General features: G+C 42.0%; 3 protein-coding genes across 3 annotated transcripts; 2 read left to right on the top strand and 1 right to left on the bottom strand.

Annotated features, from left to right (window-relative positions):
* The first annotated feature begins 23207 nt into the window (after positions 1-23207).
* LOC106607721 (4-galactosyl-N-acetylglucosaminide 3-alpha-L-fucosyltransferase 9) lies at positions 23208-25408 on the top strand. The gene has a single exon (XM_014204989.2). It carries the CDS (start codon positions 23210-23212, stop codon positions 24284-24286), a length of 1077 nt encoding a protein of 358 aa, XP_014060464.1. The 5' UTR covers positions 23208-23209; the 3' UTR covers positions 24287-25408.
* A 1296-nt stretch (positions 25409-26704) lies between these two features.
* Positions 26705-36982, top strand: LOC106607723 (E3 UFM1-protein ligase 1). Its single transcript, XM_014204990.2, has 19 exons — positions 26705-26976; positions 27457-27602; positions 27799-27827; positions 28102-28199; positions 28286-28400; positions 28560-28690; positions 28789-28847; positions 29027-29173; positions 29292-29467; positions 29629-29808; positions 29918-30044; positions 30223-30345; positions 32043-32163; positions 32476-32642; positions 32756-32886; positions 33009-33089; positions 34675-34760; positions 34891-35071; positions 35297-36982. Exons 1-19 carry the CDS (start codon positions 26900-26902, stop codon positions 35504-35506), a joined length of 2385 nt encoding a protein of 794 aa, XP_014060465.2. The 5' UTR covers positions 26705-26899; the 3' UTR covers positions 35507-36982.
* A 10937-nt stretch (positions 36983-47919) lies between these two features.
* On the bottom strand, positions 47920-60339 carry LOC106607724 (probable G-protein coupled receptor 63). Its single transcript, XM_014204991.2, has 2 exons — positions 59833-60339; positions 47920-49654 (listed from the first exon to the last, which is right to left on the bottom strand). The coding sequence occupies exon 2, from the start codon at positions 49523-49525 to the stop codon at positions 48263-48265; it is 1263 nt and encodes a 420-aa protein (XP_014060466.1). The 5' UTR covers positions 49526-49654; positions 59833-60339; the 3' UTR covers positions 47920-48262.
* Positions 60340-60948: the final 609 nt, after the last annotated feature.

Below are 60948 nucleotides of genomic sequence, written 5' to 3' on the forward strand. Positions count from 1 at the left end.
CAACTCCCTCCTCTCCCTCCCTTTCTCTGCCTTTGATAGGGAGGCGCTACAAAGCAGAGAGGGAGCTTCAAACAAGCTGCACATTAATATTTTAAAAAGGGCACTCGCTACTTTTGATGTGTGGACCTTTATGCAAATGTACTAGTAGATACAGGTCCCAGCAGAGAATGTGTTGCTTTATTATTTGTTCTGGAACATTTTTCTTGATAAATTTAAATGAACTTTTCACACTCCCTCTGCAACCCTGAGAGCTGGAGAAAAGGACAGTTAAAATCCTCCGCCTCCAGCAGGGTGTGTATGTATGCGTTTGCAAATAAACAGCTGGCCACAGTGAAAAGCCTATACCACTAACGAGGGAGTCCCTGTAGATAATGATCCTGAAAATAATGCAACATCATTCATGTGTGAGTCTCAATGTCATAGGATACTGCCTCTGCCAGGTAATTGTACACTGACTGACTATATTGTATAGCATGATTTGGCATGAGTGTCATAGTGAGACGAATGCAATTATCGGCTGGCTACTCTGAACACTTTATTTGGACTGTGAAGCTAAAACTTTTAATTTGGCTCAACAACAGCGTTTTGGATTTGATCAAATGTTTTATATTAGGAGACAGTACAGAATGTCACCTTTTATTTGAGGGTACTTTAATACATATCTGTTTTACTGTTTGGAAATGAAAGTATTTGACATAAGTGAAATGACATGACATAAATGACATAAGTATTTGGACAATTTCACTTAGCGAAATTGGTGTATTAAATTTAATCAAAAGTTTAGTATTCGGTCCCATATTCCTAGAACACAATGACAACATCAAGCCTGTTACTCTATAAACGTCTTGGATGCATTTGGAAAAAAATGTGGGTTGTGTTTCAAATTACGTTGTGCCCAATAGAAATGATTGGTAAATAACGCATTGTGTCATTTTGGAGTCACTTTTATTGTAAATAAGAACAGAATATATTTCTGAACCTTAATGTGGATGCTACCATGATTACGGATAATCATACATAAAATTGTGAATATTGATGAGTGAGAAAGTTACAGATGCATAAAGATCATTCCCCCAAGACAAGCTAACTTCTCCCCATTGTCATGGGAGGTTAGCCTTTTCGTAGGTATAGGATATTTATGCCTCTTATTCACGATTCATTCATGATTATCTGTAACCATGGTAGCAGCCACATTAATGTAGAAGTGTTCAGAAACATTCAATTCTTATTTACAATAAACGTGACTACCAATGTGAAATAAGATGGTGTATTTCAGGATAAAAAGGTGACTACATCATCTGCCCCCTGAAGTGAGGTAACAGCTATGAAAAAAATGTAGATACGAGAGGACAACCGAAGAGAAATGGGTTTAATGTGAATCATGTGTACTTCAGGACATTAGTTTAGCTCTACATTCATTTTTACGTCCACTGCTTTCCCTCAATCGTTCCGGAACAAGACGGCCAAGAATCTATTTTACAGGCATTTCAAAAAAAAACAAGCCTCTCTTACTGTGAGAAGAAAAAAAAAAGATCTTAGCTTTGCTGAGACTTAGCCATGCATAAACATGAACTCTCAAAGTGTTGCCACATTTGAACTTATTGTAATACGGTTTATGAAGAAAAACGAAGTGTATTTCTGAGAGTCGATCCAGTTTATGTTCGCTAATACAGTACATCTGAAATGTCAAACGTTTGAAATGTCAATATGAACAAAAGTCACCGATGTAAATGTGCTCTTCTTATGGTTGGCTGTGGGAGTTAAGGTTCTCTAAGAATATTAGCCTTCCCACTCGTATTGAATTTTATAACTTATGCATGTATTTATGTAAGTGTACGGGTCATATGTCACCCAATCGAATAATCAGTTGGAGAAACTTTGTGGAACATAAGTCATGTTAAAAGATCACAATGATGAATAACAGCTCTAACACATTTCTACAGCTTTTCTAAGTTCCCTGAATATCTGAGCGTGCAATACTTGTGAGCACATGGGTAATCGTGACCCACAACCACTCATATTGTCTCTATGTAATTTGGGGGGAGGGGGGGAGAGAGAGACAGTCCCCATAATGCAGTTCTCCATCAGAGGGAGAGACTGTGACCCAGACAAAACTGGTTTTCTATTAATTCTGTGTCAGAGTTCATTTTTCACTGCAGTATGTGTAACATAAGAATGCAAATGATTCACATTCACCATGTCCAGTAACCTCTACATTTGATGCGTGTGTGTGTGCGCGTGTCTCAACTGAGTAAATTATAGGCTCCTATCATAAAGGAGAGCAGAAACAACCGCTATAATAGACTCTGTTAAAATTAGAGATTACCTCTGGGACTAATACATAGCATTGATTCCACAGTCATTTATGACCTTGTTTAATTCTTCATCTTTTCATCAAATTCCTATCTAGATGTTAATCATTGTTTCAGTGACAAAGCTAAACACAACGTAAGAATGTATTCGTACACAGAGTACACAAAACATTAGGAACACCTTCCTAATATTGAATTGCACCCCCCCACCTGCACCCCCCCCTTTTGCCCTCATATCAGCCACAATTCGTTGGTGCATGGACTCTACAAGGTGTCAAAAGCGTTCTACAGGGATGCTGGCCCATGTTGACTCCAATGTATCCGACAGTTGTGTCAAGTTGGCTGGATGTCCTTTGGGTAATGGACCATTCTTGATATACGCGGGGAACTGTTGAGCGTGAAAAACCAAGCAGTGTTGCAGTTCTTGACACAAACCGGTGCGCCTGACACCTACTGTACTACCGTACCCCGTTCAAAGGCACTTTATATTTTGTCTTGCCCATTCACACTCTGAATGGCACACATACACAATCCATGTCTCAATTGTCTCAAGGCTTAAAAACCCTTCTTTATCCTGTCTCCTCCCCTTCATCTACACAGACTGAAGTGGATTTAACAAGTCACATCAATAAGAGATCATAGCTTTCACCTGGATTCACCTGGTTAGTGTATGTAACGGAAAAGGCAGGTGTTCTTAATGTTTTGTACACTCAGTGTACGTACGTATGCATTATATTGCGTGATAGTTCAGACTATTTATTCTAGTGTAGATGTGCCAAACCTCTATCACACTATAAATTCAGACATGTTTTACATTCTTCCTCTCCTTTTGGGTACTGACAAATTTAAATGACCAATACTTCAGTTCCACTTTCTGAGCGGCAGTCAGCCATTTACGAAGCATCCATTTCCTACACCTTTTTCACCGGACACCCATTTTTGGCAGCAACTCTTGTGCCCCAGTGAAACCAAGGACACGTACAGCTCCCTATAAACCAGGTTTCGGCTCAGGCAAAATAAGGATATCTGTCAAGCTAGTGGATGTGGACAGAGCATGTTTCTACAGGAGGTATCCAGATGGCCAGTCAAGGGGATCTCCCAGGGGTGCCCTCAGGAATGACAATGACATGCTGAGAGAGACAGACAGCCAGCCAACGTTACCAGCACCAAATCCAAAATGCAACAAGAACATGGTCCTGTTCTGGCTAAGATTTCAGATACGGACAACAATTACACAGACTTTGCACTGCCTACACTTTCGTCCAATATGTTTTCTGATAGCTATAAACAGCACATTCCCACACAGCATAGTCAATATGAACACATCTTGTGAATGCATACGGGAGAGCAGGGCACTCATGAAATTCATATTTAAAAACACACACACATATATATATATTAACCTTTATTCACCAATGGTGACGAGTAAAAAAAAAAATGTGTTTCTTTATTTAACTAGGCAAGTCAGTTAGGAAAAAAATATTATTTACAATGACAGCCTAGGAACAGTGGGTTAACAGCCTTGTTTAGGGGCAGAAGGACAGATTTTTACCTTGTCAGTTCGGGGATTCGATCCAGCAACCTTTCGGTTACTGTGCCAATGCTCTAACCAGTAGGCTGCCTGCCGCTCCATATAAGGACATGTGAATCAGTCAGAACCCAGGAGGTAGGTGACCGCTATGCCATCTTCGGGCTATGACGACCCACAAATTCATTTCCACCCCTGTGATTGGATCAGGGCAGATCCCAGCGCAAGGCTATACCCTGCCAAATGAGGCTCCACCTCACCACTCGCTGACCACCAGCTGTCCCCAGAGGTTGGAGGGTTTGTTGAGGGGTGATACCAGGGTGATACCTGGTACCATGGGGCTTTTTCTCCTGTCAGCGAATGAAAAGATAAGCGCCAGCTCAAAGTCCCCGCTGTGGGCAACACAATCCCTGGGTGAATTCACCCAGAACGTCTGCAGCATGATAGAAAGGCAGCTCACCCAGGAGAGAAAGAAAGAAAAGTGTCTACCCTCCCTCACTGAACGTGTTGGCTTTGCTTAAATAGAGACCGCTGGTGTAGTTGACTATATATCCCCTGAAAGTAGTGCTGGCTGCTGTGTACGTACCCCCCAAACCTCTGACTACTGCAGGAGACGTGGACAGCTGAAGAGCTCCCTCTCTCTCAGTATTCATCTCTCTCTCTCCCCGTTCTACCCTTCATGTTGCCAACTGTATAGTCATCTAACACAATGTTCAGTTGGCTTATGCCTAATTAGTAAGATGCATTTCAATCAAGAGGAATTCACCTTTACAGAGACAAAACTGAAATGTCTGAATTGTAATAATTCCTGAACAAAGCTAAATACTGTGGGACCACCGTGAAAATGAGCTTATTAGACCTATCATTAGTGGGGCATTTAAATGTTGAGTAAGAGGAATACCTGATTAAACCCTTCTGCACTGTAATACTTGTTAAGCTAGATGTTTTTGAACGTCGTATTTAGAGGAGACAGAAATTCATGTTAATCATGTATTCATAACCAGAACATGCAATAATGACCTGCATTCACTCAGACAACATGCATTCAGGCCTGCATGAATAGCACCCATGTGATGTAATAGCAGTGTTGAATCAAAGAGAGCAACCCAGAGAGACACTACTGTGAAGGTCCTTCTTGTGCTCTCACTGTTGCACTACTCTGCTTTTTTCCTGTCTTTCTCATGTTTAATTTCCTTCTCTGCTTAACAACGAACAGGCTATTAGATGTTTGTCATCGTTACAAATGGTCGTTTCGACAAGCAGAATTGTTCCTTTCAGCATTTTCTATTCTACCTGTAAGTGATTCAAATGTCAAGTGAGCACATTGGCATTGTTCCTTCTTTCCTCCGGTTGGTGACAGCATGGAGAGAACACCTGAGACCATTATGCTTAGAGAAGAGAAGTGCTTAATATCTTTACACTCCAGCTAAGAAATACACCATTATCAATTCAAAAATCCAAAGTGTTGAACTAATAATTGTACAAAATGGCCTCATTGCTTTTGCCATATCGGGAAATGAGTCTCAACATCAAGGTTAAACTTTATGGATGACTGTCTTTGACGACAATGAGACAATACACATTTAGCACGTCATTTTATGCAATGAACTACAAACAGTGACATGTATAATCCATGTATAACCTAACTCTTCAGAGAGAACAAGAAGAGGGATACACAGTGTACTGAGGCCATTTATAGCAAGCTGTTAAGACTACAATTCTGAACCGTACTGTACAACATGCCCTTATGAACATGCTTCAGTGTTACACAAGAAAGCACACAAATGAAGACATTTTATAACAACTTTCCCACCGTAACCAAGTGGGGGTGTTAAGTGATCCCAATATCTTTGCATAATTATTTGAGAGCTCCTTCTCTGTGGGAGGTTTTACTGCAATAAACGTTTGCTTGTCCTGAATAACTCATCTTCCTCCTACATTCCACCCTGTACAACAGAGAAGCCATAAGGAAAATGTTCACTCTTTCCCTTTCAAGGAATCGGAAGATCACCAAGAGGGTGTCAACACCTTTGACAGGTTGTGTGGAATCACCTTTCTCTGCAACCCCTGTCTCAGTTTCAGTCCTAGTGGGTCAGACTGGGCCCTGGTCAACGGACCATAACCCCGTTGACGCCTCTGTTGACATGATATGGTAGAGCAACAGCTTGGTTGAAACTGCATTGCAGAAGAGTAGAATGTTACTTACTTCCTTAGTCTTCTTTGTTCCTTGTGGGACCTAAGTCTCCAATAATCTTCTGCCACTGAAGTCGGTCTTTGGCCACAGCTTGTGCCCTGTCCCATGAGAGACTCATCTCCTCCAACTCAGCCATCACTGTCCGTCGCCATGTTTTTTTTTGTTGAGTGTGTCTGTGTCTATAATGTAGAGTAGAATGTGTTACAATTGAATTCCAACCATTGTTACAAGTGTATTACTATTACAGACAACAAATATTTATCCTAACAAGCGTATTGTGCTTGTGCTGCTGCATCGAAGCTATACACATTTAGAATAATTATTAGTGACAATATCTAAAGTTCAATTGTTTGAAGTAATAGAAGACTGTCTGCAATGTGTTTACTCATGCTGCTAAACGTGATTACATTTCAAAGAGGCAGTCTCCTAATTTCTAAAATTGCTGAGGAAACTTGACCTAATTTGTTGAAAGGGAAGCCAACATAAGAGAAGAGATGGTGCCTTTGAAGTTTAGATTTAGATTGGTGAACTCTTGTCCCTCCTTTGGTGGGGCACGGCTTATCGAACATATGTTTGGTTTATTAAGTATTCAAACTCACAGCTTTAGAAGTGCTCTGATGTATTTTATTATTGACAAACCACTTTGCTGGTCTTGACACACATGACAGAAGGTTGACAGAAAAGATCGCAAAGAAAATTCTTGACAGCATTTTCTGCTCTTTTCTTGTGAAAGTTTGAGCAACGTGCCGTTTGTCTTTAAACAGTATCATCTCATTAAAATCAACATACAGTTTCAGGAGTGGTGCAAACGAACAGGTTTATTGTTCCTTGTCATCCAGACTGTTGGTGGGTCGTTCCACGAAAAGAGTGCCTTTTGCCTCTCTCTGACATTTTAAATAGAAATTGTGCACCAATATTGCATTTTATAAGCCTGTTATATTAAATTAAGTGCTCTTTAATATATGGAGAATTCAATAAATTTGATTTTTTTTATATGAATAAAAACTTGCTAAAGTACTGAAATGTATCATTTTGACATTACCCTCAGTCAACCCTGTGTCACTTCTAGGAAGATTTCAACCCACTTAATCCCAAAATGTATCCAAGTTTCACCATCATTGTAAAGCCCTAGTTAATTCACATGATTAGTGATTCATTTACGTCTGTCCCTCATTTTAAAAGACAACCCTGTTACGTGAACAGAACCGTCATTTTTATACAGTGAAACTATTCCTTCAATTTTTTTTTTCCCCCAAAAAGCAACATAGAACATCTAATAGTCAAATCATAGTGTGAAAGTAGGGGAGCTGGGTCTACTCTTTTTGGCCATTTTCTGGTAGAAAACTGAGAAGGTTGAGCAAAACACGTCAACCCTGTTACCCATAGATAGACAGGCTAGAAATGTTATGGGATTTAACATGTTTATTTTTATTTTTTTTAAAGCTTGCATTCAAATGCCAGTGCCTGTTGCACACAACAAGTGTCCATTCCTCCTGTCAAGAGGTGATTAATGGCTGAGTTAAGATGAAATCGTCAACACTGTTACGGTCAACTCCGTTACTTTATGTGGCACCTAATAAGCACTTACTATAGTCATGTTTTACCTATTGAGATGGTAAAACGTACACTGCCAATCAAAAGTTTGGAGTCACTTAGAAATGTCCTTGTTTTTGAAAGAAAAGCAATTTTTTTGTCAATTAAAATAACATCAAATTGATCAGAAACACAGTGTAGACATTGTTAATGTTGTAAATCACTATTGTAGCTGGAAACGGCAGATTTTTTAAGGAATATCTACATAGGAGTACAGAGGCCCATTATCAGCAACCATCACTCCTGTGTTCCAATGGCACGTTGTGTCAGCTAATCCGAGTTTATCATTTTAAAAGGCTAATTGATCATTAGAAAACCTTCTGCAATTATGTTAGCACATCTGAAAACTGTTGTTCTGATTAATGAAGCAATAAACCTGGCCTTCTTTAGACTAGTTGAGTATCTGGAGCATCAGCATTAGTGGGTTCAATTACAGGCTCAAAATGGCCAGAAGACATTTCTTCTGAAACTCATCAGTCTATTCTTGTTCTGAGAAATTAAGGCTATTCCATGCGAGAAATTGCCAAGAACCTGAAGATCTTATACAACGCTGTGTACAACGCTGTGTACTACGGTCACGCCATGATCTGTTTCACCTGTCATTTACATTACATTTACATTTAAGTCATTTAGCAGACGCTCTTATCCAGAGCGACTTACAAATTGGTGCATTCACCTTATGATATCCAGTGGAACAACCACTTTACAATACCTGTCCTTGTGATTGTCTCCAGCCCCTCCAGGTGTCGCTTATTTTCCTCAGTGTATTTATCCCTGTGTTTCCTGTCTCTCTGTGCCAGTTCGTCTTGTATGTTTCCAAGTCAACCAGCGTTTTTCCCGTTCTCCTGCTTTTTGCATTCTCCTTTTTCTAATCTTCCCAGTTTTGACCCTTGCCTGTTTCTGGACTTTGTACCCGCCTGCCTTACCATTCTGCCTGCCTTGACCATGAGCCTGTCTGCCACTCTGTACCTCCTAGACTCTGATCTGGTTTTGACCTTTTTGCCTGTCCACGACCATTCTCTTGCCTACCCATTTGGATTAATAAACATTGTAAGACTCCAAACATCTGCCTCCTGTGTCTGCATTTTGGTCTCGCCTTGTGCCTTGATAACTACTCCCTTCACAGAACAGCACAAACTGGCTCTAACCAGAATAGAAAGAGTGGGAGGCCCCAGTGCACAACTGAGCAAGAGGACAAGTACATTAGAGTGTCTAGTTTGAGAAACAGACGCCTCACAAGTCCTCAACTGGCAGCTTCATTAAATAGTACCCGCAAAACACCAGTCTCAACGTCAACAGTGAAGTGGCAACTCCGGGATGCTTGCCTTATATATATATATATATATATATATATATATATATATATATATATATATATATATATATACACACAGTTGAAGTCAGAAGTTTACATACACTTAGGTTGGAGTCATTTAAACTAGTTTTTCAACCACTCCACAAATTTCTTGTTAACAAACTATAGTTTTAGCAAGTCAGTTAGGACATTTACTTCGTGCATGACAAGTCATTTTTCCAACCATTGTTTACAGACAGATTATTTCACTTATAATTCACTGTTTCACAATTCCAGTGGGTCAGAAGTTTACATACACCAAGTTGACTGTCATGGCTTTAGAAGCTTTTGATAGGCTAATTGACATCATTTGAGTCAATTGGAGGTGTACCTGTGGATGTATTTCAAGGCCTACCTTCAAACTCAGTGCCTCTTTGCTTGACATCATGGGTAAATCAAAAGAAATCAGCCAAGACCTCAGAAGAAAATTGTAGACCTCCACAAGTCTAGTTCATCCTTGGGAGCAATTTCCAAACGCCTGAAGGTACCACGTTCATCTGTACAAACAACAGTATGCAAGTATAAACACCACAGGACCACGCAGCCATCATACCGCTCAGGAAGGAGACGCGTTCTGTCTCTTAGAGATGAACGTACTTTGGTGCAAAAAGTGCAAATCAATTCCAGAACAACAGCAAAGGACCTTGTGAAGATGCTGGAGGAAAGAGGTACAAAGTATCTATATCCACAGTAAAATGAGTTATATATCGACATTACCTGAAAGGCTGCTCAGCAAGGAAGAAGTCACTGCTCAAAAACCGCCATCAAAAATGTTTACTTTTCGGAGAAATATTCTCTTGTCTGATGAAACAAAAATAGGACTGTTTGGCCATAATGACCATTGTTATGTTTTGAGGGAAAAGGGGGGAGGCTTGCAGGCTGAAGAACACCATCCCAACCGTGCAATACCAGGGTGGCAGCATCATGTTGTGGGGGTGCTTTGCTGCAGGAGGGACTGGTGCACTTCGCAAAATAGATTGCATCATGAGGAAGGGAAATTATGTGGATATATTGAAGCAACATCTCAAGACATCAGTCAGGAAGTTAAAGCTTGGTCGCAAATGGGTCTTCCAAATGGACAATGACCCCAAGCATACTTCCAAAGTTGTGGCAAAATGGCTTTAGGACAACAAAGGCAAGGTATTGGAGCGGCCATCACAAAGCCCTGACCTCAATCCCATAGAAAATTTGTTTGCAGAACTGAAAAAGCCTGTGCGAGCAAGGAGGCCTACAAAACTGATTCAGTTACACCAGCTCAGTCAGGAATAATGGGCCAAAATTCACGCAACTTATTGTGGGAAGCTTGTGGAAGGCTACCCGAAACGTTTGACCCAAGTTAAACAATTTAAAGGCAATGCTACCAAATGCTAATTGAGTGTATGTAAACTTCTGACCCACTGGGAATGTGATGAAAGAAATAAAAGCTGAAATAAATAATTCTCTCTACTATTATTCTGACATTTCACATTCTTAAAATGAAGTGGTGATCCTAACTGACCTAAAAACAGGGAATTTTTACTAGGATTAAATGTCAGGAATTGTGAAAAACTGAGTTTAAATGTATTTGGCTCAGGTGAATATAAACATCCGACTTCAACTGTATTATTTTTTACCCCCTTTTTCGATCTAGTCTCATCGCTGCAACTCCCCAACGTGCTCTGGAGAGGCGAAGGTGGAGTCTTGCATTCTCCAAAACATGACCCGCCTAACCTCTCTACCTAAACAACCGCCATCTTATCCCGGAAACCAGCCTCTCCAATGTGTCGGAGGCAACACCGTTCAACTGGTGTTCGGGGTCAGCCTGCAAGCACCCGGCCCGCCACAAGGAGTCACTAGAGCACAATGAGCCAATTAAAGCCCCACCGGCCAAACCCTCTCCTAACCCGGATGACGCTGGGTCAATTGTGCGCCGTCCTATGAGACTCCCGGCCACGGCCGGTTGTGGCACAGCCCAGGATTGAACCCGAGTCTGTAGTAACGCCTTAGACCGCCGCGCCACTCGGGAGGCACTAAAACATGTTTATTTATGAAGTTTAGCATGTGCTCTTTACGACTGAATGTTAAAATTAGGTGAAATCAAACTTTTTTCTTTACCAAGTTTCACTTCTCAAACAGCACCGAATTGGTGGAACGACCTTGCTATGGTACACTACTGAAGAGCTAGGCTACATTTAGGTGCAGGATGAGCCCAAAAGGAATGTAGTCCAATTCACTACAACCCATAGGTGTTCAGTGCCACAAAAGTTCAAACACATTTGTGAGTCTATTTTTGGAATTCTATTAAATTTGACATTAAAGGCAGAGAAAATGTGATCTCTCACATTTGGTGGAATAGGGTTATACTGTGTGTACTAAATACAGTATAATGTCCATCTGCTGAATTCCCCAAAATACATCTCCATACATATCACATTGCAGAAGGTGTGCCCCCACAAAATAAACAATCCTATAATACTGTATGAAAGAAAGAAAATGAATTACAAAGACGGAATGGTTTCCCTGTTTTCCTCTAAGGCCAGTCCTATTTTATTCTAAACACACGGTATGAGAGTTTGGTCTTACACAAAGAAGACATAGCCACCTGCAGCCACTATCTAAATTGGCCACTTTAGCCTGCATCTTCCACTCGCAATATATACTGACGATTAGATGAAATGCAGGTGAGGTTCACTAGTTGTTTGTGTAATGCACACAGAGCTCCATTCTATGGTGGGAGAAACAACTATGTACTTTGCTTTTGTAAATCTTATATGGTGCCTTCAGAAAGTATTAATACTCCTTGACTTGTTCAACATTTTGTTGGGTTACAGCATGAATTCAAAAAATTTATAAAAACATGTTTTTAGACATTTCTGCAAATGTATTGAAAATTACATACAGAAATATCTAATTCACTTAAGTATTCAAACTTTCCCACCTGGACAAAAGGAACATCTATGTGAGAATGATGTTCATTGACTACAGCTCAGCGTTCAACACCATAGTGGCCACAAAGCTCATCACTAAACTAAGGACCCTGGGACTAAACACCTCCCTCTGTAACTGGATCCTGGACTTCCTGACGGGCCACACCCAGGTGGTAAGGGTAGGCAACAACACATCTGCCACGCTGATCCTCAACACCAGTTCCCCTCAGGGGTGCGTGCTTTGTCCCCTCCTGTACTCCATGTTCACCCATGACTACGTGGCCAAAAATGACTCCAATACCATCATTAGAACTTGTTCTCATCTATCCTACCTAGTTAAATAAAGGTGAAATAAAAAATAAAGTTTGCTGATGACACAACAGTGGTAGACCTGATCACCGACAACAATGAGAAAGCCTATAGGGAGAAGGTTAAAGACCTGTCAGTGTGGTGCCAAGCCAACAACCTCTCCCTCAGTGTGAGCAAGACAAAGAGGATGATCGTGGACTACAGGAAAAGGAGGGCCAAACAGGCCCCCATTTACATCAACGGGGCTGAAGTGTAGAGGGTCGAGAGTTTCAAGTTCCTAGGTGTCCACATCACCAACAAACTATCATGGTCCAACAGACAGTCATGAAGACAACACCTTTTCCCCTCAGGAGACTTAAATGATTTGGCATGGGTCCCCAGATCCTCAAAAAGGTCAAAAGATGCACCATCAAGAGCATCCTGACTGGTTGCATCACTGCCTGGTATGGCAACTGCTCGGTATCTGACCATAAGGCGCTACAGAGGGTAGTGCGTACAGCCCGTCACTGGGGCCAATGCTTCCTGCTATCCAGGACCTATATACCAGGCGGTGTCAGAGGAAGGTTAAAAAAATTGTCAAAAACTCCAGTCACCCAAGTCATAGACTGTTCTCTCTGCTGCCACATGGCAAGCGGTACCGGAGCTCCAAGTCTAGGTCCAAAAGGCTCTTTAACAGCTTCTACCCCCAAGCTGGCACCGATAGAGATGGCAGCTTTGCTTCAAGTCCTTAGGAAACTGTGCAGTATTACATTTTTTTATGTATTATTTCTTACATTGTTAGCCCAGAAAACCTTAAGTGTTATTACATACAGACGGGAAGAACTATTGGATATCAGAGAGATGTCAACTTACCAGCACAACCAGCACTACAACCAGAAATACGACTTTCCCAAAGCGGATTATTTGTCTGCACCTCCCAGGGCATTTGAACTGATTCCAGAGGCCAACCCAAAACAACACTGTCGGAGGAGAGGGTGCCATAGCGGTCTTCTAGTGAGGCTTCGGATACGTGCACACCACCCACCGCTTCCGAGTATATTACTTGCTAATGTCCAGTGCCTAGTTAACAAAGTCGACGAAATTAAGGCAAGAGTTGCTTTCCAAAGAGATATCTGGGATTGTAACATACTCTGTTTCACGGAGACATGGCTAGCTGGGGACATGCTGTCGGAGTCTGTACAGCCAACGGGATATTCAGTGCATCGTGCCGACAGGAACAAACATCACTCTGGTAAGAAGAAGGGCGGGGGTGTATGTTGCATGATTATTGACTCATGGTGTAATTGTAACAACATACAAGAACTCAAGTCCTTTTGTTCACCTGACCTAGAATACCTCACAATCAAATGCCGACCGGATTATCTGACAAGAGAACTCTCCTCGGTTATCGTCACAGCCGTGTATATCCCCCCGCAAGCAGATACCAAGAATGCCATCAAGGAACTTCACTGCGGTATATGCAAACTGGAAACCATATATCCTGAGGTGGCATTTATTGTAGCTGGGGATTTTAACAAAGCTAAATTCTATCAGCATATCGATTGCAGTAACACACTCGACCACTGCTACTCTAGCTTCCGCAATGCAAAAAGGCCCTCCCCCGCCCTCCTTTTGGCAAATCTGCCCATGACTAAAACAGGAAGCACCCGTGCTTAGGTCTATCCAACACTGGTCTGAACAACCAGATTCCACACTTCAAGAATGCTTCGATCACGTGGACTGGAATATGTTCCAGGTAGCCTCAGACAATAACATTGACGGATACGCTTACTCGGTGAGCGAGTTTATGAGGAAGTGTATAGGAGATGTACTCACTGTGACTATTTAAACCTTCCCTAAGCAGAAAACGTGGATTGATGGCAGCATTCTCGCAAAACTGAAAGCAAGTACCACAGCATTTAAATCATGCCAAGGCGACTGGAAACACGACCGAATACAAAACAGTGTAGTTATTCCCTCCGTAAGGCAATCAAACAAGCAAAGCGTTAGTATAGAGACAAAGTGGAGTTGCAATTCAACGGCTCAAACACGAGACATATGTGGCAGGGTCTTCAGTCAATCATGGATTACAAAAAGAAAACCAGCCCCGTCGCGGACATTGACGTCTTGCTCCCAGACAAATTAAACCATTTCTTTGCGCGTTTCAGTGCCACCGACAGTGCCATCGACACGGCCCGCTACCAAATACTGTGGGCTCTCCTTCTCCATGGCCGACGTGAGTAAAACATTTCAACGTGTTAACCCTCGCTTGGCTGCTGGCCCAGACGGCATCCCTAGCCGCATCCTCAGAGAATGCGCAGACCAGCTGGCTGGTGTGTTTATGGACATAATCAATCCCTATCTCAGTCTGCTGTCCCACATGCTTCAAGATGGCCACTGTTGTTCCTGTTCCCAAGAAAGCTAAGGTAATTGAACTAAATGACTATCGCCCCATAGCACTCACTTCTGTCATCATGAAGAGCTTTAAGAGACTAGTCAAGGATCATATCACCTCCACCCTACCTGTTACCCTAGACCCACTCCAATTTGCTTGCCGCTCCAATAGGTCCACAGACGATGCAATCGCCATCACACTGCCCTATCCCATCTGGATAAAAGGAATACCTATGTAAGAATGCTGTTCATTGACTACAGCTCAGAATTCAACACCATAGTACTCTCCAAACTCATCATTAAGCTTGAGACCCTGGCTCTCGACCCCGCCCTGTGCAACTGGGTCCTGGACTTCCTGACGGGCCGTACTCCAAGTGGTGAAGTTAGGAAACAACATCTCCACTCCGCTGATCCTCAACACGGCCCCCACAAGGGTGCATTCTCAGCCCTCTCCTGTACTTCCTGTTCCCCCACGACTGCGTGGCCATGCACGCCTCCAACTCAATCATCAAGTTTGCAGACGACACTACAGTGGTAGGCTTGATTACCAACAACGACGAGACAGCCTACAGGGAGGAGGTGAGGGCCCTCGGAGTGTGGTGTCAGGAAAATAACCTCTCACTCAGTGTCAGAAAAACAAAAGAGATGATTGTGGACTTCAGGAAACAGCAAAAGGAGCACCCCCCCCCCCCCCCCCCCCATCCACATCGATGGGACAGTAGTGGAGAAGGTGGAAAGTTTTAAGTTCCTTGGTGAACATATCACCGACAAACTGAAATGGTCCACGCACATAGACAGTGTGGTGAAGAAGGCGCGATAGGAGGTTGAAAGAATGTGGCTTGTCACCGAAAACCCTCACTAACTTTTACAGGTGGGCTGTATCACCACCTGGTACGGCAACTGCACCGCCTACAACCACAGGGCTCTCCAGAGGGTGGTGCGGTCTGCACAACGCATCACCGGGGGCAAACTACCTGCCCTCCAGGACACCTACACCACCCGATTGTCACAGGAAGGCCAAAAAGATCAAGGACAGTAACCACCCGAGCTACCACTAAAGCTGGGACAGAGAAAGATTGAAAAACAGCTTCTATCTCAAGGCCATCAGATTGTTAAACAGCCACCACTAGCACAGAGGGGCGGCTGCCTACCTACAGACTTGATATCATTGGCCACTTTAATAAACGGAACTCTAGTCACTTTAATAATGCCACTTTAAGAATGTTTACATATCTTGCATTACTCATCTCATATGTATACACTGTATCCTTCACTATCAATATTTTACTATCTATTGCATCTTAGCCACTGTCACTGCTCATCCATATATTTTATACTTATATATTCTTATCCCATTCCTTTACTAGATTGTGTGTATTAGGTTGTTAGACATTACCTGTTAGATACTGCTGCAATGACGAATCTAGAAGCATAAGTATTTTGCTACACTCACCATAACATCTGCAAACCCATGTGTATGTGACCAATAAAATTTGATTTGAGCTATAAAACTGCTGAACAATTAATCAAATGGCCACCCGGACTATGCTACTCGCTGTTTATCATCTATGCATAGTCACTTTACCCCTACCTACATGTCCAAATTACCTCGACTAACTTGTAGCCCAGCACACTTACTCGGTACCGGGCCCCCTGTATATAGCCTCGTTATTGTTCTGTAATTCTACTGTGTTACTTTTTATTTAGTAAATATTTTCTTAACTGTTTCTTGAACTGCACTGTTGGTTCAGGGCTTACATTTCACAGTAAGGTCTACACCTGTTGTATTCGGTGCATGTGACAAATACAATTTGATTTGATTTGAAACCCGAGTCAATACTTTGTAGAAGCAGCTTTGGCAGTGATTACAGCTGTGAGGCTTTCTGGGTAAGTCCCTAAAGGTTTTCCACACCTGGATTGTGCAACATTTGCCCATTATTATTTTAAAGATTCTTCAAGCTCTGTCAAACTGGTTGTTGATCATTGCTAGACAACCATTTTCAGTTTTTGAAGTAGATTTAAGTCCAAACGTTAACTCGGCCATCTTAAAAAATTCGAAATGTTAGCTTAGTGGATATTGCGCTCAAAGGTCTTAGACTTACAGTGGTAAAGCACTATTATTGCACAAACTGAGTCGATGTAACTTATTATGTGACTTGTTAAGCAAACTTTTACTCCTGAATTGATTTAGGCTTGCCATAACAAGGGGGTTGAATACTTATTGAATCAAGATATTTCAGCTTTCACTGTTAATTAATTAGCAAAATAAATTGAAAAACATTATTCCACTTTGACATTATACGGTATTGTGTATAGGCCAGTGACCAAAAATCTCAATTTAATCCATTTTAAATTCAGGTTGTAACAACAACGTGTAGAAAAAGGCACTTTACGTACACTATCTGCACAGTTGGGCCTACATATGAGTACTTAAAAGGTAGACTCAAGCCTCATTCACATTACATCTGAGCAGTCTGTTGAGTTGCGTCAGACGTCATTCATTTCAATGGGAACTGTCCACAACGGAGTGGTATAGCAGCGCTCCTCTTGTGGTTGAAGGCTTTGTTGCGAAACAGATGCCACATACTTTGAATTTTTCCAAACTCTGAATTGTCTTTAGTGCAGTCCAGAGGAGAACAACTGCCCCCTCTCACTGAGGATTTCAAGTCCAAGGCCAACTAGGGTACTGTAGGTAATGTTTTCAGAAAGCAGGATCCCCCATTATCGTCAATGGGAGTATGACGATCTTCTGGTGCCAATACTTGCTTCTATTTCACCAGATGTCCTTGAACCAATTATTTTTAAATCGCGCACAGAATAAGTTATAAAGGAAATGTGCAGCCTGCAGTACCCCGGTTGGTCTTCAACTTGAGACACTCAATGAGAGGGGGCAGCACTGAGCCAGCCTGCACATCACTTCTCAGAGCAGCTCAAACTGCACATGCAATGTTCCCAAACACTCTGCCGTGAAGCAAGATGGCAACACGCCAAAACAACAAATCCTGATCTTCAAATGCACCACTGAGACTTCACATAGGAAGCAATAGGTTGACATCGGTGGCTTTGTCCATTCTTTTTAAAGTCTATGGTGCAGCCAGAGTCCATCAATAGAACAGGAAGTTAGCAAACCACAGAACAATAATAAAATACATTTTTTGGTGATGGCTTTATGGGATAGCTAGTAATTTGTAAACAATTACCCATTCCTATAAGTGAGTACTATTTTAATAGTAATGTTAAATAATACATATTGGCCGTTAGGCCAATTATATTATATGACTGTTTCCTGCCGTTTAGTTTATTGTGATGGTAATGACATTTGTTTTTTATCATTATTAGGTGGAGGTCGCTAGCTTCAATATCTTCAACCTAGCCTAGCTTTTAGCTAGCTAGCTGCTCTGTAAGCTAAGTTGACTTGTTAGAGAAACAAGTTGAGGAAAAAGTAACAAACAAAACATGTTTTATCACCTGAAACAATACGTGTCTCCTGTCTTGAATGAAATGGTTATATTTTGCAATCTCCCAAAATAAGTGTGTTCTCTGATGAGAGACTAGGCTCTCCTCCATCTTGTCTTGCGTTTGTGAAACCACACACTCTCCGTCCAGTAGCGGAATGAGATTGCGTGAAGATGACGTACGTCATAATGAAATACGTCACGGTGTACAGGCATCAGCTAAAAGTATCACCGTATACAATGGGCTGATCGACATTGCAGCCGATCGTGCAGGTGACTGCTGACTGACTGATCTACGAACAACCTTGCATCATAAATAACTACCCATTATTATTTGTAGATTAGTCAGCCAGGCACAATTTGCCCATGATACATTTGGGTTTGATCCTCTCTAAAACGGCCATTGAGATGAGCAAGATGCAATAATTAGCTCTCACATGGTCACACACAGTATCTGCATATGTGCATGATACACTTCAAGCTGTTACAGCGTGGTAGCCAGGGGACCAGAACAGCGGAGAAGTGTAGCCTTGCACTTCAGCACTAAGTTGTTGTGGAAATTGACCCACTATGCTGTTTATGTTCGACATCTACGGCATATCACTGAGTCAACCTTTAAGAGTTCTTCAAATCTCTTTGCAGGCACCAATGGAGTCCATTTTTAAAAGGGAAATTAAAAGAATCCCAGGATGGAGCAGGCTGACACTGAGGATTGAGCAGGCTGACATTGGACACAGCAGGGCCCACAGGTTAATCAGGGAGAGCAGAAAGGCGAGCGAGAGGGGGGAGAGAGAGGGAGAGGGGGCAAAGAGAGAGAGAGAGGCTACAAGGACAGAGGCATTTTCCTGCTGCTGCTGCTATATAGAGCACTGCATTCCCATTCTACTGAAATCCTCTCAAATGAGAAAGCCATGCTTATCTCTAAGGGGGCTTTGCAGAAATGAAAACTATCCTTTGGTCCATATCCGTAACCATAACGTAAAATAAGACCACACTACAAAAAGTGAAATCTAAGCAAGCCTATTTTATATTGAGTGATAATTCACTTAAAATGTTTTTCTTTCTTGTTTTTTCTTACAAAGCTAAATTATCTAACATCATTGGCAGATAATTTTGCTTATTTTAACCTAAAAAAGTCATTTGTCTTATTTCAAGATATTTTTCCTTACTATGATTATTAAGGTAAAATATCTTAAAAGATCTTGAAATAAGAATTACTTTTATCAAGCATTTTTTAGGTTTAAATAAGCAAAATTATTTTCCAATGACATTCGATAATTTAGCTTGGTAAGAAAAACAAGTAAAGAACCCTAATTTTAAGTGAATTATCACTCAATATAACATATTTAAACTTGCTTAGATTTCACTTTTTGCTGTGCATAATTGGTTCCCAACACAGCAACACTATTACATGGGTAAAACAGCTTATAAGAATGTATGTATGTACGTATGTATGTATGTAAGTCTAAACATACCTGTACTTGCTAGCCCAGACAAATTAGACTTATTATAGTGGCTTCCTATTCAGATCTTAAACTAACTGCCCTGACAGTGCTGTGATAGTGGTGTGACTGGGTTCATGCTACCTTAAGCCAGCTGCAGACGTCAATGAAAAAACATTACTTGTCTTTTACTGCCCTCCAGAGTATGTACTTGGAAACTACAGATGAATCTAAAATAGGAGTAAAATTACGCTCTTGGTAGAGAGAAGTAATTTTTACACAGAGAGGCTAAGTTTCTGGGGACTGTACTATAAGTCACAGAAATGCATTACCTTAAGATCTTTATAGAGGTGGACTTCAAGAGTCTAAAGACTAGGCCACTCTATGTTTTCTGAACAGTGGATCTGGACCCACTAGCAGGATGCACTTGCAGCATATTCCTTTTGGGTCATATATTCAGACTGGATTGCGTCTACACAAAAAAACATTTTCATTCATTTTAACGGGTCTGGAAATGTAAAAAGGCTTTAGGAGGGTCACAGCTGGGTTTCCCAAAGTTAGTGATAGAAATCTATCTGTTTAATAATTCTTCCCTGTGGATATTTTTTCTCAAATTCCTACCTACAAAAGGACAGTGGTGTAAAGTACTTAAGTAAAAGTACTTTAAAGTACTACTTAAGCAGTTTTTTGGGGGTATCTGTACTTTACTATTTATATTTTTTACTACTTTTACTTCACTACATTCCTAAAGAAAATAATGTACTTTTTTCTCCATACATTCTACCAGACGCCCAAAAGTACTCGTTACATTTTGAATGCTTAGCAGGACAGGGTCATGGTCCAATTCCTGCACTTATCAACAGAACATCCCTGGTCATCCCTACTGCCTCTGATCTGACAGACTCACTAAACACACATGCTTCATTTGTAAATGATGCCTGAGTGTTGGAGCATGACCCTGGCTATCTGTAAATAAATAAAAACACAAGAAAATGGTGTGGTCTGGTTTGCTTTATAAGGAATTTGAAATGATTTATGCGTTTACTTTTGATACTTAAGTATATTTTAAACCAAATACTTTAAAACTTTTACTCAAGTAGAATTTTACTGGGTGACTTTTACTTGAGTCATTTTCTATTAAGGTATCTTTAATTTTACTCAAGTATGACAATTGGGTACTTTTTCCACCACTGCACAAGGACCAACTACAAAGGGACTGGTTGGTTACTTTCTATTAGTTGCCCAATTCATTCTCATAATTATTACAGCTAGCTTGTCACAGATGTTGTGTCTATCAAACTGGGAACATCCCACTGGGCACACACTGGTTGAATCAATACTGTTTCCACATCATTTAAATGAATTTACCTTGAACCAACGTGGAATAGACGTTGAATTGACGTATGTGCCCAGTGGGATGTGTTACACAGTAGAAGCCCTGCTAAACAAAAGAAAAAGGATTGGGCAACTTACCCCATGGATACAGAGGCTCACAAGAAGAGGGGTCCCAGTCGCTGTATGGACCACGCTGTGCAGGCTGTAGCTTTTCCGTATTCTGAATACAGAATATTCTCTAACATGAGTTTGAGTTGATTCAAGTCTTGCAGGCATTTGCGGTTTCTCCTGAAGGAACCAGACACCCAAGTTAAAAGTATGCAATGACACACAAGCTGAAATAAATCAACATGTTTGAATTGACTTCAGTTGAAACATATGAATAGAGCCTCACAGTAGAGGTGTCATAATACCTTGTGGTCAAACAGGGAAATGGTTCCAATCGTTTTTTCCACCATTCATTTTTCCCCATAGGGGATTTTAGAAACACTTAACATAAGGGCTTTGTTTCCTGTAGGCTTGGAATGCTAATTAACATCAAAGTAGACATTATGCAAGACTACACATCTCTGCAAGCTCCTGCACGTCATCTCTAGCAGGCACCTTTGCTAAAAGAGATTGTTACTTTTTGCCTCCATTCAGCAGTCTTGTCCAGATCATGATGGCATTTGTAGTTCTTTATTATAGCCACATTAGCAGCTAATTAGCGTTTCATTTGTTGGGGGTAAATACAGGCAACTATATTGATAAAAGTCACCTTGTCCGAGAGAGATTTACACGTCAAAATGTCACACCAGGGAAGCCTACACAAAACACAGCCCTTATTTTAAATTGGGAAAAATGTATTGTGGAAAAAACGATTGGAACCATTTCTCTGTTTGACCTCTAGGTTTTATAGGTATTAATACTCATACTGTGGTATTCTATTGGTAAGATTTATTAGGCCTGTGAAGTCATGTCCCTCCATTTCTCCACACTGACTAATTGTTCATTTTAGGCCTAGGCTACTCTTGTTAACCTATGACTATGCCATCACTAATTGCTTGAAACATTAAGCCTATGCTTTAGTTAATGTAACTGAACAAACGCCAGAGTATTGTAATCATATAGTAATTTAGAGAAATGTTTGTCTTTTTATTGCATTTTTGGGGATAACTGCAAACTTTCTATCTACTCACCACCACTGTGGTTTATATAAGGCCTACATGAGCCATGTCAGTCAACATGTTGTTTCTCCTGACCTGGATGAACCAGATAGATACCCAAATTAAAAGAGAATTCACTTCAGTTGATAAATGTATTAATGTAAATGAATGAAGAAGGCTAATAGGCCTGTGCTGGACATTCCCTCCCTTTTCTCCCCACACAAAAGGGCTCGGGCCTAATTTTCGGCACACAGTTGTAGATTACTCATGATGTAGACCTATGACTATGTCATTTCTAATCGCTTCAACATTTTTATGATCAAACGTCAGAGTCCGGTAGCCTAATCAAGTCATTTATTTAGAAATGTTTGTCTGTTTCGACAACCTGGCCCTGTTCTGCTCACCCCCATTGTGATCTGACTCGTGGGCGTGGCTCAAGTTCACAGCTCACAGGTTTCGCGTCTCTGGTTCTTTATTTCCTTTCTTCCGTTTCGAGGGTAGGTAGCACCTATTTTCATTGTTTATTATAAACGCTCATGTTTATGCAAGTTGTCTTTATATAGTTGAATGTGTTAATTGTTTGTCATTGATGTTAATTGAGCAATCGCTTTGTAGCCTATTAGCACTGTTCATCGATATTTTGAAAGTATACCTGTTTTGGGTTTGTGCCAGGTGAAGTCAGGTCCTACAGTATGATGTTAATATTGTTATTGGCCATGTTTAGGCTATTTTCTAAAGCAAAACTTAGCGTCTGCATATAGGTGGAGCTGCATGCCCCCCTCTTTCTACTCGCAAGACCACTAGGCTAGGTTACATGGCATTGTTTTATTTTTTCTTTATCTAAAACAGCATTCTCAGCATATACATGTGTACAATAGTGTAAATCTATTAAATGCACCCGTCCTTTCTTCAAAGCATAGGCATAGAATGCTGTAACTACTATATATATATATATAATCTCATTATAATAGGCTACTGACGGGTGAAACCTCCAGGCTACTTATTTCAGAATCTTAGCCTATGCATTGATTGTGATCTTGCGTAAGTAAGCTAAAATATGTAAACCTGTTTCTATGTTGGACATCTGTGATTTAGATAGTGTCAGGTTTTTGTGATATAAAAGGCAATAAGATAAACAATCCATATCACCTAAGAAAATATATGCACGGAATTACTACATTGTTTTTTTCATTATTGAACCAGGTCATCAACAATGTTTTGAAACAAACTAATTACACTATATCTTTTTTTTACAGGACAAAAATGGCAACGGCGACTCTTAACAGCTTACTGTGCCTGCTTGTGAAAGCAATCATTGCAATAGGTTGTTTTGTGACTGTTTTTCTCATGTATTTTAAACCGTCGAGTAACTGGCTTGCAAAGCCTATTGAATCATCAACACTACCAATTCAGGAAGAAAAAGAAGAAAATAAGGTTCATAATAAGACTATAGTTCTATTATGGATGTGGCCTTTTGGTCAGTCCTATGATCTAGACACATGCAGCACCCAGTTCAATATTGAAGGCTGTTTTTTAACAGCTGACCGAGACCTATACAATAAGTCAAGTGGGGTCATCATTCACCATAGAGACATAAAAAGTGATTTATCAAATCTACCACCATTGCAGCGCCCACCTTTCCAAAAGTGGGTGTGGATGAATCTAGAGTCCCCGTCACATACTTATAAAAACCCAGGTCTTGGAAATATTTTCAATTTGACTTTGAATTATAGGCAAGATGCAGATATTGAAGTGCCTTATGGGTCAGTTGTATTCAGCCAAAAGGAGGGGGAAGCTTTCGTATTGCCAATTAAAACTAAATTGGTCTGCTGGATTGTGAGTAACTGGAACCCTGACCATGCCAGAACGAGGTACTTCAATGAATTGCACAAACACATCGAGATACACACCTATGGAAAAGCCTTTGGAGAACACGTCAATGATCAAGACTTCCTGCACACAATATCCAGTTGTAAATTCTATCTTTCGTTTGAGAACTCGATTCACAAAGATTACATCACTGAAAAGCTGTACAACCCACTAGCTGCTGGATCTGTGCCAATTGCTCTTGGGCCACCTAGGCAGAACTACGAGAACTTTGTGCCTGGCGATGCCTTCATACATGTGGATGATTTCCTCTCTCCCAAAGAGCTGGCTAACCAACTCACACTGTTACATACAAATGAAGAAATGTATCTGCGGTATTTTGACTGGCGCAGACATTTCAATGTCAAGAGGTCACATTTCTGGGCTGAACACACATGTCATGCCTGCGATTACATTAATAGACACAAGGAATATAAAGTTTGTAATAACCTTGACACTTGGTTTTGGGGTTGACAGCTCAATTGTTTCTGCAATGTTGCGGTTCAATGTTACGGTATCTCGTGAAACATGTACAAAAGCTGAAGAACATACGCACATCCAGGTACTTTCTGCAGGTGCGGAAGTTGCAGGCAAACTCATGGAAAACAGAAAGGAAAACGCTGTCGCTCATGCCCCTAGGTGATTTTATAACAACGTTTCGACCCTTAGGTCTTCATCAGGCAGGATTCCTTTCTGTATCTCATGAAACACAGCCTGGTCTCTTGTGTGATAACCAGGACACATCCTTTTGGAATATGTTATGCAGGGCCGTGCTTAAAAGAATTTCCATCCTTGTAATCTCTTCTGTACACTCTTAGAAAAAAAACGTTCCAAAAGGGTTCTTCGGCTGTCCCCTTAGGAGAACCCTTTTTGGTTCCAGGTAGAACCCTTTTACTTCACTACATTCCTAAAGAAAATGATGCACTTTTTACTCCATACATTTTCCCTGACACCCAAAAGTAATCATAACATTTTAAATGCTTAGCAGGACAGAAAATTGTCCAAATCGCACACTTATCAAGAGAACATCCCTACTGCTTCTGATCTGGCGGACTCACTAAACACATGCTTTGTTTGTAAATTATGTCTGAGAGTTGAAGTGTGACCCTAGCTATCTTTGGAATTGTTCAATTATTTTTACTTTTGATACTTAAGTATATTTTAGAAACTACATTTACTTTTGATACTAGTCATTTTCTATAGAAGTATCTTTACTTTTAGTCAAGTATGAGAATTGAGTACTTTTTCCACCACTGCATTTTTTTCTAATAGTGTAGGCTACACCATTGCATAGAAGTAATTCATTTAGTCTTTCAATAAGCCAATTTGTTTCATATGCTGGTTTCCAGTGAGCAATTTACAACAATGGATAATCAAATTTGTAGAAAGCTTTTGAAGAAAGCTTGCATTTGCTGGACTTTCTGACGGGCCGCCCCCAGGTGGTGAAGTTAGGAAACAACATCTCCACCACGCTGATCCTCAACACTGGGGCCCCACAAGGGTGCGTTCTCAGCCCTCTCCTGTACTCCCTGTTCACCCATGACTGCGTGGCCATTCACGCTTCCAACTCAATCATCAAGTTTGCAGACAACACTACAGTGGTAGGCCTGATTACCAACAACGACGAGACAGCTTACAGGGAGGAGGTGAGGGCCCTCGGAGTGTGGTGTCAGGAAAACAACCTCTCACTCAACGTCAACAAAACAAAGAAGATGATCGTGGACTTCAGGAAACAGCAGAGGGAGCACAACCCAATCCACATCGACGGGACAGTAGTGGAGAAGGTGGAACGTTTTAAATTCCTCAGCATAAACATCATGGACAAACTGAAATGGTCCACCCACACAGACAGCGTGGTGAAGAAGGCGCAACAGCGCCTCTTCAACCTCAGGAGGCTGAAGAAATTTGGCTTGTCATCTAAAACACTCACAAACTTTTACTGATGCACAATCGAGAGCATCCTGTCGGGCTGTATCACCACCTGGTACGGTAATTGCACCGCCCTCAACCGCAAGGCTCTCCAGAGGGTAGTGTGGTCTGCACAACGCATCACCGGGGGCAAACTACCTGCCCTCCAGGACACCTACAGCACCCGATGTCACAGGAAGGCCAAAAAGATCATCAAAGACAACAACCACCCGAGCCACTGCCTGTTCACCCCGCTATCATCCAGAAGGTGAGGTCAGTACAGGTGCATCAAAGGTGGGACCGAGAGACTGAAAAACAGCTTCTATCTCAAGGCCATCAGACTGTTAAACAGCCATCACTAACATAGAGAGGCTGCTGCCAACATACAGACTCAAATCTCTGGCCACTTAAATAATGGACTTAATAAAGGTATCGCTAGTCACTTTAAATAACGGCACTTTAATAATGTTTACATATCCTTTGTTACTCATCTCATATGTATATACTGTATTCTACACCATCTACTGCATCTTGCCTATGCCGCACGCCATCGCTCATCCATATATTTATATGTACATATTTTTATTCATCCCTTTACATTTGTGTGTATAAATTTGTTAGATTACTTGTTAGATATTACTGCATAGTCGGAGCTAGAAGCACAAGCATTTCGCTACACTCGCATTAACATCTGCTAACCATGTGTATGTGACCAATAAAATTTGATTTGATTTCCTGCTCTCAAGCAGTTTTTATGAAATTAGGCTATTTTGATAATAAATGTGTGTGAATCAGTGAAATTCACAAACTAGAATTGTGTTTTTGTGTGACTCTCTATAATAAGGTGTGTTTGATGTTTCCCCAAAGATGTGTTGTGCAGTTGTCAGATGAGGATGATGCTACTGAATTGAATTCCGTGACGTCACGAGCAAGAAGAGGGAGGTGTGGCGGGAAAAAGGGGTGGAATAAATGGTGGTGTTTTTTGGACTCCCATCTTTCCGTACTACGTTACCGTTATGTTGACGTGTGGGTTTTGTGGCTCACTAGCCTGCTAGCTGTACAACATGGTTTAGCTAGTAGTGGCAATATAACATTAGTCATAGAGCTGAAGTTTACCTCCGAGCAAAGCTTTACTAAAAGAGTTATACCTTCGAGCAGTTTGAGAAGCCAACAAATACGATGGCAGCTGCCTGGGAAGAAATCAGACGTCTGGCAGCGGATTTTCAGAGAGCACAGTTTGCTGACACAGTGCAGAGGTAATGCTAGCTGGCTAGTGCAAAATAGCTATCTATAACCACAGTCCTAGCTATTTGGCTAGCTAAATCCATTGTTGACTAAGTCGCTAAGCCAAGAATGCGTATTGGTTGCTAACTTATTAACGTGAAGCTAGCAAATTAACTACTTTAGCTAGCTACGGTAAGGATTAGGAGGTAACGTTAGCTATGGTGGGCTGAACTTCTGGCTGAACCAACTTTGCCAGGAAAGATATACTAGTAGCTAGCTAACTGTGCCGAAAGGGGGCTTCCTGCAGCAGTTTTTTAGCTGGACTAATCTTGTATTACCACAGTTTCCAAACCATAACATAACCTGGGTCTTTGGGAAACTGCTGCTAGAGCAAGCCATTGATACGCTGCATCAGGGGACCCAAATGCCTTTTAAATTGGTAGAATTAGATATAGAACTGATTTATAGGGTCTCTGTGTGTAAATGCCTCTTCTACTGGAAATCCTTCCCAGGTTGTCGGAGAGAAACTGCATTGAAATCGTTGCCAAGCTGGTTGCAGAGAAGAAGTTGGATGTGGTACACACACTTGATGGCAAGGAGTACATCACCCCATCCCAGATCAGTAGGGAGATACGAGATGAGCTCTACATCCATGGAGGTCAGTTGGCTGCTAGACAACCTTCTGATTCCAATGCCTCAGTCTTCAAACAAGTGTTGCACTCATCTCGGCTTATGGCTGCATAGATGTTCAAGGTTTATCATACACCTGCATTAATTGACATGGACAAAAATGTATGGAGAAGTTGGTAATATGTGTTTTTTTTTTTTTTATCTTGTGTTTTTGCTTTCCAAAGGTCGGGTCAACATTGTGGACCTACAGAAGGTGTGTATTACATTTTAGTCATTTAGCAGACGCTCTTATCCAGAGCGACTTACAGTAGTGAATGCATACATTTCATACATTTTTTTTTTTCTTCTGTGCTGGCCCCCCGTGGGAATCGAACCCACAACCCTAGTGTTGCAAACACCATGCTCTACCAACTGAGCTACAGGGAAGGCTATTACTACTGATTCCTTCTGCTAGTGTGCAGCACTGTAGTTTTTATTTCACTTACCATATTGTCTAAAGACTTTTTAAATTTATTTTTTTAATACAGATTATCAATGTTGATTGGGTTCATGTTGAGGCCAGAGCAAATGACATCGCAAGATCTGATAAAAGCGTTCAGCTGGTGCTGGGGCAGCTTATCGATGAGTAAGTAGAACTTTTTCCATATGATGTATTTTTCATTGTTCTGCTGTCAACTACTAGTGTAACAGATTTGTTCTGATTTCTTCTAGAAACTACCTGAATCGTGTGTCTGAGGAGGTGAATGATAAACTACAAGAGGCTGGCTTGGTGAACATCCCAGAACTATGTAAAAACTATGATCTTCCGGGGGATTTCCTGACTGAGGTGAGTAAAGAGCCACCTCTATCTTTACCAATACCGTCCTCAAACTATGTGCAATTAATAATGTGTCCTTTCAGTAGTGTATCTGTGCTTCGGCTTGGGCTTTCGGTGCATTTGTGGACCTGTACATAGCTCTTATCTGTTAACCACTTTGTATCCTAGGAGCTGTCGAAGCGCCTTGGGAAAGTCATCCAAGGCCAGATGGATGAGTACAACAGGGGAGTCTTATTCACCCCTGCGTTCGTGTCTCGCCACAGAGCTCGCATCCGTGGGCTTTTTAGTGCAGTGACTCGGTAGGTTTCATCCAAATCCTTTCGTCCCTTGCTTTTTAAACCAATACTGTCCCCCCCCCCCGCTCCTAATAATGAATGAATTGGATCTCCTTGTGTAGGCCAACACCAGTCAGTAACGTGATTGGCGTCTATGGTTTTCAGGAACATCTTCTCTACTGTAAGTAGCTATTCTTTCTGTTGTGTTAAAATTCAAACCAAGCTGTTAGAATATTGTCAGCACTATACGATGTGTATAATGGTTTGTACTGTATATGAACACACAGATCAATCAATGTTTTGAGTAGGCCTAATCAAACATGCACTTATGTCATGCTGTCTTGGTCCGTTGTTCCCCAGCTGTTTTGGAGGAGCTGGTGAATACTGGCCGTCTGAAAGGCACTGTGGTGGGGGGCCGGCAGGACAAGGCTGTGTACATCCCTGACATCTACTCCAAAACACAGAACACCTGGGTGGACTCCTTCCTCAAGCAGAACGGATACTTAGGTCCTCTAACCTACTAAGATTATTGGTTGCAATATTTCTTTTTTGTAATTTCTGTACTGTAGTTCTGCCTAAAATGTGATTTGTATCCTAAAACGTTCCCTCTGTTCCCGCCACGCAGAGTTTGATGCCTTGATCAGACTTGGCATCCCTGACCCAGTGAGCTACATCAAGAAACGTTTCAAGTCCAGCAAGCTGCTGTTCCTCAGGGCGGCCTGTGTAGGCCAGGCCCTAGTAGAACAGGTGGAGGCCTCTGTGGAGGAGGCTGTCAACTCTGCCACATGGACAGATGTGCAGGTCCATACAAACCTTCCTGTACTTCATTTTCTGCCAAAGCACCAATTAATATATTGCAAAATGTCTTACATTTGCTTTAATATAATCATCTTCACTTTCTTGAGTTACTCAGCCTTGCTCACTTAAAGTATCTGATGTGCTCTCCCATTTTTGACATGTAGCCCATTCTGCCCAGCTGTCTGTCCATGGAGGACGTTGGCATCATAATCAACGAGGCCATGAGAAAGACCAACGTGCAGTCAACTGCCAGGATCCTGGGCGACACTGTGGTGGTCAGCGACAAGTTCATCAGCAACTGTCTCTCTCTCTTTGATGAGGCCATGCAGCATAAAGCCCTTAAGGTAAAACACACCTGTCATGAAGTTGCCTGATGGGCCAAAACTGGGATTGTCTTTTGATAGGGACATATAGCTGTCTCCTCTCCATCAATTCAATGCTGTTCTCTTTCAGGAAGTCAAGAACAACCCTGTTTTCCTGATAACGGAAGACGATCTCAAGCAAGGCTATATGATGACAGAAAACACTGCACCTTCCAAAAAGGAAAAAAGGGAGGCAGAGAGGAGGAAAAAGACTACAGGTAGTACAGGCCAGGCCTCTTTGTAATCCCTCTATAAAATGTCTGTTAGGTTATCAACTAGATATGGGCTGTGAACTCTTTTCAGCCTAAGTATTTCCTGCTGGGTGGTTGAGATTTGATCCCTGTTTAGTTCCCTGTTATTATTTCATTGGTTGACTGTTCTTGTTTTGCTTCCTAGAGGGTAGTGGCTGTAAAGGAGGTGGTGGAGGATGCAATGCCAGAGAGGTCAGGATACGCAAAACCAAGAAGAAGGGCAGGAGGGACGACGACAGTGACGAGGAGGCGGCAGTCACCCCACAAAGTATTTGTAGTGGCTAAGGTTCTTAGAGTTAAAAAAAGGACACTTCCTTAGACGCCAAATACAGACTTATTTGCGTTTCCATAGATGATACTTGACCGTTCTTGATTGCAGATATATTTATTACTCACAATGAGATTGATCAATAGGCAGTGCATTTAATACTTGCCACGAAGCCTCTCTCCACGGCGATCCAAGCTCTGCATTCTGTTGTTCAACAAAGTTCCAATTCGATTCAACGCAGAGCAAACATTTTCAGATTAATGTTCTTGCGTTGTCCATATTTCGATACCGTCCTTGAATCTAGAACGTATTTTACTAATGTGGTGGCGACGGTTCCTAGAGTTCAAAAAGCCCACTTAGATGCCAAATACAGACTTGGTTATACTCGTATCCATAGATGATACTAAAGAGTTCTTGATTGCAGTTAAATTATATTTATTACTCACAATGACATTGTCCAGAATTGCCACACAGATTCCAAGCATGCCTATATTTGTTTCCATTATGGCGTCTGTGACGGCACGGGCAGCGCCTTTTTTGAGGTAATCTCCATCTCCACGATTGGCTGATCCCTCCTGATGGCCCGGTTGGACATGACTCCAATAGGGTCATCAGGAGTCCCACCCAGTTGACTACATGAAAATGGTGGGAGTCCTCAATGGCGCTGCGCATGCTAAAATGGCCTTTTGGCCACTAGTCCTCTATCATTCTCTATGGGGCTGCACACCTGTCCTAATTATTGTTCCTGATGCCATCTTTCCCCATAACCCCTTTATATGCTGGTGTTCAACCTTCCCAAGTTCTCTCACGTCACCCCGCTCCTCCGCTCTCTCCACTGGCTTCCAGTTGAAGCTCGCATCCGCTACAAGACCATGGTGATTGCCTACGGAGCTGTGAAGGGAACGGCACCTCCATACCTTCAGGCTCTGATCAGGCCCTACACCCAAACAAGGGCACTGCGTTCATCCACCTCTGGCCTGCTGGCCCCCCTACCTCTGAGGAAGCACAGTTCCCGCTCAGCCCAGTCAAAACTGTTCGCTGCTCTGGCACCCCAATGGTGGAACAAGCTCCCTCACGACGCCAGGACAGCGGAGTCAATCACCACCTTCCGGAGACACCTGAAACCCCACCTCTTTAAGGAATACCTAGGATAGGATAAAGTAATCCTTCTAAACCCCCCCCCTTAAAAGATTTAGATGCACTATTGTAAAGTGGTTGTTCCACTGGATATCATAAGGTGAATGCACCAATTTGTAAGTCGCTCTGGATAAGAGCGTCTGCTAAATGACTTAAATGTAATGTAATGTAAAATGTAATATGCTTCTCTACAGGTAAGCCCACAATAGGACACTAGGTGTCATAACAATAAGGGAGTTTCCCATGACCATGATAAGCATTTCTATTCAATTACAAATCAACCAAATATCTTCTAATACATTTTCTTTCCACAAAATGGCTCTAACTGTATGATTACTGTCATTATGTAGCCTCTTCCATACTGAATTCACTATGTAGCACAGTGAAACCTTATTTCAATTAATGTACACTTGCATTGTTTGTTCGGTGAGGCAGTTCTATGTAGCAACACGTTAGCGGTTGTGTTGGAAGAGATGGCTCCCCTGGGTGCCTAAGTCTATTAGCGTAAGACAAAGGTAACCCCATGAGACCAATTATATTTTCTTTTTACTCTTTTGCAGATCGTAACAAACCGACTGAAGTCCCCTTCATGTCCCTGGAGGAAATCGCAGCTGTTCTAGAAGGGCAAGTGTGCGACTGCCCTGAAGAAATCCTCTCCGAGTTGGCAGAACATTTAGTGAGGTAAGGGTTCCAGTCAAAATCACTGTCGAGCACAATGGATTTACCCCCATTCTCAACAGACAAAAGAAACATTGTGCATCAAGGGCGGCAGGTAGCCTAGTGGTTAGAGCGTTGGGCCAGTAACCGAAAGGTTGCTAGATCGAATCCCCGAGCTGACAAGGTAAAAATCTGTCCTGCCCCTGGACAAGGCAGTTAACCCACTGGGCCGTCATTGTAAATAAGAATTTGTTCTTAACTGACTTGCCTAGTTCAATAAAAAATATAAATTTTTCTATTGATTTTTAACATGTAAGAGTCTTACTCTGTCTGCAGGCCTTTGACAAAGACCTACCAGGAGGTTGTTCGGACTGTGTTCATGTCCTCCACTAGCTCCACGACCGGGGTGACCAAGAAGAGAAGTGTGAAAGACTTCCAGGAGGAGCTCTCCAACCTGTACAACAACATCAGACTCTTTGAGAAAGGGACCAAGCTCTTCTCTGGTAAACTGCTTTATTTGACCCCCAGAAGTAGAGGTAGTCCTCACCACCAACACACAAAACATATTATTGCAGAATAAACTTCATCTGAGATATTTGACCCTCCCCCCCCGCAGATGAGACTCAGGTCCTCATTGCCAAGCACGTCCTGAAGACTGTGTGCACAGACGTCACCAACATCCTGGTGAATTTCATGGCAGCTGAATTGATGATGTCAGCAGAGAATCCCAGCTCTATCACCAACGAAGTTAGTTCTCTCAGCCTTCTCATTCCGTACCCGTTCATTCCTGTTAGTTTGGGTAGTGTTATTCAGTTAGGCTTTGTGAATGTACTGTACATTCCCATAAATCACTGTGTATCTCTCTCTAGGTGAGAGTGAAGATATTAGGAAAATTACCTGAGGAAACCAAAGTGCCTCTTATGAAGGTGCACAACAGTCTCAATGGAAAGGTCAGTTACAATTAAAGTCGGAAGTTACATACACTTAGGTTGGAGTCATTAAAACTCGTTTTTCAACCACTCCACATATTTCTTGTTAATAAACTATAGTTTTGGCAAGTCGGTTAGGACAAGTCATTTTTCCAACAATTGTTTACAGACAGATTATTTCACTAATTGACGTCAATTGGAGGTGTACCTGTGGATGTATTTCAAGGCCTACCTTCAAACTCAGTGTCTCTTTGCTTGACATCATGAGAAAATCAAAATAATAAAAAATTGTAGACCTCCACAAGTTGGGTTCATCCTTGGGAGCAATCTCCAAATGCCTGAAGATACCACGTTCATCTGTAAAAACAATAGTACGCGTGTTTAAACCCCATGGGACCACGCAGCTGTCATACCGCTCAGGAAGGAGACTCGTTCTGTCTCCTAGAGATGAACGTACTTTGGAGCAAAAAGTGCAAATGAATCCCAGAACAACAGCAAAGGACCTTGTGAAGATGCTGGATGAAACAGGATCAAAAGTATCGATATCCACAGTAAAACGAGTCCTGAAAAACGACATAACCTGAAAGGCTGCTCAGCAAGGAAGAAGCCACTGCTCCAAAACCGCCACAAAAAAGCCAGACTACGGTTTGCAACTGCACATGGGGACAAAGATCGTAGTTTTTGGAGAATTGTCCTCTGGTCTGATGAAACAAAAATAGAACTGTTTGGCCATAATGACCATCGTTATGTTTGGAGGAAAAAGGGGGAGGCTTGCAAGCCGAAGAACACCATCCCAACCGTGAAGCATGGGGGTTGCAGCATCATGTTGTGGGGGTGCTTTGCTGCAGGAGGGACTGGTGCACTTCACTAAATAGAATCATGAGGTAGGACATTTATGTGGATATATTGAAGCAACATCTCAAGACATCAGTCAGGAAGTTAAAGCTTGGTCGCAAATGGGTCTTCCAAATGGACAATGACCCCAAGCATACTTCCAAAGTTGTGGCAAAATGGCTTAAGGACAACAAAGTCGAGGTATTGGAGTGGCCATCGCAAAGCCCTGACCTCAATCCCATTAGAAAATTTGTGGGCAGAACTGAAAGTGTGTGCGAGCAAGGAGGCCTACAAACCTGAGGCCTACAAACCAGCTCTGTCAGGAGGAATGGGCCAAAATTCACCCTACTTATTGTGGGAAGCTTGTGGAAGGCTACCTGAAACGTTTGACCCAAGTTAAACAATTTTAAAGGCAATTCTCCCAAATACTCAATTAGTATATGTAAACTTCTGACCCACTGGGAATGTGATGAAAGAAATAAAAGCTGAAATAAATCATTCTCTCTACATTATTCTGACATTTCACATTCTTAAAATGAAGTGGTGATCCTAACTGACCTAAAATTGAATTTTTACTAGGATTAAATGTCAGGAATTGTGAAACTGAGTTTAAATGTATTTGGCTAAGGTGTATGTAAACTTCTGTATGTTCATTTAATAGTTGGAGGTTTCCATTATTATTGCAGATGTTAGTATAAAGCATACATGTTTGAGATTGTTCTGATTCATGTATGTATGGAAATGTTTTCTGACACTATTGATATTTCTTCAGACGATTGAAGATTTTTTAACTAATATAGAAACTGCGGTTGAGGTGTGTGGATTCATGCTGAAGAAGGGAGATAAGAAAAGAGAAAGGTAAAACCAGTATCATCCTGTTTTAGACTTTCCTAAAATGAAGTCCAAGCATTTACTCTGCTGTCCATAAACATGGACCTGGACTGGAGGTGCCACACATTCTTGGCTGATGTGTGTCCTTGTCTGCTAGACAGGCCCTGTTCCTTCACCGCCAGGCTCTGATAGAGCAGCTGAAGGACACTGAGGACCCAGCCCTGATTCTCCACCTGACCAGTGTGCTGCTCTTCCAGGCCAGCACCCACTGCATGCTGCACGCCCCTGGACGCTGTGTCCCCCAGATCATAGGCACTCTGGTGGGCCGCATCTCTGAGGTACTGCCCCCCTCTCTTCCTGGTTCTCATTTATAATCTAGCTATATTGCTAGTGTTATTACACTAGAAATAGTTAGTGATGTGTCCTTTGCCACCTTGTAAGTATTTGGGATATTTTATGTTAGGTCTATGAGACACACTTGTATGGTGGTATTTTGTTCATGCAGCACTCAAGTTTGGACCTGTTACAATTGACAGTTTGTATGAGTGTGGTTGTTTTTTCAGGAGCAGCACAGGCTGCTGACAGGCTACCAGGCCCTGGTGGTTAAGCAGTTGGTGAGCCAGAGCCAGGGAAAGAAGCAGGAGCAGGGGGAAGGAGAGAACCCAGAGGCGGGGGATGAGGCAGAGGCCATCCGGAAAGAGCTGGTCTCCCTGACCAGTGAGGTGAAGGATCTGGTCCTCTCTCAGAAGAAGACGTCTGGGACTGAAGAGTGAATAACAACTTTGACTGCTTTGAAGTTGGCAACTGCCGGCTGACTGATTTATAAATCGCCTAGCTACTCACTATTACACTGAACAAAAAATATAAAACGCAACATGTAAAGTGTTGGTCCCATGTTTCGTGAACTGAAATAAAATATCCCAGAAATGTTCCATAGGCACAAAACACTTATTTAACTCAAATTGTACACGCATTTGTTTGCATCCCTGTTAGTGAGCATTTCTTGTTTGCCAAGAAGCTGATTAAACAGCATGATCATTATACAGGTGCACTGTGTGTTGGTGACAATAGGCCACACAAATGTTTTTTCACATAACACAATGCCACAGATGTCTCAAGTTTTTAGGTAGCATGCAAGTGGCATGCTGACTGCAGGAATGTCCACCAGAGCTGTTGCCAAAGCTTTGAATGTTAATTTCTCTACCATAAGCCACCTCCAACATAGTTTTAGAGAATATGGCAGTATGTCCAACCAGCCTTAACTGCAGACCACGTGTGGGAGAGCGGTTTGCTGATGTCACCATTGTGAACAGAGTATGGTATGGGCAGGCATAAGCTATGGACAACGAACACAATTGCATTTTATCGCTGGCTATTTGAATGCACAGAGATACCATGGTGAGATCCTGAGGCCCATTGCCGAGCCATTTATCAGCCGCCATCCTCATGTTTCAGCATGACAATGCAGAGCCTCATGTCCCAAGGATCTGTACACAATTCCTGGAAGCTGAAAATGTCCCAATTCTTCCATGGCCTGCATACTCACCAGACATGTCACCCATTGAGCATGTTTGGCATGCTCTGGATCAATGTGTATGACCGCGTGTTTCAGTTCCTGCCAATATCCAGCTATTTCGCACAGCCTTTGGCGAGGAGTGGGACAACATTCCACAGGCCGCAATCAACAGCCTTATCAACTCTATGCGAAGGAGATGTGTCGTACTGTTTTTCTGATCCATGCGCCTAGCTTTCTTGTAAGGTATCTGTATTCCCAGTCATGTGAAATCCATAGATTAGGGCCTAATGAATTTATTTCAATTGACTGATTTTCTTATGAACTTTGAAATTGTTCGATGTTGTGTTTATATTTTTGTTCAGTATATTTGTAGATCAGTCAATCACAATTTCTCCACAATGCAGATTTGATGTTCTCGAACACAGCCAATGAATGACCAGAAATCTAGAAAAAAATATTAAGTAATGATGAAATACTGTATGTGGTAGAGTTGTGAATGGTTCTGTTATTTTAAATTATTGGTGGTAATTTCCATCATAGTTTGTTTCTTTTGGGCTTACAGTGCCTTCCAAAAGTATTCAGCCCCTTTGGATTTGTTCACATTTTATTGTCGCAAAGGGGGATTGAAATGGATTTAATGGTCATTTTTTTGTCAACAATATACACACAATATTCTGTAATGTCAAATGTTTTATAGATAATGTTAAATAAAATACAAGTGTATATCTATCTATATAGTTGTTGCATACGTATTCAGCCCTTTTGTTTAGGCAAGCCTAAATTAGTTCAGGAGTAAAATGTGCCTTAACAAATCACATAAATTACAAAGGGATTGACATGATTTTTTATGATTTATCCTTCCTCTGTCCCACATAAATACATCTGTAAGGTCCCTCAGTCAGGTATTGAATTTCAAGCACAGATTAAATTACAAAGATCAGGGAGCTTTTTGAAAGCCTCATAAAAAATGGCAGTGACTGGTAGATGGGTGACAATAACAAATCAGACATTGAATATATCTTTCAGCAAGTTAATAATTATGCTGTGGGTGATGTATTTAACCACCCTGGCACAAAAATAGCCATTTGTGATTTTAAAACAGCTACATAGTTCAATGGCTGTGATGGGAGAGAACTGAGGATGGATCAACAACATTGTGACTCCACAATAATGTACTACATGACAGAGGGAAAATAACACAAATATAAAAAGTATTCCAAAACATAAATCTTGTATGCAACAAGGCACGGAAGTAATACTGCAAAGCCCTATGTGTGGGGCAAATACAATGCCTCCTTATTTTCAAGCATGGTGGTGGCTGTATCATGTTATGGGTATGCTTGACATCGGCCAATACTGGGGAGTTTTTCAAGATAAAAAGAAATGGGATAGGGTTGAGCACAGCAAAATCCTGAAAACTTTTTCAGTCTGCTTTACACCAGACACTGGGAGGGGAATTCACCTTTCAGCAGGACAATAACCTACAACACAAGGTCAAATATATACTGGAGTTGCTTACCAATAAGACGGTGAATGTTCTTAAGTGGTCACAGTTTTGACTTAAATTTGCTTGAAATACTATGGCAAGACTTGAAAATGGCTGTCTAGCCATGATGCCCAACATCTTGACAGAGCTAGAAGAATTGTTTAAGGAGTAATAGGCAAATATTGCACAATCCAGGTGTGCAAAGCGCTTAAGAGACTTACCCAAAAACGACTCACAGATGTAATTGCTGCCAAAGGTGTTTCTATCATGTATGGTGGACTCAGGGAGCTGAATACTTGTGCAACGACTATATTTTATTTGTATTAATCCTTTTAAACTACATATAATTTGGCTTCCACTTTTTAATGTAGATTGTTGACAAAAAAAAAAGACAAATCAATTTCAATCGCACTTTGTAACACAATAGTATGTGAGGGCTCTGAATACTTTTGCAAGGTAATTCTGAGGTGTTTATTTCACTTAAAAATTCACAGTAGCTTCATCCAAGCAACTACTGTATCTTCAGTATTTGTTTTCCTTGTAACGATAGATACCTAGACCACTGGCGCCCTCCATTGGTAACACACAACACTGGGAACAACTAAACATGAAACTTGTATTATGCTCTTTCCTCATGACATTCTAAAGCACAATATCATAATCATAACCACCGCAAGAGGTGAGTATTGAACTGCAAAATAGACTGGAATTATATAAAGGATTTTCTCTTTAGATTATGACAGAAGTAAATTAAAATATTTTTTTGCCTTCAATGTCCCATGTCAAGAGTGATAAACTGCTCAGATGTTGAGTGGCTTGGATAATATTATATTGTCTGGATTGCATGTCAGATAGAGAAAAAAATGGCTGCTTTCAAAGGGAATGCCAAAGAGGATATGTAACTGGAAGGTAGTAATCAACATTCTATAGCTTGCTGAATGATACATTTAATGTAGACTGCTTTAATAGAACAATTTTATTATAAAATGCTTGTTGTGGTTTTAGGAAGGTCCGTGTAGGCGTAGAGCTGTGATGGCCATGTAATTTAGGATGGCGGTTATTGGTCAGCTAAATGACCACGGTCACGTTATAAAAACAAACGCTCCAGACTGCTGCGGAAAGGGGGGTGTTGCTTAGGCAACCAAAGACTTGTTTGCTACAACACCTTGTGTCAGCAATGAGCAAGAGTTTCATCACTTTGTAAATAGTCAAATGCTCAGGAGTTCCGTCTTCAGTCATTTGTTCTTTCCACACACACACAAAAAAAAAAACGGTTATGACAGTTATTTTATTTTCATGACTGTCTTCATCCGTAATCTTCGGTTACACGATTATGCAGTAGTTGTGCCAGGCCGACTAGACGTGTTTCATTTTCCATCACGCAGTAGTTGTCTGCCCAGTAGTTATTTTAGATGTGTGGAATCAGATCTTCTGTTTTGCAGTGTGTCTAACACCTGACTGCTACACGTGTGCTTGACTGACTATGGCAACAGAGAGATGGGAGAGTCTATCTCTTGGGAGGTTTTCACATACTGTAGACTCGCATGCGCTCCACTAACGATCAGGAGGGACACATGCAACACTCAAGCCTATCCACAGGCACATGTCTTCGATTGCCATGGAAACAAGCAAGAGCTGAAACCGGAGGAGTTATGTGTATGAAAGTAATAAGAGACTGGGCCCAAGCACACAAGTGTGAACTGTCTTATTTTTGTTCCAAGGTTTCAGTGGATTTTGTATCTTTAGCCTCTAATGTATTAGTCAAGTCAGTGGGCCACACATCATCTCTCCTCAGAGGCCGGCACTACCGTTCCAATGTTTGGGGTCACTTAGAAATGTCCTTGTCTTTGAAAGAAAATAAAATTTTTGGTCCATTAAAATAACATCAAATTGATCAGAAATACAGTGTATAGACATTGTTAATCTTGTAAATGACTATTGTAGCTGGAAATGGCTGATTTTTAATGGATATCTATATAGGCGTACAGAGACCCATTATCAGCAACTATCACTCCTGTGTTCCACTGGCAGGTGTTAGCTAATCTAAGTTTATAAGGCTAATTGATCATTAGAAAACCCTTTTGCAATTATGTTAGCACATCTGAAAACTGTTGTTCTGATTAAAGAAGCAATAAAACTGTCCTTCTTTAGACTAGTTGAGTATCTGGAGCATCAGCATTTGTCGGTTCAATTACAAGCTCAAAATGGCCAGAAACAAAACTTTCTTCTGAAACTCGTCAGTCTATTCTTGTTCCATGCGAGAAATTGCCAAGAAACTCTCCGCTCTCTCCACTGGCTTCCAGTTGAAGCTCGCATCCGCTACAAGACCATGGTGATTGCCTACGGAGCTGTGAAGGGAACGGCACCTCCATACCTTCAGGCTCTGATCAGGCCCTACACCCAAACAAGGGCACTGCGTTCATCCACCTCTGGCCTGCTGGCCCCCCTACCTCCGAGGAAGCACAGTTCCCGCTCAGCCCAGTCAAAACTGTTCGCTGCTCTGGCACCCCAATGGTGGAACAAGCTCCCTCACGACGCCAGGACAGCGGAGTCAATCACCACCTTCCGGAGACACCTGAAACCCCACCTCTTTAAGGAATACCTAGGATAGGATAAAGTAATCCTTCTAAACCCCCCCCCCTTAAAAGATTTAGATGCACTATTGTAAAGTAGTTGTTCCACTGGATATCATAAGGTGAATGCACCAATTTGTAAGTCGCTCTGGATAAGAGCGTCTGCTAAATGACTTAAATGTAATGTAATGTAATGTAATAATCTCGTACAACGCTGTGTACTACTCCCTTCACAGAACAGCGCAAACTGTCTCTAACCAGAATAGAAAGAGGAGTGGGAGGCCCCGGTGCACAACTGAGCAAGAGGACAAGTACATTAGAGTGTCTAGTTTGAGAAACAGACGCCTCACGAGTCCTCAACTGGTAGCTTCATTAAATAGTACCCGCAAAACACCAGTCTCAACATCAACAGTGAAGAGGCGACTCCGGGATGCTGGCCTTCTAGGCAGAGTTCCTCTGTCCAGTGTCTGTGTTCTTTTGCCCATCTTAATCTTTTATTTTTATTGGCCAGTCTGAGATATTACTTTTTCTTTGCAACTCTGCCTAGAAGGCCAGCATCCCGGAGTCGCCTCTTCACTGTTGACGTTGAGACTGGTGTTTTGCGGGTACTATTTAATGAAGCTGCTAGTTGAGGACTTGTGAGGCGTCTCTATCTAACAACAACAAAAAAGACATCACAATGGTATTAGTCCATCGTCATTATGTGAGTACTTTTCAGTATGTGCTATGGAAATGCTATGGTTGAATTCTGGGGGAAAGTCAACTATGTCATCTCTGTACCTATAGATAAAATCCTGCCATTAGATCCAATAGTGATGTTGCTTTGTGATGACTCTGATTTGCACTTGTCAGAACGCCAAAGGAGAGTGTTGTTGGCCAAACCAAAGTGTGGTTGTACAAAAGTGGATTCCACCTCATCAGTTACCATTGCAACAATGGCTGCTCACATTTAAGGAAATTGTATTTTATGGAGCTAAGGGCCAAGGTGTCCACTCTGGACACGTGGGAAAAAGCAGCAGCAGACATTTCTGAACTCTTAGCCAACTCTTAACCTTTACATCCATGAATGTGTATCAATAATTTGTCACTATTTCTGAGGCTATATGATGTATTGTTCAACAGATTTACTATGTAATATTAATTTTTATCTCATGATTTATTTTACATGCTATCAGATTGCTGGTGGGGGGTGGGGATTTATTATATGAATCCTATGAATTGAAATAATAACTTAATGTAAATAATAAAAATACTTATTACCTTATTACCCCTTATTACCCCTTGAGCTGACAGGATGACTCAAGGGGTACATGGGCAATGGGCTGCTGGCCTGACAACACTGATGCACTTTTCAAGCAAAACCCATTTCCGGGAAATATTTTTGATGTATTTGGCTAGTAGACAGTCCACACAAGCAACTGCAACATCATAGAATAATCAGGTCATGACACAGGTCACATACCATTTATTGGACATTTAATTGAATATCATGAGTGCTGTGTACAACAAATGCTATACACAAAAATATATATAAATACATGGAACAATTTCAATGATTTTACTTAGTTACAGTTTATATAAGGAAATCAGTCAATTGAAGTAAATTCATTAGGCCCTAATCTATGGATTTCACACCTGGGAATCCATATATGCACCTGTTGGTCAAACATAACTTACATAACTGTCAAGAACCTTAGGGTTCTTGACACACAAAAAAATGCCCCCAAAAGGTACTTCCAAAAATCCTATCGGAGGCGGGGTTCATCGAGGAACCTCCTTAGTTCTTGGGGGGTTTCTTGCAAGAACTAACTGCCCAACTGAAACATTTGGATTTGAATTTGAGAAAACAGCAGGTGCAGGCACTTAACTGAACATTTTTAAGATCTCCTCAGTTTAAGGTATGACCTAAATTGATATTGTTTTATGATGATTCCATATATATTTTCATATTTGTGCAAATGGCTGTTGTTTTGCACTTTCCCCCTTTGAAAATTCTTTCGAAAACAAAACATTGACACAGTTCAATGGATGTCAAAAGGTTATTCGACAAACCATTAAAGGGTTATAGAGGTTCCCCCACAGTTTCAATTTGAAGAACCCCTAAAAGATCTTCCAGGAACCTTTTCTTTCTAGTGTGCATCCACCGATGTCGCACTTCCGCATCTGCGGTGAAAGGTGGCAGAGCTTGAGCAATGTTTGTCAGTCCATGACTACGTCCAAACCGTTTGGCCTACTATTATGACCGCTATATGGAAATATATGAATATTTCCTGAGCTTTCTTATATTGTCATAAAATAAGTTGTACTCATCCTTGAAAATGTCGTACTGGAGAGAAGAGGACCAAGGCGCAGCGAGACTGTGAATACTCATACTTTAATAGACTCCAGTAAGGCATCCACAGGAAAACAATAACACGACAATAACAGTCTGACTAGGCACACGGCTAAGCACAGAACAATTCCCCACAACCCCAAAGACAAACACACACACCTATATAGGACTTCCAATCAAAGGCAACTATACACACCTGCCTTCAATTGGAAGTCCATATCATCCACCCAACACAAACATGCCACGTCCTGACCCCAAAACTAAAACACTAGCTCCATCTGCTGGTCAGGACGTGACAGTACCCCACCCTCAAGGTGCAGACCCCGGAATGCACCTACCAACAAAAAAAACCAGCACAAAACCCATAAACAATAACCCTAAAACAATAAGGGAGGGAAGGGAGGGTGGCTGCCGTCACCGACGGCACTGTGCTACACCCTCCCTCCCCAACCCACCTATCCTGGAGGTGGCTCAGGTGCAGGGCGTGGACCTTGCTCCACCGTCGGCGTAGCCCACTTCGGTGGCGCTGCTAGCTGCGCCGGGCAGACGGGCCACTTGGGCTGACCCTGGCAGACGGACCACTCGTGCTGGGCCGGGGGACAGGAGGGCCCCTCGGGCTGGGCCGGGGGACAGGAGGGCCGGTCAGGGCAGTCTGGCCACTCCGGCAGGTCAGGGCAGTCTGGCCACTCCGGCAGGTCAGGGCAGTCTGGCCACTCCGGCAGGTCAGGGCAGTCTGGCCACTCCGGCAGGTCAGGGCAGTCTGGCCACTCCGGCAGGTCAGGGCAGTCTGGCCACTCCGGCAGGTCAGCGCAGTCTGGCCACTCCGGCAGGTCAGCGCAGTCTGGCCAATCCGGCAGTTCAGCGCAGTCTGGCCAATCCGGCAGTTCAGCGCAGTCTGGCCACTCCGGCAGTTCAGCGCAGTCTGACCTCTCTGGCGACTGTTGACTGGCGGGCAGCTCTGGTGACGACTGTTGACTGGCGGGCAGCTCTGGTGACGACTGTTGACTGGCGGGCAGCTCTGGTGACGACTGTTGACTGGCGGGCAGCTCTGGTGACGACTGTTGACTGGCGGGCAGCTCTGGCGACTGTTGACTGGCGGGCAGCTCTTGCCCCGTCAAACAGCCCTTGTGCCCCCCCCCCCTAAAAAAATTATTGGGGGTGCCTCTCGGTCTCCCTTACCTCACCAGCCTTCTTCCGCTGCTTGGTCCTTTGTTGGTGGGGAATTCTGTCATAAAATAAGTTGTACTCATCCTTGAAAATGTCGTACTGGAGAGAAGAGGACCAAGGCGCAGCGAGACTGTGAATACTCATACTTTAATAGACTCCAGTAAGGCATCCACAGGAAAACAATAACACGACAATAACAGTCTGACTAGGCACACGGCTAAGCACAGAACAATTCCCCACAACCCCAAAGACAAACACACACACCTATATAGGACTTCCAATCAAAGGCAACTATGCACACCTGCCTTCAATTGGAAGTCCCAATCATCCACCCAACATTTAACCAACACAAACATGCCACGTCCTGACCCCAAAACTAAAACACTAGCTCCATCTGCTGGTCAGGACGTGACATATATCTCCTAGATATAGGACAGACACCTTAAAACCTTATTCCTTATAGGTTCTTTTTACTGTCTTTTTTGCAACTTATGAATGTGTTATTCAATGTGTTTCTATGGGCTATAGTAGTCAAGGCCAAGATTTATATTTTATCAACATTGTTATTTTTTCTTTTTTGGGATACCTAAAGGGCTCCTAAAATGTTTTCTTCTTCAAATAGCTTAAATATCCATAGTATGACCATCTTAAAACAATTCCATATGTAAGCACATGACTGGGAATACAGATATCCAGGGTCACAGATACCTTTAAAAAAAAGTAGAGGTTGGATCAGAAAACCAGTCAGTATCTCGTGACCATCATTTGCCTCATGCACCGTGACACATCTCCTTCGCATAGAATTGATCAGGCTGTTGATTGTGGCCTGTGGAATGTTGTCCCACTCCTCTTCAAAGGCTGTGCGAAGTTTCTGGATATTGGGATATTTTCAGCTTTCCAAGAATTGTGTACAGATCCTTGCGTCATGGGGCCGTGCATTATCATGCTGAAACAATGAGGCGATGGTGGCGGATGAATGGTACGACAATGGGCCTCAGGATCTTGTCACCGTATCCCTGTGCATTCAAATAGCCATTGGTAAAATACAATTGTGTTCGTTGTCCATAGCTTATAACTGCCCATACCATAGTCCCACTGCCACCATGGGGCACTCTGTTCACAACATTGAGATCAGCAAACCGTTCGCCCACACTATGCCATACATGCTGTCTGCCATCTGCCCGGTACAGTTGAAACCGGGATTCATCTGTGAAGAGTGAACTTCTCCAGCATGTCAGTGGCCATCAAAGGTGAGCATTTGTCCACTGAAGTCGGTTACGATGCCGAACTGCAGTCAGGTCAAGACCCTGGTGAGGACGACGAGCACACAGATGAGCTTCCTTGAGACGGTTTCTGACAGTTTGTGCAGAAATTCTTGGGTTGTGCAAACCCACAGTTTCATCAGTTGTTCGGGTGGCTGGTTTCAGACGATCCCGCAGGTGAAGAAGCCAGATGTGGAGGTCCTTGGTTGGCATAGTTACATTTGGTCTCCGGTTGTGAGGGTCGTTGGATGTACTGCCAAATTCTCTAAAACGACGTTGGAGATGGCTTATGGTACATTGAATTCTTTGGCATCAGCTCTGGTGGACATTCCTGCAGTCAGCATGCCAATTGCATACTCCCTCAAAACTCGAGACATCTTTGCCATTGTGTTGTGTGACAAAACTGCACATTTTAGAGCGGCCTTTTATTGTCCCCAGCACAAGGTGCACCTGTGTAATGATCATGCTGTTTAATCAGCTTCTTGATATGCCACACCTGTCAGGTGGATGGATTATCTTGGCAAAGAAGAAATGCTCACTAACAGGGATGTATACAAATTTCTGCACAAAATTTGAGAGAAATAAGCTTTTTGTGCGTATTAAACATATTTTGTGATCATTTATTTTAGCTCATGAAACATGGGACCAACACTTTACATGCATTTATATTTTTGTTTAGTATATAATGCATGTTATATAAACACAAGGCTCCTCAAGAGGAAGAAGACACCTTTTCCTGAACAATACCAGATCCACCTTCTCTTGAGACACCCCCAAGTTGCTGTTGCTTAGTAATAGTGCTCGGAGCTATGATTAAAGTGAGCTTCAAAGCCCCAAGCACACTCATTAGTCACTGCTGGCAGAATAATGAATTCCAAAGAGGAAGCCGATTAAGAAAACCATCCTTTATATTCTTCAAGCTGAGAAGAATCGCCTTGGTCCAACTGTGTTCTTTTGAATGTATCTTTCTCTAAATGGACCTGGCCCGGCTGCAAAGGGTCACAGAGGCAGAAGTCTCTTTGAGGCTAAATGTCCACATTGGAAATCAACGTTTTGACCTTTCAGTCTAGCATCTGTTTTAGATGATATTGCCTGGGACCTGTCTGCTCACTCTGCCACCTCGTTCTCTCTCTCTCTCTCTCTCTCTCTCTCTCTATGTTAATGTCCAAAATGTTTCTTTAGAGATTACATTTGATTGTATGTGTCTTTTAAGTTCACATTAAAATAAATGGCTTTGAAATTCATTTGATCAAGTTAGCTGTTTAGGTATTACTATCCATTCCAGATAAATACATCAGGAGAATTCCACTAAAACCTCTTAGCATATCAAACAGAACCATATGCATAAACACTTTCCAACAGTCCAGGCATCAGACATGACTGGTAATAGGGCATGACCATTTCCATATTCAACACTGTTTTATAAGCGGTGTGACAAATGCAACATTGAAGTGTGTGTAGCTAATATCAACAGCCAAGATGGAGGCAGACTTATGGAAATAAGCGTATGGTGAGATCATGTGTTAATGCACAGTGGAAATGTTTCACACGTGTGTAGCCGCTCAGTGGAGGGGCTGACAGGAAGTCCGGTCCCTGATGAAGAGACGCCACTGGGTGATGCAGAGATGTGCTTCATTAACCCTGACCTTTAGAAAAACATTAGCTGGTAAACACAGAAAATAGTCTTGCTGAACTATCACTCAATATAATGCATACGTACATACACTGAGTGTACAAAACATTAAGAACACCTGCTATTTCCATGACAAACTGACCAGGTGAATCCAGGTGAAAGCTATGAACCCTTATTAATGTCACTTGTTAAATCTACTTCAATCAGTGTAGGTGAAGGGGAGGAAACAGGTTAAAGAAGGATATTTAAGCCTTGAGACAATTGAGACATTCTGTATGGTGGGCCATTAAAAGGGTGAATGAGGAAGATAAAAGATTTAAGTGCCTTTGAACCAAGGCACTAGTGATGGCTGGTTTCCATGTGTTTGATGCCATTCCATTCGCTCCGTTCCAGCCATTATTATGAGCCGTCTTCCCCTCAGCACCCTCCACCGCTTTGAATGGGAGTATTGTAGTTTTATTTTATTTAACCTTTTTTTAACTAGTCAAGTCAGTTAAGAACAAATTCTTATTTACAATGACGGCCAAACCCTAACCCGGACGACGCTAGGCCAATTATGCGCCGCCCTATGGAACACCCAATCACGGCTGGTTGTGATACAGCCTGGAATCGAACCTGGGTCTGTAGTGACGCCTCTAGCGCCGAGATGCAGTGCCTTATATGTTAGTAGGTGTCAGGCGCACCGGTTTGTGTCAGGAACTGCAATGCTGCTGGGTTTTTCATGCTCAACAGTTTCCTGTGTGTACCAAGAATGGTCCACCATCCAAAGGACATCCCACCCAACTTGACACAACTGTGGGAAGTATTGGAGTCAACATGGGCCAGCATACCTGTGGAATGCTTTCATCACCTTGCAGAGTCAATGCCCCAACGAATTGAAGCTGTTCTGAGGGCAGATGGGGTAGTAACTCAATGTTTGGTATGCTGAGTGTATCCTCACTCATCCACAGTGTAGTACTACGTCTCTAAAGTGTATGGTACACAAATAGTATTCAAGGCCATGTTGAGACGAACATCTAAACAAATAGATTGCTGCAATTTACATTTGTTTAACCATTTTTCTATAAAGCTCTGAGTGGGTTGCTGAGTCAAACATTTTAGACATTTCTCTGCCTTTATGACATTTGTATAATTGCAGAAAGCTTCCATGAAATCGAACATGAGACATAAAGAAGTAAACCATAAGCAAAAAACAAAGACTGTATTAACAAGATAAGAAATGTCAAAAATGTTTATTAGATTCAAGTACAGTACACTGAAATTGCAAATTTTCACCAGATGTAGCAGCTTTATGACTGGTATAGACTAACTAATAGGCACAAAACAATTACATAGAAATATCAATGACAAAATGTCATCTTGGTGGCCTTGTGACCATATTCAAAACCACTGAAGCAGTTAATTGACATGCTTTGTAAACAGATTCTACTCAGCTAAAATATACTGTCGAAACCGCAATAACAACTCATTCATTTGACTGGGCGAGAACAAATTGGATAAATGGTCAAACAAAACCTACATGGCAGTGAAGTCAGTGTCCACCAAGTCAGTCCAGTGATATTAGACCACAGAGCGATGCTCCCCACACACATACACAGCGCTGGGTCGGATACGTCGCTTTGTGTGGCCGGGCAGCTGAGGAAGAAACTTGAAATACTTGGGCATCAGGTCAAGGCAGGCGTCGCGGAACTTCTTGATCCGCCAGTAGTAAATGAGAGGGTTGAGGGCCGACTTGAGATAGCACAACAAAAGGAACCAGGTGCTGACTTCAAAGAAATTGGCCTTGTGGTAGAAGGGGCTGCTGAAGGTGGAAACCAGGCTGTAGGCGGTGAAGGGTGCCCAGCACACGGTGAACACCGAGAAGAGAATGAGGATGGTGGTGAAGGCACGCGTCTTGAAGCTCATGTCTATGTTCATCTCAAAGGGCCTCTGCAGGCTCATGAGGCCCAGCTTGCTGGCCTGACTCAGGCAGATGCTGTCCGGGTGGCTGTGGATGCGCACAGCGTTGTGCCGGATGGTGTTCAGGATCCCCATGAAGGTGTACAGCATGACCATGAAGGGGATGAAGAAGAAGGCCAGCATGAGGAGCAACACGTAGGCGTGGTAACCCGGCTCGCTGGTGTATCCGAACACACACTGTGGAGCTCTAGAGGGGATCTGGAGAGATGGGTGGCCTACGGCTAGTGGGAAAGAGAAACATAAGGAGACAGTCCAAGCAATGACTATGAGCACTTTGGCTCTGTGGGGACTCAATTTGTCCTGTTTCTGGACTATGATCAGGAACCGATCTATGCTTATTATAAGCAGGATGACCATGCCCTCTATGACAAAGAGCCAGAAGAACATGGCCGACACTCGGCAGAAGACATCCCCGAAGATCCAGTGTGTGGTCACCACAGTAACCAGGGCAAAGGGCATGTTCAGGACGGCCAGCATCATGTCTGCGAAGGCCAGGCTGGCCAACAGGATGTTGATGGCGGATCGCATGGCGGCGCGCTGGTAGACCATCAGGACCACCACCACATTCCCCAGGAAGGCCACCAACAGGATGGAGACCATGGCCATGCAGAAGAACACCTGGAGGGGCAGGCTGACGCCCTGAACACTCCCCTGGGCCTCGGCTGTTCGCGTGACTGTGTCCAGGTCCAGAGGTGAAAAGGAGGAGCCATATGAGCTGTTTTCCATGGACATGTCTTCCGTGTCAGGCTGGCCGTGGAGGAGGTGGTCAGAGAGGTTCAGCAGCCCTGCCGTGACGAGGCAGCAGAGGCTGGCTTTATTGGTCTCCCCTGCCTCCACAGGGGGAACGACAGTGGAGTAAACCATTCTTCCACGGGGGGTGCAGGCTCGGGTTTAGACATCGTTACTGGAGCTCTTCTCTTGCCAAACATGATGCCTTGGATGCTGTTCTTAGTCCATCTGAAGAAGCCAGCATCTTAGCATGGAGGAGAGATCCTGGGGAGACAGAAATGGAAATGGAGGCAAAACAGAAAGCGGGGACATTAGCAAGAGAACATAAACGTCAAATGCTATGTCTGTTTTTCCTTGATGATAATACCTTAAAATGGGTATTCTTTGTTTTAAAATGTTGCCTTTCTCAAAAGACAATATTGTGTATCAAATGAAATTTTGTCAAACTGAAACGTTTATATACACATTGATCTGCATGTACAATGCCTTCGGAAAGTATTCAGACCCCTTGACTTTTTCCACATTTTGTTACGTTAGCCTTATTCTAAAATGGATGAAATATAAAAACAATCTCAGCAATCTACACACAATACCCCATAATGACCAAGCGAAAACAGGTTTTTCAATTTTTTCAAATGTGTTAAAAATAAAAAAACAGAAATACCTTATTTACATAAGTATTCAGAATCTTTGCTATGAGACTCAAAATTGAGCTCAGGTGCATTTCCATTGATCATCCTTAAGATGTTTCTACAACTTCATCGGAGTCCACCTGTGGTAAATTCAATTAATTGGACATAATTTGGAAAGGCACACACCTGTCTATATAAAGGTCCCACAGTTGATGAAAACCTGCTCCAGAGCGCTCAGGACCTCAGACTGGGGCGAAGGTTCACCTTCCAACAGGACAACGACCCTAAGCACACAGCCAAGCCAACGCAGGTGTGGCTTCGGGACAAGACTGAACGTAATCATGCACAAGAAGACTCAAGGCAGTATGCAGTTGCAGTCTGGCTATTTACATGTAAGCCTGGTTACTACACTATTATAAGCATGTCAACACAACCAGGCTGTATCACATCTGGCCGTGATTGGGAGTCCGATAGGGCGGTGCACAATTGACCTAGCATCGTCTGGGTTTGTCCGGGGTAGGCCATCATTGTAAATAAGAATTTGTTCTTAACTGACTTGCCTAGTTAAATAAAGGTTAAATTCAATTACATTTAAAAAACTGGCTTACCAATGCTCTCTATCGCCAAAATGTCCTAGCAATTTCATGAATTATTTGATCCGTGCCATGGAGAGATTTTTATTCCAAGTCAATGTTTTTCTGGGGACAACTCAAGACTTCAATAAAAAAGGCTTATCAGTAATATAAACATTGGATACTGTTATTTTAGACGGGCTGGTATCATTTACAATGGCTCCGTGGCAAACGTCAAACAGAAAATGTTGGACCCGGTTTTCCTATGAAAGATTAGGACTGGCGGTGTTAAAAGAGGCAGACTATAAGCAGTCTTATCCATGAATGTGATTTTGTCTTAGATTTCTGCAGCACTTTCAAATATGCTCTCTTCTCTCATTTCTAGGTTTAGTCACTCCATGTGGGTTGAACAGACAAAGCGATACAGGGGATTCAAAGCCTATTAAATAACTGTCAGTAAAAAATGTAAATTTGTTCAAATTTTTCTGTACACTGCCGGGAGGATATGATTGTGTGACGGCTGTTGCTAGTCTGAAACCTTGAGGCAAATTCTATCCATTTACCATGCCGCAGAACTATAATTATGACAAAGTTACCCCACCAGAGCAAAAGAGAGGGTAAAATGTTGTATTAATTAGATAAACAGGCTACCATAATAGAACAGGAACAAGTGTATTATTAGGCAATAATACACTGACTGGGGCATTGTGTGTTCCTCCTCTTACCTTGACAACAGGGTTAGAATACGCACGGCTAGATTATGATTAAAACAAAAAGGATAACGTGTGGATGTGTGCAAACAAGCCTCAGACTGAAATCTATGTCTGCCTCCTGACTTCTCACTGACACGGACTGATCTTAATGCTCTGCCCTCTCCTCTCACTAGCATGCTGTGACAGACACCGTTGATAGATAAAGTCGCACCAATTCTGCACTGTGTAGCAGTCTTGTATTCTAATTTGTACATCATTCCTGAAATGAAGTATATGGTCAATTTCCTCATTACAGGGTTTTCAGTTATCCAAAAGACAATCCTTCGTGCTAGATGAAAGGGCGCATCACGGCCTACAGTATCTGTTCCATTTTCATACAGAATGACTCAAAAGTAATTTGGCGGCTATACACAAAGATGACCCGTAAAAGCACCCTTTTAACCTATCACTTTTAAATAGAACATAAACATGAATTAGAACAGTATTCGTCCAAGCAGAGTCCCTATTCAGATATTCAGCATAATACAGTCATTTAAAAAAATGTGATGGAAGAGAAAGAAAAATACTAGAGGAACATGTTTTCCATTTCATGTACATATATCCACAGAAACCATAGTAACTGCTAAAAAGGATCTGCCTGGTACCTTGCAAGTCAATGATAACACTGCATGTTGAGTAGTTGTGGAACCTAGCAACAGGGACCTGCATCCAGCTAGTATTTCTATCTGGTCATTTTGTATCTCTTTCAAAAAGCTTTTGAGCCTTTTAATAACCACTACAAAATAAACTAGGTGTGTGTCATACTATTTTGAATGATTTAGTTGATGTATCATATAGTCTGTTTAGCCTTAGATGATTATTCACCTCGGTAACTAGCCTGAGACTACGGGAGAAAGTTGAAAAAGCAGTCAACAATGGAAATTGTTTTTCTCTTTTTGAGTGTAGGAATTGGAATTACACATTTGTTACTGAGCTGGATAATATTGTTCAGTTATCAAAAGGTGAAATAAAGCATAATAAAGCTGAGTAATTCTTAAGAGTAGCAAAGTTACAAATAATAGTAGCAGGGCTGCTGACTTTTGAAGAAAGTTTTACAAAGCTAATTTCCTGCAATTGTACGTATTTGACTTAAGGCTTAAGACTATGACCAGGGTGAAAAAAAACACAGGTCAGGTGTATTCAGAATGCTTTGAACATTAATTTAACCCTGAAAATTGAGATTTATTTTAATTGTGGGGGGTGAAATCTTAGGTGGTTTGACACTTTATTCAGACACTAATGAAATTAGATGAGGAGATAGGCAAATGGGAGAAGCAGTGTGGAGGATGGAAGCAGGGATCCCTGTTGTCAGGTAGAAAGTGTTGGGGAGTGTTACCACTACACCAATGCTCTGCACAGGAAATATTCATATTAATGGTTGATGTCAGTGGGTGACCAAATCATAGACTGCAGTCTCCTTGTCCATAGATTGCTTTCAAGGTAAGGACAAAAACATATAGTATTTTGTCATTTGGGTGAACCATCTCTTTAAAATAGGTCGGGAAGAAAATCTTGATTGCTCTCCAGGAGGGTTGACCACCTCTGATCTAGGTTTCCCATGTGCTGGGTGTTTAAAAATGTTATTTTTTATAACAATTAATTTCTCAAAATCACCCAACCTTCAAGGAAAATCCCAAATGCGTGAGAGTTGGCAGCTCTGCAGTAGTCCAGTTTAACATGGTAAGAGGTGTAGAAATTAGTTACTAGTGATTAAACTAAAACTATAGCCTACAGTCAGCCATTACAGCTGTCATTTTCAAATATTATGTGCCGGCCTATTTAAAGAATATCTCATCACTGGAAATTATTGATTGTGAGGGTATATCATTTCATAGCCTACACACTACTGGGTTGCAGGCATTGGGTCACTTAGTTGGGTTGTTTTCTTTAAAAATAGCAAGCTTGGGTTGTTAATACTGGGTTATTGATGTTGGGTTATTGAGATATGGCCCAGTGGGTCGGTTAATTCTCCCACCAAATCCAGATGATCAAAGTGATCTGGCAAGCTCGTGAATGAGAATTGTCGCAGCTGTTTAGCAAGTCTACTAGGCAGTCAGGCTTGCCATGTCTGCAATTTTCAATGCCTATTGAAATTACAAGTCAATCTTACAAATTTATAACGGTTTGTAGTCTTAACATCTGGCACATAATAACGGCACAATTGCCAGAAAATTGCCTAACATCAGTTTTTTAAAGTTTATATTTGAAATTATATTTTCTCTTGCAACATATTCAAACTCCTTTATTAGTCACATTAGCTCACAATAATTATTATTTAGATGGAAAACCGAATTTTGCTTCTTAAGTCGTTAGAAGTTCAATTGAGATTCCTTCTTAATTCACTCGATAACGTAATGGAAAAAGGGTTTATTGGCTAAATGTGGCAACTCCTCTCTTGCTGCAAAAAAAACAAACATTTTTTTTCTGCTAGTTTCAGGCCTTGTGGGCAGGTTGAGTAGTCATTGGCTACAAATTTAGCTTGACCTGGCAACCCTGGACAGATGGGAAAGGCGTTGTGCTTGACCAAAAACAGTGAGTAAAAAGCTAGCTAGCTAACATTACTAATTTTCATTCAGGAATAAATTACCTAGCTATACTGACTTGCCTAGTTAAATAAAGGTAAAAAAAATGTTTAAACTCCCTTCCTTGACAACAGTTCTGCACTGATCCACGAAGCGCAAAGAGTATGAATTCCCTGACCTCTGTTGAGTCCATATCACCATAAATGCTGCATGGCCAATGCGGAAGTCGGCTTGACCATGCGCCCAGATGCACAATGCACTCCTCTCCAGAATGGGCTCTCTCCCGCAAATTTGTGCACATTCATTGTTTCATAATTTCATTGTGTTAATTGTTTGCATTTGATTGTTAGTGTATATCAATTCCCCATTACATATCACTAGTAGTACATTTACCATTCATTCCTATAATTTCTCATCTACAATGTTTGTTACTTTGATTATGGTCATTTATTTTCATACATTCAACCTATGCTACACTTGTGAGAAACACATTTTGGTATATTTCATTCCATTTACGAGTTTTGTCAATTAGTCGTTGTCTTTTGTTTGGAGCGCTCCTGTCAATGTTGAGTAAGGACACACACGGATAGAAGTAGGCCTATAGGCTACCTGGCCTGTGAACAAATGTAGGCATATAAAATGTGCCCATTTGGGGATCTGATTAGTATTTCTAATTGATTTAACGCACCAACACTAATGACCTGTGGAGCTTCTCAAAGTAATGCTTTCTTCACCTAAAACAACAAGCAAACAAAGTCTGTTTTTACATCCATTGAGAATTATGATAGTTCCTCAATGAATTTGGAAAATATTTCCAGATCTCTCCCTTTCGATAACCACTCAGCGTTAAAAGGGAAAAATGTAATGCTCTGATCCAGTGGAAATGTCATAAAATAGGCCTACCTGATTACTTATCAGTGCTTGACTTGGACTGAAATAGGTTCCGGTAGTTGGGTGCTGGTACTGTTTATATTTAGGTGCAGGAGCTACACAATACTTTTGAGCTAATATTCTATAAGAGGAACAGGAGCTCAAGCAGTAGAACATTTGAGGTGCTGGTACTCAGCTCCGTTGAGCTCCTGCCCAAGTTAAGCACTGCTTCTTATCCCTTGCGCAAATAGCCTACAGCTGTGTCTGTCCCGAGCTCACTCGTGAGGGAAACTCTGAGAGCCCATAATATTTTATACAATGTTGCAAGTTCGCTAGCGCATGCTTTGGGCCTGGACCCAGAATTTTGATTAACCACATGACAATGATGTTGAGATATGAAGATGTTATTATAAATGAATCGAAACAGTTTCACATTTTTTTTATATGAAAACCATAACTGGCACGCAGATCGGTAGAAATGGTAAGATAAATTGGGATTCAACATGAGAAAGGTTGCCGACTCCTCGTGTGGCCTATTATCGGAAACTTCTGGAGAGTAATGGAGAATTGGGTCAGGTTAAGTTTTTTAAAATTCTGGTTATCTAGATCTCTGGCGCCCTCTTGAGGCATGTGTCTTATTTCTTCAAACCGTAAACTTAAAGCGTCAGACAAGCTCAATGAATATAAACTCAACAAAAAAAAGAAACGTCCCTTTTTCAGGACCCTGTCTTTCAAAGATCATTCGTAAAAATCCAAATAACTTCACAGATCTTCATTGTAAAGGGTTTAAACACTGTTTCCCATGCTTGTTCAATGAATCATAAACAATTAATGAACAAGCACCTGTGGAATGGTCGTTAAGACACTAACAGCTTACAGACGGTAGGCAATTATGGTCACGGTTATGAAAACTTAGGACTCTAAAGAGGCCTTTCTACTGACTCTGAAAAACACCAAAAGAAAGATGCCCAGGGTCCCTGCTCATCTGCGTGAACGTGCCTTAGGCATGGTGCAAGGAGGCATGAGGACTGCAGATGTGGCCAGGGCAATAAATTGCAATGTTCGTACTGTGAGACGCATAAGACAGCGCTACAGGGAGACAGGACGGACAGCTGATCGTCCTCACAGTGGCAGACCACATGTGTGGCAGTCCTCGCAGTGGCAGACCACAACAACACCTGCACAGGATCGGTACATCCGAACATCACACCTGCGGGACAGATACAGGATGGCAACAACAACTGCCCGAGTTACACCAGGAATGCACAATCCCTCCATCAGTGCTCAGACTGTCTGCAATAGGCTGAGAGAGGCTGGACTGAGGGCTTGTAGGCCTGTTGTAAGGCAGGTCCTCACCAGACATCACCGGCAACAACGTCGCCAATGGGCACAAACCCACTGTAGCTGGACCAGACAGGACTGGCAAAATGTGCTCTTCACTGACCAGTCGCGGTTTTGTCTCACAAGGGGTGATGGTCGGATTTTCGTTCATCGTCGAAGGAATGAGCGGTACACCGAGGCCTGTACTCTGGAGCGGGATCGATTTGGAGGTGGAGGATCCGTCATGGTCTGGGGCGGTGTGTCACAGCATCATCGGACTGGGCTTGTTGTCATTGCAGGCAATCTCAACGCTGTGCGTTACAGGGAAGACATCCTCCTCCCTCATGTGGTACCCTTTCTGCAGGCTCATCCTGACATGACCCTCCAGCATGACAATGCCACCAGCCATACTGCTCGTTCTGTACATGATTTCCTGCAAGACAGGAATGTCAGTGTTCTGCCATGGCCAGCGAAGAGCCCAGATCTCAATCCAATTGAGCACATCTGGGACCTGTTGAATCGGATGGTGAGGGCTAGGGCCATTCCTCCCAGAAATTGCAGGTGCCTTGGTGGAAGAGTGGGGTAACATCTCACAGCAAGAACTGGCAAATCTGGTGCAGTCCATGAGGAGGAGATGCACTGCAGTACTTAATGCAGCTGGTGGCCACACCAGATACTGACTGTTACTTTTGATTTCGCCCCCCCCCTTGTTCAGTGACACATTTTTCAATTTCTGTTAGTCACATGTCTGTGGAACTTGTTCAGTTTATGTCTCAGTTGTTGATTCTTGTTATGTTCATACAAATATTTACACATGTTAAGTTTGCTGAAAATAAAGGCATTTGACAGTGAGAGGACGTTTCTTTTTTGCTGAGTTCAGTTGATTTTTTATTGTTTTTGTGTGTGTATACAGTGCATTCGGAAAGTATTCAGACCCCTTCATTTTGTCAACATTTTGTTACATTACAACCTTATTCCCCCCTTATCATTCTACACACAATACACCATAATGACAAAGCAAAATCTGTTTTTTAGACATTTAAAAAATATATATATTAAAAAAAATCATATTATATATATATATATATATATATACACATACCAAATTTACATAAGCATTCAGCCACTTTACTCAGTACTTTGTTGAAGCACCTTTGACAGCATTTACAGCCTTGAGTCTTCTTGGGTATGACGCTACAAGTTTCTCCCATTCTTCTCTGCAGATCCTTTCAAGCTCTGTCAGGTTGGGAGGGGAGTGTCGCTGTACAGCTATTTTCAGGTCTCTCCAGAGATGTTTGATCGGGTTCAAGTCTGGGCTCTGGCTGGGCCACTCAAGAACATTCAGAGACTTGTCCCTAAGCAATTCCTGCATTGTCTTGGCTGTGTGCTTAGGATTGTTGTCCTGTTGGAAGGTGAACCTTCGCCCCAGTCTGAGGTCCTGAGGATCCTTCTGTACTTTGCTCCGCTCATCTTTACTAGTCTCCCAGTCCCTGCCGCTGAAAAACATACCCACAGCATGCTGCTGCCATCACCATGCTTCACCATAGGGATGGTATTGGCCAGGTGATAAGTGGTGCGTGGTTTCCTCCAGACATGACGCTTGGCATTCAGGCCAAAGAGTTCAATCTTGGTTTCATCAGACCAGAGAATCTTGAGTCTTAGGTACCTTTTGGCAAACTCCAAGTGGGCTGTCATGTGCCTTTTACTGAGGAGTGGATTCCGTCTGGCCACCTGATTGGTAGAGTGCTGCAGAGATGGTTGTCCTTCTGGAAGGTTATCCCATCTCCACAGAAGAACTCTGGAGCTCTGTCAGAGTGACCATCGTGTTCTTGGTCACCTCCCTGACCAAGGCCCTTCTCCCCCGATTTCTCAGTTTAGCCAGGCGGCCAGCTCTAGGAAGAGTCTTGATGGTTCTAAACTTCTTCCCTTTAAGAATGATGGAGGCCATTGTGTTCTTGGGGACCTTCAATGCTGCATACATTTTTTGGTACCCTTCCCCAGATCTGTGCCTCGACACAATCCTGTCTCTGAGCTCTATGGACAATTCCTTCGACCTCATGGCTTGGTTTTTGCTCTGACATGCACTGTCAACTGTGGGACCTTATATAGACAGGTGTGTGCCTTTCCAAATAATGTCCAATCAATTGAATTTACCACAGGTGGACTCCAATCAAGTTGTAGAAACATCTCAGGGATGATTAATGGAAACAAGATGTACCTGAGCTCAATTTCGAGTCTTATAGGAAATGGCTGAATACTTATGTAAATAAGGTATTCATGCTTTTATTTGTGATACATTTACAAAAAATTCAAAAAACCTGTTTTCACTTTGTCATTTTGGAGTATTGTGTGTAAATTCATGAGGAAAAAATTATTTCATACATTTTATAATAAGGCTGCATTGTAACAAAATGTGGAAAAAGTAAAGTGGTCTGAATACTTTCCGAATGCACTGCACAAAAAAAAAGAATGGGTTAAAATGAACCCAATGTCGGTTATTTGGTAACTCAGCACTGGGTAAATATTGGACAAAACACACACTGGAATACTTTGACCCAGCCAGCTGGGTTGCGTGAATAACCCATGTTGGGATGTTTTATTTACCCCAAAAATGTGGTTATTATGACACAGCAGTGGGTTGCTTTTTACTCTTTTGCTGGGTTATTGTTATATATGTATTTTTGACCCAGCAATGCATTATTTCTTACTTTATTGCTGGGATATTTTTTTTACCTTCTCTATTACAGAATCTGTTTTTCCATTCCACAATTGTCTAGTGTTTGTGATCGCATGCCCACTGGAACCGATTCTTCTTGTTTTTAGCTGATAGGAGTGGAACACGGTGTGGTCGTCTGCTGCAATCACCCATCTGGGACAAGGACCGTTATTTGCCAGTTTGTGGCCCGCCTGTTAGCTTGCACGATTCTTGACATTCTCCTTCGACCTTTCATCAAAGAGATGTTTTCGCCCACAGGACTGCCGTTGACTGGATGTTTATGTTTGTCGCACCATCCTCGGTAAACCCTAGACACCGTTGTACGTAGAAAGACCAGGAGGCCGGCAGTTTCTGAAATACTGGAACCGGCGCACTTGCCACAGACGATCACACCACGCTCAAAGTCGCTTACGTTACCACATGACTCACTGTCTGTAAGGGTGAACCATTTTCTTGAACGGGTTAGTGTACTTAATAAACTGGCCACTGAGTTTATATCCCAACGTTGGGATAGCTACCACTGTTATAATATGTTCATAATAATGTTATACATTTTATATTTGAATAAAATGTGCAATGTACAAACTTAACATGATCAACAGGAATGACATTTACTCTCACATGTGGCCAAAAATAAGTATCTGGATTACATTAAAAAAGACCCAGCATGAAAGTGAATAAAAACCCAACTGATGGTAAAATTAAGCCTTGGGCTATCCCTACAAGCCCCAAGTCTCTTTACTTACAAATTAACCCATGTTTGTGTAATTCCAACAACCCAACTGGCTGGATCAAAATAGCCCAGCGCTGGGTTACCAAATAACCCAAATTGGGTTGTTTTTAACCCAGCATTGTTTTGAGTGTAGGCCTATTTATTTTGATATTTTTGATAGCATTATTATTATACTGTGGAATTAAATGTAAGATCAAATGCTTGTTTGATGAGAACCTAAGATTAGTTTAATCAAACAAGCAGAATTGTTTGAAAATATGTTTACGTAAAACCACTTTTCAGGGAGTATATTGTTTGTTACAGCAGAATCCTCAAGTGAAATTACCGTTTTCCTTCCAGGTTGACATCGTTGGGTTTCAGTAGACAGACAATTCCTCGCAGCTCATTTCAGTCTTTCAGTTGATCCAATTCGCTGTCCAGATGCTTTTTGTAATTCCTCGAAATCACAACTAGATATACTGTATTAATCTCTCATTGCACGCGAATTAATAAATCTAATCAAATAACATTATTTACAGTGAGAAAAACGAGCAATGCCACCTACACAATTCAACAAAAGCGGTAAGTAAAATGTAGTTCCGCGTATCATTCTGTCTTTGTTTTGCAGGGAATCGGTTCAACGACAAAAGATAACACCGCTAGATTGGTTTACAAGTCAAAATCATGACTCAAAGAGGCATTAAACAATTTCATTGTCAGTCATTTCATTTTCTTTCCAACCCTCATCTTTCTGTTATCCTGAGAATGATCATTTCGTCTTCCACTATTCGTGGTTCACGGTATAATATTCCATCTGTTACGAACTACGATCACTGTCCGTATACTGGTTAACTGACAGTCCCATCATCCAATAGTATGGACAGCTCGGGTAGGGTCCTTTGTTAGGACACACCCATTATCTAGAGCTCCAATTGAAATGGACAAATGGCCATAAAGAGGCGTAGCGTTGTGGTTCAAGAACTAGGCCTACAGGGCACGTGCATATAAGCGTTGTATTGTCACATTGTATACAATCAAGCACCGAGATAAATACAATATTTCAAGGTTCCATAAAGTATAGGGTTTGGTCGTTAGATGTTCTTAATATTACATATTTTGTGCATGTAATAGATAGCCTGAATCCCCTTCTTTCCATTTTTGGACATAAATTAATTATATACAGTGGCAGGAAAAAGTATGTCAACCCTTTGGAATTACTTGGATTTCTGCATAAATTTGTCATACAATGTGATCTTATCTTCATCTAAGTCACAACAATAGACAAACACAGTCTGCTTAAACTAATAGCATACTAACAATTATAGGTTTTCATGTCTTTATTGAATTTACAGTGTAAACATTCACAGTGCATGGTGGGAAAAGTATGTGAACCCCTGTTCACCCTCCTTTGGCAGCAATATCCACAACCAAACATTTTCCGTAGTTGCCGATCAGATCTGTA

Source organism: Salmo salar, chromosome ssa06 (genome assembly GCF_905237065.1).
Source record: "Salmo salar chromosome ssa06, Ssal_v3.1, whole genome shotgun sequence".
NCBI classification, from domain to species: domain Eukaryota; kingdom Metazoa; phylum Chordata; class Actinopteri; order Salmoniformes; family Salmonidae; genus Salmo; species Salmo salar.

Coding starts and splice junctions, on each gene's coding strand:
- LOC106607721 (XM_014204989.2), top strand. CDS start 23,210: ATGGCAACGGCGACTCTTAACAGCTTACTGTGCCTGCTTGTGAAAGCA.
- LOC106607723 (XM_014204990.2), top strand. CDS start 26,900: ATGGCAGCTGCCTGGGAAGAAATCAGACGTCTGGCAGCGGATTTTCAG. Junction 27,828..28,101: donor ACATTGTGGACCTACAGAAG/GTGTGTATTACA, acceptor TTTTTAATACAG/ATTATCAATGTTGATTGGGT. Junction 28,401..28,559: donor CGGGGGATTTCCTGACTGAG/GTGAGTAAAGAG, acceptor TTTGTATCCTAG/GAGCTGTCGAAGCGCCTTGG.
- LOC106607724 (XM_014204991.2), bottom strand. CDS start 49,525: ATGGTTTACTCCACTGTCGTTCCCCCTGTGGAGGCAGGGGAGACCAAT.